Raw genomic sequence first — 72,089 nt, 5'->3', positions numbered from 1 at the left:
AATTAAATTCTGGATAATAAAATCTGTTAAAACAAGCAGAAATCATTAGTATAACATTTCAGTTCGATCACCTAATTTTAAAGCATTTAGCATTTATTTAAGAGTTGTCCAAAATGTTACTGATTCTTAGATAGTATAACTTCAAGACACCTCCAGATTGTTGTCATAGAGATAGCAGGAGATTCTTTAATCATTCTTTTTCTTTTTCAGTCAATTTTTTTCTGACCACAGTCAATCACAAGATCAAAAGGGATGTTGTCAGTTTGCTAACAGCTTTCACATTCCGGTACAACCAGCATCATTAAAACAAAAGCATCACCTCCAATGTCAAAATTTTAAGACATCAATTCACACTCATCGTTACACAATACAACTCCAAACACATCAATTCACTCGACATTCACTTCAAATCATTAAGCATTAAAAAAATTCAAAATGCCAATTTTTATATGATAATCCCACGTTCGGAATTAGCGATCCTCACATAGATAACCAGAATTTTACCGTGGCCACAATAAAAGTCCAGATTTCACAATTTAATAGGTACATTAACCTCAATAACTCCAATTTCATTCATCAATATCTTAAACTTAACACAATGCAGAACAGATAAAATGTTCAAACAGCACGTTTTTTTTTACTTGTTCATGGGATGTGGGCGCGCTGGCGAGGCCGGCATTTATTGCCCATCCCTAATTGCCCTTGAGAAGGTGGTGGTGAGCCGCCTTCTTGAACTGCTGCAGCCCGTGTGGTGACGGTTCTCCCACAGTGCTGTTAGGAAGGGAGTTCCAGGATTTTGACCCAGCGACGATGAAGGAACGGCGATATATTTCCAAGTCGGGATGGTGTGTGACTTGGAGGGGAACGTGCAGGTGGTGTTGTTCCCATGTGCCTGCTGCCCTTGTCCTTCTAGGTGGTAGAGGTCACGGGTTTGGGAGGTGCTGTCGAAGAAGCCTTGGCGAGTTGCTGCAGTGCATCCTGTGGATGGTACACACTGCAGCCACTGTGCGCCGGTGGTGAAGGGAGTGAATGTTTAGGGTGGTGGATGGGGTGCCAATCAAGCAGGCTGCTTTGTCCTGGATGGTGTCGAACTTCTTGAGTGTTGTTGGAGCTGCACTCATCCAGGCAAGAGGAGAGTATTCCATCACACTCCTGACTTGTGCCTTGTAGATGGTGGAAAGGCTTTGGGGAGTCAGGAGTTGAGTCACTCGCCACAGAATACCCAGCCTCTGACCTGCTCTTGTAGCCACAGTATTTATATGGCTGGTCCAGATAAGTTTCTGGTCAATAATGACCCCAAGGATGTTGATGGTGGGGGATTCGGCGATGGTAATGCCATTGAATGTCAAGGGGAGGTGGTTAGACTCTCTCTTGTTGGAGATGGTCATTGCCTTGCACTTATCTGGTGCGAATGTTACTTGCCACTTATGAGCCCAAGCCTGGATGTTGTCCAGGTCTTGCTGCATGCGGGCTCGGACTGCTTCATTATTTGAGGGGTTGCGAATGGAACTGAACACTGTGCAATCATCAGCGAACATCCCCATTTCTGACCTTATGATGGAGGGAAGGTCATTGATGAAGCAGCTGAAGATGGTTGGGCCGAGGACACTGCCCTGAAGAACTCCTGCAGCAATGTCCTGGGGCTGAGATGATTGGCCTCCAACAACCACTACCATCTTCCTTTGTGCTAGGTATGACTCCAGCCACTGGAGAGCTTTCCCCCTGATTCCCATTGACTTCAATTTTACGAGGGCTCCTTGGTGCCACACTCGGTCAAATGCTGCCTTGATGTTAAGGGCAGTCACTCTCACTTCACCTCTGAAATTCAGCTCTTTTGTCCATGTATGGACCAAGGCTGTAATGAGGTCTGGAGCCGAGTGGTCCTGGCGGAACCCAAACTGAGCATCGGTGAGCAGGTTATTGGTGAGTAAGTGCCGCTTGATAGCACTGTCGACGACACCTTCCATCACTTTGCTGATGATTGAGAGTAGACTGATGGGGCGATAATTGGCCGGATTGGATTTGTCCTGCTTTTTGTGGACAGGACATACCCGGGCAATTTTCCACATTGTCGGGTAGATGCCAGTGTTGTAGCTGTACTGGAACAGCTTGGCTAGAGGCGCAGCTAGTTCTGGAGCACAAGTCTTCAGCACTACAGCTGGGATGTTGTCGGGGCCCGTAGCCTTTGCTGTATCCAGTGCACTCAGCCGTTTCTTGATATCACTTACAGTGAATTGGCTGAAGACTGGCTTCTGTGATGGTGGGGATATTGGGAGGAGGCCAAGATGGATCATCCACTCGGCACTTCTGGCTGAAGATGGTTGCAACGCTACAGCCTTGTCTTTTGCACTCACGTGCTGGACTCCGCCATCATTGAGGATGGGGATGTTTGCAGAGCCTCCTCCTCCCGTTAGTTGTTTAATTGTCCACCACCATTCACGACTAGATGTGGCAGGACTGCAGAGCTTTGGTCTGATCCGTTGGTTGTGGAATCGCTTAGCTCTGTCTATAGCATGTTGCTTCCGCTGTTTAGCATGCATGTAGTCCTGAGATGTAGCTTCACCAGGTTGGCATCTCATTTTTAGGTACGCCTGGTGCTGCTCCTGGCATGCTCTTCTAAACTCCTCATTGAACCATGGTTGATCCCCTGGCTTGTTGGTAATGGTAGAGTGAGGAATATGCCGGGCCATGAGGTTACAGATTGTGCTGGAATACAATTCTGCTGCTGCTGATGGCCCACAGCGCCTCCTGGATGCCCAGTTTTGAGCTGCTAGATCTGTTCTGAATCTATCCCATTTAGCATGGTGATAGTGCCACACAACACGTTGGATGGTGTCCTCAGATCCAAGACGGGACTTCGCTTCCACGGGGACTGTGTGGTGGTCACTCCTACCAATACTGTGATGGACAGATGAATTTGCGACAGGTAGATTGGTGAGGACGAGGTCAAGTAAGTTTTTCCCTCGTGTTGGTTCGCTCACCACCTGCCGCAGGCCCAGTCTGGCAGCTATGTCCTTCAGGACTCAGCCAGCTCGGTCAGTAGTGGTGCTACCGAGCCACTCTTGGTGATGGACATTGAAGTTCCCCCACCCAGAGTACATTTTGTGCCCTTGCTACCCTCAGTGCTTCCTCCAAGTGGTGCTCAACATGGAGGAGGACTGATTCATCAGCTGAGGGAGGACAGTAGGTGGTAATCAGCAGGAGGTTTCCTTGCCCAATTAATTACATTCTCTTTTGTTTTGTTCATTCTTCAGATGCCTTTCCAAAAAATCTGTAAAAATACTGAATATGACTGAAGGGAAAGTTAGCTGTCACAGTTAAACAAATCTTGAAAGAGAGGGCGGAGCCATGCATCAAAACATTCATACAGACTTTTAAAGAGACAGTACATTGAAAACAAAAACTTCTGTGGAATAGTAGAAAAAAGACAGGATCTTCCTCTTTCTCCTTTTCTATTTCATCAGACTAATTTATCCTTTTTTTTTACTTGAACCAATTTTCAATTTTGGATGTTTGTGATTTAACCCCATTCTGTACTGACTCAAAGTCTCAAGCTCACAGTTCTTGTCCTCACCCAAGCCTGGTGTGGTGAAGGTCCCTCCATCTTTCTTTTTGTTCCTCTTTTCTTCCTCAGTTTCAACCTATCCTTCAGAACTTCAACTTCCTCTCTCAACCTCGCTAACTCTTGTGGTTGAAACAACAAGACTCCGCATTCCAATCCTCCTCTTTAATTTTCTTTTCCTTTACCAGTTTCTTCATCTTAGTCTCCAACACACACAAAGTCTGACAGATTTTAATTAATACAGTACAAGTTCCTACTTCTCCTGGATATACGTCTTTGTTTTACCCACCAGAGTTTTTATTAGCTTTCCTCACACCTTCCAGCAACTATCTCCCTACTCCCTACTTTTATTTCAAAATCATGAGTCCATGTGAGGATATAATCTCCCGCCACGTTAAACAACACACTTTTCAAACCATGAGTCCATGTGAGGATATAATCTCTCGTTAAACAACCAACTCTTCAAACCATGAGTCCATGTGAGGATATAATCTCCCGCCACGTTAAACAACACACTTTTCAAACCATGAGTCCATGTGAGGATATAGTCTCTCGTTAAACAACCAACTCTTCAAACCACGAGTCCATGTGAGGATATAATCTCTCGCCACGTTAAACAACCCACTCTTCAAACCACGAGTCCATGTGAGGATATAATCTCTCGCCACGTTAAACAACCCACTCTTCAAACCACGAGTCCATGTGAGGATATAATCTCCCACCACGTTAAACAACCCACTCTTCAAACCACGAGTCCATGTGAGGATATAATCTCCCACCACGTTAAACAACCCACTCTTCAAACCATGAGTCCTTGTGAGGATATAATCTCCCACCACGTTAAACAACCCACTCTTCAAACCATGAGTCCATGTGAGGATATAATCTCCCACCACGTTAAACAACCCACTCTTCAAACCATGAGTCCATGTGAGGATATAATCTCGCGCCACGTTAAACAACCCACTCTTCAAACCATGAGTCCATGCGAGGATATAATCTCGCGCCACGTTAAACAACCCACTCTTCAAACCATGAGTCCATGCGAGGATATAATCTCTCGCCACGTTAAACAACCCACTCTTCAAACCATGAGTCCATGCGAGGATATAATCTCTCGCCACGTTAAACAACCCACTCTTCAAACCATGAGTCCATGTGAGGATATAATCTCCCACCACGTTAAACAACCCACTCTTCAAACCATGAGTCCATGTGAGGATATAATCTCCCACCACGTTAAACAACCCACTCTTCAAACCATGAGTCCATGTGAGGATATAATCTCGCGCCACGTTAAACAACCCACTCTTCAAACCATGAGTCCATGTGAGGATATAATCTCGCGCCACGTTAAACAACCCACTCTTCAAACCACGAGTCCATGTGAGGATATAATCTCCCACCACGTTAAACAACCCACTCTTCAAACCATGAGTCCTTGTGAGGATATAATCTCCCACCACGTTAAACAACCCACTCTTCAAACCATGAGTCCATGTGAGGATATAATCTCCCACCACGTTAAACAACCCACTCTTCAAACCATGAGTCCATGTGAGGATATAATCTCGCGCCACGTTAAACAACCCACTCTTCAAACCATGAGTCCATGCGAGGATATAATCTCGCGCCACGTTAAACAACCCACTCTTCAAACCATGAGTCCATGCGAGGATATAATCTCTCGCCACGTTAAACAACCCACTCTTCAAACCATGAGTCCATGCGAGGATATAATCTCTCGCCACGTTAAACAACCCACTCTTCAAACCATGAGTCCATGTGAGGATATAATCTCCCACCACGTTAAACAACCCACTCTTCAAACCATGAGTCCATGTGAGGATATAATCTCCCACCACGTTAAACAACCCACTCTTCAAACCATGAGTCCATGTGAGGATATAATCTCGCGCCACGTTAAACAACCCACTCTTCAAACCATGAGTCCATGTGAGGATATAATCTCGCGCCACGTTAAACAACCCACTCTTCAAACCATGAGTCCATGTGAGGATATAATCTCTTGCCACGTTAAACAACCCACTCTTCAAACCATGAGTCCATGTGAGGATATAATCTCACGCCACGTTAAACAACCCACTCTTCAAACCATGAGTCCATGTGAGGATATAATCTCGCGCCACGTTAAACAACCCACTCTTCAAACCATGAGTCCATGTGAGGATATAATCTCTTGCCACGTTAAACAACCCACTCTTCAAACCATGAGTCCATGTGAGGATATAATCTCACGCCACGTTAAACAACCCACTCTTCAAACCATGAGTCCATGTGAGGATATAATCTCTTGCCACGTTAAACAACCCACTCTTCAAACCATGAGTCCATGCGAGGATATAATCTCTCGCCACGTTAAACAACCCACTCTTCAAACCATGAGTCCATGTGAGGATATAATCTCTCACCACGTTAAACAACCCACTCTTCAAACCATGAGTCCATGCGAGGATATAATCTCTCACCACGTTAAACAACCCACCGTGATACCGCCCCGGACTATTACAAAGGTCTCTCATGACCCAAAACGCATGATCCCAACTTTGCCCATTTGACATGTGCAACTACCCAAATACTTAATCTTTGTATGTGCCCTATTTTGGAGAGCCAAAATGTGAGTTATCTATTTTAAAGGTTCAGTCTTTAATCAAAAAGACTGCAAATTGTTTTGTTCCAAAGTATAATTGCTTTATTAAGAAGTTATAATAAATAACAAAGATGTTAAAATACAAGGGTACAATTAAACATACAAATAAGATGTTCAAATACAACTTGGCAAAGTTTATTACCCCACACAAGGCCTCAAAGTGCACCTTTCGAAGATTCTTGATATTAGTTGAGCTGTCCGGCCTCGCTCTGAGAACGTTCTAACAAATATGAAGACGTTCTCAACTTTAATACGTGTATTAGACACATGGGCCTCCCATCAATCATCCTCCCTGTCTCATGAATCTACCATCCGCTTTACTTCCTTAAATTCCAGATGACACGCAACATCTGACATCATACCTCTTATACGACTAGTTGTCTCCAATTATCAAGGACACCTCTCTTTGTCCAAAGCATCCTGCACTCCCATCAAAGTGTGGATAACTCCCTTTACCCACCTTATGCACATTGGAGAAGAATGACTCATAATGCTCATTACTCAAGGGGGCCCTATCTGCATAAAGTAACCCAAAAGCTTGTTTAAGAGAAAACCTTTGCTCACAGGAAAAGCTAACATAAAGCTTTTCCCTAACAAGCTTAGCAATATCATATAGAAAGCTTGTATAATGCTTTTCTTACACTATAATTTGGTGTGATGGCACGGGATATAATTACTGTTACACACCGTACTGCAAAGTGGAAGGTTTGTGTTCTCATATTGATGATTCCGCACAATGCACCCTCAATTTCAGCAATCGGCAAGGGAGGGCAACTAACAAGCAGGATGCACTTCCTCACTGGGAGGGATGGAAAATAGGAAAGGAAGTAACTCTGGCACGCTGTTGTCACCTCCTAATGCAATGGTTGCAGATCAGCAACAAGAGTTAAGGCCCGGGACTACGCAATCTTTCTGCCAATTCAACTCCGGAATGATGCACCATACAAGAAGAACTAAAAAGGAAATGGGAGAAAATACAAAATAAGTAACCTAAACAAATAAATAAAGAGCAGCTGGCTGCACAAAAGAAGATGCACCTGATGTACTTGTTTTTCTGACAACAATCCTTACTGAAGCATTAACTCACTGCTTTCTATCCAGACATGTGATTCAAAATACAGCATCTGGAAGGATGCATTATCCATAAAATGAATAATGCACAGTAATTTAGAAATCAATATTATTTTTACTGCAGAAACTGCAAAGTTCAGTTGAAGATCCACAGATCGCTTTTTAAAAAATATGTTATATACACAACAACATCTTGTATTTATATAGCACCTATAACATAGCAAAATGTCCCAAGGTGCTTCATGAGGCATATTCAAACAAAATTGGATGCCAATAAAAAGGAGCTATTAGGAGGGATGAGGTGGATTTTAAAGAGGATCTTTAAGAAGGAGAAGAGGGAGGTGGAGAGCTGATGGGGTTTAAGGAGGGAATTTCAGAGCATGGAGCCTTGATGACTGAAGGCATGGTTGCCAATAATGGGGTGAAGTGAGGGGGGATACATAAAAGGCTAGAGTGAGAGCAACGGGGAGTTCAAGGGAGAGGGGGAGGGGTTGTAGGACTCAATGAGGTTACAGAGATGGGGAACAGTGAGGCCTTGAAGGGATTTAAACACGAGGATGAGAATTTTAAATTAGAGGTGTTGGGGGGACTGGAAACCACTGGGTGATGGGTGAGCAAGAATTAGTACGGGATAGGATACGGGCAACAGAGTTTTGGATGAGCTGGAGTTTACGGAGGATGGAACATGGGAGGCTGACGACGACAGCACAGTGTAGTCTGAAGGTCTTTGTGATGGAGAGTATATAGGGTTGGAAGCTTAGCTCGGGTTCAAATAGAACACTGACATTGCGAGTGGTCTGGTTTAGCCTGAGGCAATGGCCAGGGAAGGGGATGGAATCAGTGGCAAAGGTATAGAGTGACGGGGGCTGAATATGATGGTTTCTATCTCCCTAATGCTTAACTGGAATGTATGTGAGTGTAAACGCTCATGTGTAACTTAATGGTTTTAATTCTTTAACTCAGTCCTTACCCAAGACCAGTTTAAAGGCTTATCTGATACAATAACCCTGAAATCATTTGCTGAGCCACTATAAAAACAGTTCAACTGCTTTCTGGCTTCAAAAGTGCTGATACAGAACATTGATATTCAATTTACACAGCGAGTGGTTAGCATCTGGAATGCACTGCCCGAGGGGGTGGTGAAGGCAGATTCAATCATGGCCTGCAAAAGGGAACTGGATAAGTACTTGAAAGGAAAACATTTGCAGGGCTATGGGGAAAGGGCAGGGGAGTGGGACTAGCTGGATTGCTCTTACATAGAGCCGGCCGAATGGCCTCCTTCTGTGCTGTAACCTTTCTATAATTCTAAGGTTCTTTGATTCTAATTCAGTGGTTTCTCAACTGTACATGTGATAAAATTACATGCTGACATATCCCATTTAATGTGGAATTTCTACCACAGGTAAGGAAGATCACAAAAAAATGGTATGCACTCTGTATTCAACAATGGCACTGTGCTTTCATTACTGTATGATTGCTTTAAGATTTCTGAATTAAGGAAAAAGAATAGCTGAAATTATTGTTTTTTCAAAGGTTGACATAATACATGACAGGACTAACTACCTCTGAGCATTAGACCTAGTACATACATTAGTTATGCATTATTATCTATGAATTTGTGTTATTGGAGCATGTGCTAAATTTTGCTTATACTCCACAAAATGCTCCTGGGAATAAGCAAGTGTAATGTATCTTAAAGCATAGATTGTGTATTAAAGGTTTTTTGTTTGTTAAGTGCTTGTTAAATAGCAATTAAAAACAAACATACGCATTTGCTTGCCTGCAAATTCCTTCTCATAACGCACTAATTGTCCACATTTGAAGTGGGCATTAAATCAGCTGAGGGAACCATAAGAGTTTGAGGGGTGAGCTGAATGAGAATAATTTTCATAAAGGAAACTGTACTGAATCCTGACAGGTATCCATGTTTGGAGAAGAAGCAGCAAAGGATCACCCAGGACAATTGAGGTGAACCATCTGCACTTTCCTCTTTCCAACAACAACTTGCATTTATATAGTGCCTTTAAGGTGGTAAAATGTCCCCAGGCGCTTGCCAGGAGCATTATCAAACAAAATTTGACACCGTGCCACTTAAGGAGATAGTAGGACAGGTGACCATAAGCTTGGTCAAAGAGGTAGGTTTTAAGGAGCGACTTATAGGAGGAGAGAGAGGTAGAAAGGTGGAGAGGTTTAGGGAGGAAATTCAAGAGCTTAGGACCTAGGCAGCGGAAGGCATGGCCACCAATGGTGGAGCGATTAAAATCGGGCATGCGCAAGAACCCAGAATTGGAGGAGCGCAGAGATCATGGAGGGTTGTAGGGCTGGAGGAGGTTACAGAGATAGGGAGGGGAGAGGCTATGGAGGATTTGAAAACAAGGATGGGAATTTTAAAATCGAGGTGTTGCCGGACTGGGAGCCAATGTCGGTCAACGAGCACAGGGGTGATGGGTGAACGGGATTTGGTGCGAGTTAGGATATGGGCAGCAGAGTTTTGGATGAGCTCAAGTTTATGGAGAGTGGAAGATGGGAGGTCAGCCAGAAGAGCAATGGAATAGTCAAGTTTAGAGGTAACAAAGGCAAGAATGAGGGTTTCAGCAGCAGATGAGCTGAGGCAGGGTGGAAAGGGGCAACATTACAGAGGTAGTCTTGGTGATGGAGCTGATATGGGGTCGAAATCTCATCTCAGAGTCAAATAGGACATCAAGGCTGCGAACGGTCTGGTTCAGCCTTGGTCAGTGACCAGGGAGAGAAATGGAGTCATAGCCAGGGAACAGAGTTTGTGGTGGGGATGAAGACAATGGCTTCATTCTTCCCAATATTTAGTTGGAGGAAATTTCTGCTTAACCAGTAGTGGATGTTGGACAAGCAGTGAGACAGTGGAGTGGTGGAGAGAGGCAGTGGCGAGGTAGAGCTGGGTGTCGTCTGCGTACATGTGTAATGGATTGCTGCAGGCAGGCCAGCTAACAGACCCTCACAGAGGAACAGTGTGCATGGAGGCTGTATTTCTCTATGGACACAATCACAGACTTTTGCTAACTGCTGTAACCATTCTTTCAGCCAAGGAGCAGCATCTGTAAACATGCTCACAGTCAATGGCTTCCATAATGGCTTCCTTGTAAAGGCTAAGGAGTTTCATTTGCTGCATTCCACCTCTAGTCTTCCGCACGTGGTACATATTGAATGCAGATTCCTTCTGCAAAGTAAAATATCTATATGCATTAAATTAGAGGAGGTATGCCAAGTAACAGTGATGCTAATAGCGTAGGGTGTATTTTTATAGATAGTCATTTAAAGTGAGAAATACCTTTTTAGGTGAAGCTCAGAAAAGGTGAGTGAATCGATTTTGTTAGTCTGTTCTATTTGTATTTTGCTATACGCAATTAGTAGTCTTTCCCAACTCCAACTTCTCCCGTCTCTGTTTTGTAGTGTGCCATATTCCTTCTCAAATGCTCTTACTGCGTCTCTTATACATTGGACCCTTAGGCGCCCATTTTACACCTGTAAAACGGTTGCAGCACTATCGAATTACTAGGCCATCGATTCAGTAGTGTGGGGCTCCACCCTTTAGTGTCACTTGTGCTGCCATAAACCAAGTTACTTTTTTATTCCGTGGTCAAACAATCATTGAATAATATCTATCTAATTTTTTTTTACTGCCAATTCTGTAACATATTATGCAGTAATTTTGAAAATGTGTAATGTTATGTTGAAATAAATTCAAACTTTTGCATCACAACCAGCACCAGTTAAGACATTAATATGCACAATTAAATTTCTTAAGTTTCTATTAAAATATGGAAATCACATTTTTCAATTAGATCTTTCCCAATGCATCATTGCTGTTTACAGCAGGTTTAGAGATTATCCATTTTTATCACTTGATCTTTTTTTGATCTTTATAGTTATTCCTTTAGTAGTTTTTTGTAGAATTAAAGTAAGAAAAATACAAATTATCCTTTAGGTAATTCTGCCAAGAAAATCTGTAACCTGAAAATCTTTTTAAAAGTAAAGTTTAAAAGATGTGTTGCTATCTGCATTTCCATACATGACAAGCTCCCAATTTTGGCTGTGTTATTGAGGTATCAGTTCCTTACAAAGAGAGAGTGAAAATTGGGGTGCAAGCAAACCTGCCATGCTCTAGCGCATTTCCAAGAGCTGGTAATAGTGCAGCAATGACATAGGTCTAGCACCAGATTACCTGCTCAACCTCTTAGCCTGGGATTACATGAAATCCAGGAGAACCTTAATAAAATTATAAAGTACTCAAGCAAAACAAGAAATATCTAAAGAATAATTTGATTTTGACTCAACAGGAACAATTTGTAATTAGAATCCTAGTTTGGAATTCGTTCTATCTCGCATCCTTTACTGTTCTTAACATCAATGGGTAATCATGGGTTTTACTTCTAAACTCCACAGGGTAGACATAAGTAAAAGTAAAAATTTCTGTGGAGCTCTGCATAAAACAGTGCAACAAAGGAGGTGCATAATTTCATGGCTGACTTTGCAACACTTCTGTTCCAGTGTCCTGGAAATTACTGTGAGTTACATTATTGTAAGAATGCTTAACGACTGGTATCAAATTCCTCTATCTCCTAGTTTTAATAGAGGCATTACACAATTTATTTTAAATTTGTTCATGCCCATATTAAAATGGTAGAGAGAGGAATTTGACATGAATACTTTAAGTGCTTGTATGATAGCATTGCTCAGTCATCTTTAGTTTATAAATGCAGGCATTCAGGACTAAGGTTTGACATTTCTGTGGCTGTGTTAATTTTTTTATGTAATCAATTTTTTCTTTCCTTTTTTGGGAGCATTATATGTCGAAGAGGGAGGACAAGTTAGATGCTCACAAGGATCCCAGATGACTCAGGCACAATGGGAAATTCACTATATAAGAAATTGTGGGGGCCAAAGCTTTGTATTGAGACTTCATAGAACAGCACATTGGTACACAAGATCACTCTGTAATATTTATTTCTAAGATAGGAAGAGATTTATCAGTATAGAAAAGAGACGCCAGCAGCTGATTTTATTGTTATTTCCAGTAGCCCTGGGCTGAGTGAACACTTATCATTTGCACTTTCTTTCCTCTCCAATCATAGTAGTGGTCTCCTTCAGTCCCATTTCCACATGACAGTGCTGCAGGACAACTTTGATATTTGCATTTCTATCCTCTTAACCTGGGCTCTCAGAGACTATTTTCAATTTTCTGAAATACACTTACAATTACATCTATTGGGAATTGGAATATAACTATGATTTACTTGACTTGTCACCTTTAAGGGCTTGAGACAAGAAGAAACCATCAACATCGAGACCTGGGGATATATGTACACAAACAGAGAGACCTGGTGGTGTATGTACTATCTTTGAAGGTGGCAGGACAAGTTGAAAAGGCCATTAAAAAAGCATTTGGGATCCTTGGCTTTATTAATAGTGGCATAGAATACAAAAGTAAGGGAGTCATGCTAAATCTTTATAAATCACTGGTTAGGCCTCAGATGGAGTATTGTGTTCAATTCTGGGCATCACACGTTAGGAAGGATGTCAAGGCCTTAGAGAGATGCAGAAGAGATTTATAGAAAATCATAGAATCATGGGAAATTTATGGCACAGAAGGAGGCCATTTGGCCCATCGTGTCCGCGCTGGCTGAAAATGAGCCATCCAGCTTAATCCCACTTTCCAGCACCTGTTCCATAGCCTTGTAGGTTACGGCACTGCAGGTGCACATCCAGGTACTTTTTAAATGAGTTGAGGGTTTCTGCCTCTACCACCCTTTCATGGTGAGTTGCAGACCCCTACCACCCTCTGGGTGAAAAATATTTTCCTCAGCTCCCCTCTAATCCTTCTACCAATCACTTTAAATCTATGCCCCCTGGTTATTGACCTCTCTGCTAAGGGAAATAGGTCCTTTCTATCCACTCTATCTAGGCCCCTTATAATTTTGTTCAAGTCGATTAAATCACCCCTTCTCTGTTCCAAAGAGAACAACCCCAGCCTATCCAATCTTTCTTCATAGCTAAAATTCTCCAGTCCTGGCAACATCTTCATAAATCTCCTCTGTACCCTCTCTAGTGCAATTACATCCATCCTGTAATGTAGTGACCAAAACTGTACATAGTACTTAAGCTGTGGCGTAACCAGTGTTTTACTGGAATGGTATCAGAGATGAGGGACTTCAGTTATGTGGAGAGACTGGAGAAGTTCTCCTTAGAGCAGATAAAGCTAAGAGGAGATGTTCAAAATCATGAAGGCTTTTGTTGGAGTAAATAAGGAAAAACTGTTTCCAGTGGCAGAAAGGTCGGTAACCAGAGGACACAGATTTATGATGATTGGCAAAAGAACCTCAGGCAACATGAGGAAACAATTTTTTATGCAGCGATTTGTTATGAGTTGGCATGCACTCCCTTAAAGGGTGGTGGTAACAGATTCAACAGTAACTTTCAAAAAGGAATTGGATAAATACTTGAAGGGGAAAAAAATACAGGGCTATGGGGAAAGAGCAGGGGAATGGGACTAATTGGATAACTTTATTAAAGAGCCGGCACAGGCATGATGAGCCAAATGGCCTCCTCCTGTGCTGCACCATACTGTGATACCTGAAACCTGGACAGCAACCTATGGCTCTGGATGGAAAAGACACAATAGCAGAACACTCTGAACCAGTGAAAGGCAAATCCAAAGCCCAATTAAAACAATTTATTTTCTACGGTCAATGGTGACCTCTAATAAACATAATAGTAAATTGTCAGAGACACTACCCCAGCGTGGAGTTTGCTTGAAGGGAGTGTAGATCGGAGAATCAGGCACATAACTCAGTGTGCTTGATTTGTTGTGCTTCCAATTTTCTGGTCGTTAATTTTTATGAATCTGCTGGGAGCAGGGTCTCTAAAAATGGACTCCAATTCTCTTGGTATTCAGTAATTGGTTGCAGTAAAGTGTTTTCCTGTTAATCATAGGAAAGTCATTGATTTGCTGGGGATCCTTGTCTCTTACGTCTGTCTATCATTGGTGGAACAAGCTTGGTCACGCACTAGGGGCTTGATTTTAAAATGGAACTGCGGGTGCATTGGGGATGAAGAAAATCGCATTTTCCTGGAGCGGGCAGAAACCCCGGCTCCAACACGCCTAAGAACACGCACGACCCAGAGTCATCTGGGTGCGCGCACCATTCCCGAACCCGGAAGTTGCTGGTGGGACGATATTAAAACAAGGAATTCAAGTACTTAGAGTACTTGAAATGTACATAAATCTAAATAAGAGTGAAGGCAAGCGATTTCAATGCTGCCCCAGCGTGTTTCCTGTGCTGTGTGAAACATGCCATGGGGAATGAGTCGTGTTTCAGCTGGCAGCCATTTGGACATTTAAATCCCTGTTTGACAGATGGGGATAAAAGGTGAGTTATTGCAGCAGGGCACTCAGTTCTCTCAGACAAACTTTTGGCTGGGAGATCTTTATGTTTAGACTGAAAATTCTTGGTTTCCACTCAGAATTCTTCTGTTTACACATATTTATCAAACTTTCGGACCCCCTTAAACTGACACCATCAGGATGGGGGGTGCGATGGCTGCATTCACCATTACATCTGAGATTGTGGAACATCACCATCCTCGCCAGGCACAGCGTGCACTTCCGCCACTTGTAGCTCCACAATACAGTGCTGCGCCACACGCACCTGCACAACAGAGGGCAACAACAGAGAGAGCGATGTCGCAGGAGGCACTACCCTCATCAGAGTGTCTACAGACCGAGGCTCAGCTTCTTGGACTTCTCTGAGGAGCAGTGCATACGGAGGCTGAGAGTGAGTCACCGAGGTGGTCACATCTGCAGCCTCCTTCATGCCAAGTTGCTTCTGGCTGGGCCTGGTGGCATCTCATTACCCGTTGCAGTTAAAGTGACCACTGCCCTCAACTTCTTCGCCTCCGGATTCCAAGGTGCCACCGGGGACATCGCCGGGGTCTCTCAGTCGTCTGCACACAAGTGCATAAGGCAGGTCACCGACGGCTTATTTCGCAGAGCCTCACAATACGTTAACTTCCCCATGGACGACCTCAGCCAGAGGGAGAGGTCAGTGGGATTCCACGCTGGGGCTGGCTTCCCACGTGTACAGGATGCAATCGATTGCACGCATATAGTAATACGAGCACTTCCACACCAGCCAGGACTGTTCATCAACAGGAAGGGCTATCACTCCGTCAACGCTCAGCTCGTTTGTGACCACTGCAAAAGAATTCTTCACATGTGTGCCAGATTCCCTGGCAGCTGCCATGATTCGTTCATTCTGAGAGAATCCAACATCCCGGGCCTCTTCCACGCACCGAATACCCTTAAGGGCTGGCTCCACGGGGACAAGGGATATCCACTGCACACGTGGCTGATGACACCTCTGAGGAATCCCGTCAATGAGCAACAGAGTCGACACAACAACAGCCACATCGCCACCAGGCCTGTAATTGAACATGCAATAGGACTGCCGAAGATGCAATTTCTGTGCCTCGATCGTTCTAGGGGAGTGTTTCAATATGCACCAGCGAGAGTGGGTCGCAATATAGTAGTGTGTTGTGTCCTGCACAACATGGTGCAACAGAGAGGGGTACCGGTTGATGAGGCCCCATGTCCTCATCCACCATCCACATTTGCCATCCATATTGAAGAGGAGCAGGAGCAGGAGCAGGAATTGGAGGAGGAGGAGGAGGAGGTGGAGGAGGAGGACAAAGCCATAGGCAGAGCAGTGGCTCACTTGGTTGCTTGTGAGGCCAGGAAGTCACTCATATGTGAACGGTTCTCGTAAGATCAGAAAGTGAGAAGAGTCCAGTCCTCACATGATCTGGAAAGAGCAGCACTACCACCAGCCCCTATCCCACCCCTCCAGTAAAAGACAGTCCTGCAACTACATGTACACCCACTGTAAAGTGACCCACTAGGTGGCATCAAGTGTTGCCTTTTATGATGAAGCACATGAAAGGGCGCTATCACAAAGCCAGTGAAGAATAGGCAAGACGTGGCAGTAGTGGTGAGAATGATAACATTCAATATGACTTTAAAGAAAAAACAAATATAAATGAAAAACATGACAGTCTCTCAGACACCCTTGTGTATCCCCTTCGTGATCACAAATCCTTAGCCTTTCTCTTCCTACCGCTTCTACGTGGTGCATCCCCTGTGGCTGCAGCAGAGATAGTGGCAGATTGCTCATTTCCATGGCCAGACTGCTTAGATGCTTTCAGCCTACACCCTCTGGGTTTTGGAGCCCGTGAGGACCCCTCCAAAGACGGCTCCACCTGCACCTGTGCAGGGGCTGACTCGGCCACCTGGAGAGGAGGCAGCATTGTGGGTACTGGTTGACAGGGGGTCAACGGGTGAGACGTGGAAGGGCTTTGATTGGCGTCGCCACTTCCATGTCCCCTTTCACCATCATCTGCCTCCTGGACCAGGCCCACATCTCTCCTACCACCCTGCTGGATAACAGTTTGGAGGACATGTATGATGCTTGGAAACCCAGTTGTAATGTTTCTGTCTTCCTGTTTAAGGCAGTGGAATGTTGTTCACTGTGAGTCCGAACGGCCGTTGTCAGGGCCTGAATGGACTCATTTGTGAGCCGTGCTTGAAGCTCAACGGAGGCTGGCCTTCTCTCCATCGCAGACATTCCCGCACTTACCCGCGACATTATCTCAGACATTGGGTTTTCTTGCTCTTTGCTCCAGCAAAATCCATTGGAATTTTAAACCCAGATGCTCCAGCTGACAGCCTGTCATGCAGGTGCACAGTGCAGCTTTTGGACGGCAAACCCGGAAACAAGGTTAAGGGGCACCAATCAAGTCGCGATCGCGTGGGGAACGGTAAGCTTTTATTATTTGGGTTTGCCACATGCCCATTGACCCCTCCCTGCCATCCCGCTGCCCTTTTAAAATCGAGCCCTAACTATGGGAATGAGCAAAATCTGAAATGGTACATCTTACATGTCCTCTTTGCTGATTAGTAAATAAAGTTTTAGCAGTGGCTGTGCAGATGTCTCAGGCTTAGGCTATCTCAGGCTCCCATTGACAGTGCATAGAGGTAAGCAAACCCTTTAGCTGGTAAGTACACAAAATAAAACTGGAAATGCAAATGCAGCTGAATTATATTTTTCATACAAAAACGCAGACTGAAAATCAAAAACGATACCTTTGTTTTCCAGGATGTATTCAGTAACATTGATTTCTCAATCTGTTTAGATATAAACTATAGCTGAATGCAACACCTCATAGCCCCTCTTTATATCAAATTACTGAATGCATTCTTTCCTTCTTGTTGGTTGGTCAGTCTTTTTGCACACAGGCTTCCTCAAACTACAAAATCAAATTTCTGATCACATTTTATTCCTAATATACCTACCATAACCAAGTACTATTTCACTAGTACCATGATCATTATTTGCAGTAAGTTATCTAGTCTTATCAAGTTAAAGCCGAGTGTATACGGTATGACATGAACCTCAAATCACAACACACAATAGCATATAATCTCTTGGAATGATTTATGAATAAATTTGCATTTATATAGTACCTTTTAAGACTTCAGGACATCTCAAAGCACTTCACAGCCAGTGAAGTATTTATGAAGTGTAGTTACTGTTGTAATGCAGCTAATTTGCACAGAGCAAGGTCCCACAAACAGTAATGAGATAAATGACCAGATAATCTGTTGTTAGCGGTGTTGGTTGAGGGAAAAATATTGGCCATGGGATCTTTTACTTCCACCTGAGAGGGCAGGCAGGGTTTCGGTTTTATGGCTCATCTGAAAGATGGCACCTCCAACAGGGTAACACTGCCTCAGTGCAGCACTGGATGTCAGCCTAGATTTTGTGCCCAAGTCTCAAGTGGGGCTTGAACCCACAACCTTTTAACTCAGAAGTGAGAATGCTACCACGCAATATGTACCATACTACACTAATATTGTTCTTCCATCAGTCATGATATGTATTTAAAAATAATGGTGCATATGACATGACAGAAAAACAATGCTAACCCAATTATTTTTTTTCTCAGAAATATTTTCAATGAGAAAAAGCAAATCCAGAAATGAGCATACCTGATGCCATTCAGGCCACGAGCACAACTATATCATCCATGGTCTGGGAGATGTTAACATTAAACTCAGAATAAACAAAAGTACACAAAAATGCTTGGCACCAAAGAAAAAAACTGTAATAAACCAATGAACTATTTGAAGTGCAAACACCAAAATGTACGATGGCTCAAAGTTTCATAGGGTTTGGCACCAACTAACAGACCCGACACTATCACATTTTAAACTCAGTGTGGGTTATGTGATATCCATAATTCCAATGCAATTACAGCCAGACTGTTAACCAACGGAGTCTCCCAGAGAAGATATTGCTGCTTTTGGAGCCTTCTGAGGACATCTACTGACAGAAAAAGGAAAGTGACCTGTTTAAAATTATGGAAATATCAATAATTGTCCTATGTATTGTTAGTAATCTATTTTACGGTTCAAGTTTTTAAGCAAAAAGGCTGCCAGGTGTTTTATTCCAAAGTATAATAGCTTTATTAAGAAGTTTTAATAAGTAACAAGGGTATTAAAATACAAGAGTACAATTAAACACGCTAGTGAATACAATCTGACAAATTTAATCGCTGTCCAAGACCTCAAAGTGCATTTCTGATTAGTTGAGTGGTCCAGCCTCGCTCCGAGAAGATTCTAATCAATACGAAAAGGTACCCTTTCATATTCCAGTCCCCTCCCTCACCTCTTTCTCTGGTACATTGATGACCGTATCAGTGCCGTTTCCTGCTCTCGCCCCGAACTGGAAAATTTAATCAACTTTGCTTCCAATTTCCACCCTTCCATCGCCTTCACATGGTCCATCTCTGACTCTTCCCTTCCTTTCCTCGACTTCTCTATCTCCATTTCTGGGGATAGGCTGTCAACCAATATCTACTATAAGCCCTCTGACTCCCACAGCTACCTTGATTACACTTCCTCCCACCCCGCTTCCTCCATCTATTCCCTTCTCCCAGTTTCTCCGTCTCTGTTGCACCTGTTCTGACAATGCCACCTTCCACACCAGTGCTTCTGATCGGTCTTCCTTTTTCCTTAACTGAGGATTCCCCTCAACTGTGGTTGACTGAGCCCTTGACTGTGTCTGTCCCATTTCCCGTACTTCTGCTCTCACCCCTTCCCCGCCTTCCCAGAACCATGATAGGGTCCCCCTTGTCCTCACCTTCCACCCCACCAGCCTCCACATTCAATGTATCATCCTCCACCATTTTCACCACCTCCACCGTGATCCCACCACCAAACGCATCTTCCCCTCCCCTCCCCTTTCAGCATTCCGAAGGGACCGTTTCCTCCGCGACACCCCGGTCCATGCTTCCATCACCTTCAACACCCATTCTCCTTCCCACAGCACCTTCCCGTGCGAGCGCAGGAGATGCAAACACCTCCCCCCCCCCCCCCGCAACCATCCAGGGCCCCAAACACTCCTTCCAGGTGAATCAGTGGTTTACTTGTACTTCTTTCAATTTAGTATTCATTGCTCACAATGCGGTCTCCTCTGCATTGGGGAGACCAAACACAGATTGGGTGATCGCTTTGCTGAACACTTCCACTCAGTCTGCAAGCTTGACCCTGACCTTCTGGTCGCTTGCCATTTTAATTCTCCGTCCCACTCCCACTTTGATCTCTCTGTCCTCGGTCTCCTATACTGTTCCAATGAAGCTCAACGGAAGCTCGAGGAACAGCACCTCATCTTTCGATTAGCCACTTTACAACCTTCCGGACTCAACATTGACTTCAATAACTTCAGATCATAACCACTGCTCCCATTTTTTTGGACAGCAGGTGCTGGTAATGGTTCTGCTGTTGCCATTTACAGCTCCTCTAGACCCATCTTTTGTTTCTTTACTTGTCCCATTACCACCCTTCTTGCCTCACACTATCACCCCTTTTGTCATTTAATCACTCCTGCCCTCCACCCCATCACAGACCTTCCCTTTTGTTCTTTCCTCCCCACCCATCCTCCCCCCACCATTTTGCCTGGCTCTGTACTTGCTTAAAAACTTTTAAATCTTTAACTTCTTCCAGTTCTGACGAAAGGTCGTCGACCTGAAATGTTAAGTCTTTTTCTTTTTCCACAGATACTGCCTAACTTGCAGAGTATTTCCAGCATTTTCTGTTTTTATACCCAACTTTATATACATTTTAGACACAATTAGCTCCACATGGGTCTCTCATCAAACATCCTCTCTGTCTCATGGGGCTGCCATCAGTCCTAGTCCCTTAAACACACAACATCTAACTTTACCACCTCCCTCATGATTAGTTGCCTCCGAGTTGTCCAGAACTCTTATCTTTATCTAAAGCATAATAAAGCTGGAGACAGCTCCCCTTTCTTAACTTATAAACAGGAGATGGGGATGACAACAGGTGCTCATTACTCAGAGGACTTCTCTCTTGCACAAGTTCATAAAAAGCTGGTTTTGGATAGACGGAAAGCCTGTGTTCACAGGGAAAACTAACATAATGCTTTTCCCTAACAAGGTTAACAATATCATAGAAAGCTTGTATAATGCTTTTCTTACATGTATTCAAATATTTAACATTGATCTGTTAAAATGCACTAAATTAGTTCCCGATATTCTCGACGCAGCAAGCACATATAACAATGATAGAACTTTTTACACATCTCAAACCATTTCTCTTCGGTTCTAAAAGGAACAACTATAATCAGTACCTTCTTGAAGTGGCATACTGAGACGCACGATAGCCAAGGAGGTTCAGGTGATTTCATAGACTTTAAGAGTGAAACCGAAGCTGTTTAAGAAGATATCTGAACCCATGGATTGTATTCCAGTTTGTAAAATATTAACCAGGATAGTTTTTATTATTCATTAATGGTACAATGGGTTCTTTCCTGATTGGATGCTCCCAGCGAGGATCAGCAGTTGGAAAACAGGGGACCTGCAGCCCCTGACTTTCTATCCATTCAAATAAATGGGTAAAAATCAATTTTCCAACCCAGCTCCCTCCAAGTATTGATCTGCGCTGGGATTGTCTGATTGGGGAATCAGCCCTACAATCTTCAATTTTACATTATATTGATTTTAATTTTCTCCCTTCCCCAGCCAGACTGAAGAAAAGAGTGACATACTTTAAGGAGCAGGACCTGCAAGTCCTTGTAATGAAGCAGGAGGGACAGGCTGGGGTCGGGGGCCAGAGATCCCCAAAAATGAGGTGCAAACTTTGTGGAAGGAAGGTAGCTGTGGTAATGACGGTCACCTCCTTGACTCCCAGGACTCCTTTAAAGTGCAGGAAGTAATTTACCAATCTCACCAGAGCCACAGTATACTCCCCCTGACATCTTTTGCTTTTCATATGTGCGGCACTCCTTAATTCATTAGCCTCCTGGTGCCAGAGGAGTCAGAGGTGAAAATGGGATCAGTGGGGAGCAAAGGCTCCGCAGGAGTCAGGACATGGCTTCTGAGCTCATGGACTCAGATCTCGAGGGTTCTGTTCTACAAATGTTTCTGGATGAGCAGGACACTCACATGCAGGCACTTAGAATCCCCTCAAGAGGACCTGGGACATTTGGCAGAGGTCATGGCCAGTGCAATATCTGAGAAAGATTCAACACAATGCAGCGCTACCTGAAATGGGTGTTGGCAACATGAACATCTGCATCCATCCCCCTGACAGAGAGGCCTCCACACCGGTCAATGCTTCCCACACGGATGCTTTGACCACTGGCCTTCAGGCCTTGGGGGACCATTTGGAGAGAATGATGGAAAATGGCTTCCATGAACTTCAGGATGCCATCTCTCAGGGTCTGCAGGATTTAACTGATATCATCAGGTCTGCCCTCCAACAAACCAGTGGGCACTCAGATGTAAGTGGCAACACTCAGCACAAGTGGGGTATGGCTAGAATACACCTTCAGGATGCCATCATCTCGTCTAGTGACAGTTCATGTGACCTTTTTAGCCAGCCGCATCAAATGTCTGTTCATGTAGATGTCAGATTATTAGACCAGGGCACCCACACACCTGCAGTGGTGATGAGACCTGTGAAGAGTTCTCCTGGGATGCAGAACTCTGAAACAAAGGCCACCTCAACCCCAAGCGACTCATGATACCATAACACAGCCAAGCACCTCGAGCATCACTGGCCCTGAGGTATACCTCGGCAAAGCACCAGAATATTAAGTGGAGTACAGAGGCACCAGGAACAGGAATGACGGTAATCATGAATACAAAAACCATTGTGATATGAAGTTCAGTGTCCTGAAATAAGTCTGTTCCTTGCTCTTTTTGTTTGAGGGGATGTCTGGAAGTCAGCTTGCAATGGGAGAAATAGTTCCTTCTGTGCCTCCTCAAGCAGTCCTCTTCTGAGACATCATTGAGGGAAAGGTGTTGACTGAAGTTTCTGGTGAACGATTATCTCCTAGTTGGTCTTCTTCTACTTTGGTACACCCTGATGCTACATGTCTCTGTTATTTCCTCTTCCTCTGCCTCCTCCTGTTCTGCCTCCATTATAAGGACACATGTCCATAGTCAACCCCATAATAAGGGCTCCAAGACAGAAAGGAGTGAAGCAAAAGATTTCTCTGCCTGATACTGCTGAAAAGCAACTCACCAGAATCCTTTCCTAGCTGCTCAGCAGAGAAAAGATTTTTCTGATTGCTTCAGCCAAGGCTGATACTTCAGACAATGTTTGTGGACATTCCAAGCCTGTGAGCTCTACTACTTCCTGGTTTGATGCATGCAGATAACTTGGCAGTTAAGTTTTCTAGAGGCTTAACTTAAGTCAGGTCACTCTGGTGTAAATGGTGGAATTTCTGGGACAAGAGCGTTTGTTCTCATCATCCTGTTATTTGCATACATGCAGCACTTTGGGGTGGGATATGTTCTGCCAGCAGTCAAATGGACTGGAATTTAGCGTGTATCTTAGAATGGGTGTAACTCTTGTGTCATTGACTTATGCCCCAAATTCTGGTCCCAACTCCATTTTTGCACCAAAGGAAATCAAAATTTTGGGACTTCTAACTATAATGCAAGTCAACAATTAATAGGAGTGGATGATGGTGAAGACAAAAAGGACCATTATATGATGTGATTTGCCTTGTCTCACTCACAGATTGATATCATTTAATGCTTCTTTTATACTGGATGTTAAATTACTCATGAAAGAATGTTAATCTTATGATCACCTAACTTAGTGTTATTAAAAAAATGTAGACACACTCAATGTCCATTTTGAACATTTGATTCAAATTACAATCATTACCACCGCAGGTCCTTTCTTGCTGCTGTTTGTCCAGTTCAATTTTATATAATGCAGTCATCCACTCAAACATAAATGAATGCCATCCATTTACAAGGTTCCCTGTCAGATTGTCAATGGTAAAACACTCAAACAATAGCACGATGAGTGAGAAGTACACAAACTGACCTAGATGTGTTGAAAACAGAACAAACACTTTGAAGCTTCATAGTTATATTATTCTAGAACCTGGAATTTGACAGAAATGAAAAATTATCGAGAAAACAAGCTGAATGGGGAGTGAGAGTAAACATAGATTCAAGAGAAAGGAGAAAACTCCAATTTTGAATTCTTGCCAGAATCACAACACAGTGATTTATTGAGAATGTTTTATCTCACCGTCAGGAGGGCAGGTCTACACTGTTCTTGGATACACTGAATTTCAAACTGTTTTATTTCACCATGTACTCAACCCTCCTCACAGCAGATCACCCACTATCCAACAGATCACCCACTATCCAACAGATCACCCACTATCCAACAGATCACCGTCCACACAACGACCCGCCCTCCACACAACGAACAGCCCTCCACACAACGACCCGCCCTCCACACAACGAACAGCCCTCCACACAACGACCCGCCCTCCACACAACGAACAGCCCTCCACACAACGACCCGCCCTCCACACAACGACCCGCCCTCCACACAACGACCCGCCCTCCACACAACGACCCGCCCTCCACACAACGACCCTCCCTCCACACAATGACCCGCCCTCCACACAACGACCCGCCCTCCACACAACGACCCTCCCTCCACACAACGACCCTCCCTCCACACAATGACCCGCCCTCCACACAACGACCCGCCCTCCACACAACGACCCTCCCTCCACACAATGACCCGCCCTCCACACAACGACCCACCCTCCACACAATGACCCGCCCTCCACACAACGACCCGCCCTCCACACAACGACCCGCCCTCCACACAACGACCCGCCCTCCACACAACGACCCTCCCTCCACACAATGACCCGCCCTCCACACAACGACCCGCCCTCCACACAACGACCCGCCCTCCACACAACGACCCGCCCTCCACACAACGACCCGCCCTCCACACAACGACCCGCCCTCCACACAACGACTTGCTCTCCACACAACGACCCGCCCTCCACACAACAGACCGCCCTCCACACAACGACCCACCCTCCACACAATGACCCGCCCTCCACACAACGACCCGCCCTCCACACAACGACCTGCTCTCCACACAACGACCCGCCCTCCACACAACAGACCGCCCTCCACACAATGACCCGCCCTCCACACAACGACCCACCCTCCACACAATGACCCGCCCTCCACACAACGACCCGCCCTCCACACAACGACCCGCCCTCCACACAACAGACCGCCCTCCACACAATGATCCGCCCTCCACACAACGACCCACCCTCCACACAATGACCCGCCCTCCACACAATGACCCGCCCTCCACACAACGACCCGCCCTCCACACAACGACCCGCCCTCCACACAACGACCCGCCCTCCACACAACGACTTGCTCTCCACACAACGACCCGCCCTCCACACAACAGACCGCCCTCCACACAATGACCCGCCCTCCACACAACGACCCACCCTCCACACAATGACCCGCCCTCCACACAACGACCCGCCCTCCACACAACGACCCGCCCTCCTCACAACAGACCGCCCTCCACACAATGACCCGCCCTCCACACAAAGACCCACCCTCCACACAATGACCCGCCCTCCACACAATGACCCGCCCTCCACACAACGACCCGCCCTCCACACAACGACCCGCCCTCCACACAACGACCCGCCCTCCACACAACGACCTGCTCTCCACACAACGGACCGCCCTCCACACAACGACCCGCCCTCCACACAACGGACTGCCCTCCACACAACGACCCGCCCTCCAGACAACGACCCGCCCTCCACACAACGACCCGCCCTCCACACAACGGACTGCCCTCCACACAACGACCCGCCCTCCAGACAACGACCCGCCCTCCACACAACGACCTGCTCTCCACACAACGACCCGCCCTCCACACAACGACCCGCCCTCCACACAACGACCCGCCCTCCACACAACGACCCGCCCTCCACCCAATGGACTGCGCTCCACACAACGACCCGCCCTCCACACAACGACCCGCCCTCCACACAAGGGCCCGCTCTCCACACAACGACCCGCCCTCCACACAACGACCCGCCCTCCACACAACGACCTGCCCTCCACACAACGACCCGCCCTCCACACAACGACCCACCCTCCACACAACGACCCGCCCTCCACACAACGACCCGCCCTCCACACAACGACCCGCACTCCACACAACGACCCGCCCTCCACACAACGACCCGCCCTCCACACAACGACCCGCCCTCCACACAACGACCCTCCCTCCACACAATGACCCGCCCTCCACACAACGACCCGCCCTCCACACAACGACCCTCCCTCCACACAACGACCCTCCCTCCACACAATGACCCGCCCTCCACACAACGACCCGCCCTCCACACAACGACCCTCCCTCCACACAATGACCCGCCCTCCACACAACGACCCACCCTCCACACAATGACCCGCCCTCCACACAACGACCCGCCCTCCACACAACGACCCGCCCTCCACACAACGACCCGCCCTCCACACAACGACCCTCCCTCCACACAATGACCCGCCCTCCACACAACGACCCGCCCTCCACACAACGACCCGCCCTCCACACAACGACCCGCCCTCCACACAACGACCCGCCCTCCACACAACGACCCGCCCTCCACACAACGACTTGCTCTCCACACAACGACCCGCCCTCCACACAACAGACCGCCCTCCACACAACGACCCACCCTCCACACAATGACCCGCCCTCCACACAACGACCCGCCCTCCACACAACGACCTGCTCTCCACACAACGACCCGCCCTCCACACAACAGACCGCCCTCCACACAATGACCCGCCCTCCACACAACGACCCACCCTCCACACAATGACCCGCCCTCCACACAACGACCCGCCCTCCACACAACGACCCGCCCTCCACACAACAGACCGCCCTCCACACAATGATCCGCCCTCCACACAACGACCCACCCTCCACACAATGACCCGCCCTCCACACAATGACCCGCCCTCCACACAACGACCCGCCCTCCACACAACGACCCGCCCTCCACACAACGACCCGCCCTCCACACAACGACTTGCTCTCCACACAACGACCCGCCCTCCACACAACAGACCGCCCTCCACACAATGACCCGCCCTCCACACAACGACCCACCCTCCACACAATGACCCGCCCTCCACACAACGACCCGCCCTCCACACAACGACCCGCCCTCCTCACAACAGACCGCCCTCCACACAATGACCCGCCCTCCACACAAAGACCCACCCTCCACACAATGACCCGCCCTCCACACAATGACCCGCCCTCCACACAACGACCCGCCCTCCACACAACGACCCGCCCTCCACACAACGACCCGCCCTCCACACAACGACCTGCTCTCCACACAACGGACCGCCCTCCACACAACGACCCGCCCTCCACACAACGGACTGCCCTCCACACAACGACCCGCCCTCCAGACAACGACCCACCCTCCACACAACGACCCGCCCTCCACACAACGGACTGCCCTCCACACAACGACCCGCCCTCCAGACAACGACCCGCCCTCCACACAACGACCTGCTCTCCACACAACGACCCGCCCTCCACACAACGACCCGCCCTCCACACAACGACCCGCCCTCCACACAACGACCCGCCCTCCACCCAATGGACTGCGCTCCACACAACGACCCGCCCTCCACACAACGACCCGCCCTCCACACAAGGGCCCGCTCTCCACACAACGACCCGCCCTCCACACAACGACCCGCCCTCCACACAACGACCTGCCCTCCACACAACGACCCGCCCTCCACACAACGACCCACCCTCCACACAACGACCCGCCCTCCACACAACGACCCGCCCTCCACACAACGACCCGCACTCCACACAACGACCCGCCCTCCACACAACGACCCGCCCTCCACACAACGACCCGCCCTCCACACAACGACCCGCCCTCCACACAACGACCCGCTCTCCACACAACGACCCGCCCTCCACACAACGACCTGCTCTCCACCCAACGGACTGCGCTCCACACAACGACCCGTCCTCCACACAACGACCCACCCTCCACACAACGACCTGCCCTCCACACAACGACCCGCCCTCCACACAACGACCCGCCCTCCACACAACGACCCGCCCTCCACACAACGACCCGCCCTCCACACAACGGCCCGCCCTCCACCCAATGGACCGCCCTCCACACAACGGACTGCCCTCCACACAACGACCCGCCCTCCACACAACGACCCACCCTCCACACAACGACCCACCCTCCACACAACGACCCGCCCTCCACACAACGACCCGCCCTCCACACAACGACCTGCTCTCCACCCAACGGACTGCCCTCCACACAACGGCCCGCCCTCCACACAACGACCCGCCCTCCACACAACGACCCGCCCTCCACACAACGACCTGCTCTCCACCCAACGGACTGCCCTCCACACAACGACCCGCCCTCCACACAACGACCCGCCCTCCACACAACGACCCGCCCTCCACACAACGACCCGCCCTCCACACAACGACCCGCCCTCCACACAACGGACCGCCCTCCACACAACGACCCGCCCTCCACACAACGACCTGCTCTCCACACAACGGACCGCCCTCCACACAACGACCCGCCCTCCACACAACGACCCGCCCTCCACACAACGACCCGCCCTCCACACAACGACCCGCCCTCCACACAACGGCCCGCCCTCCACACAACGGACCGCCCTCCACACAACGACCCGCCCTCCACACAACGGCCCGCTCTCCACACAACGACCCGCCCTCCACACAACGGCCCGCTCTCCACACAACGACCCGCCCTCCACACAACGACCCGCCCTCCACACAACGACCCGCCCTCCACACAACGACCCGCCCTCCACACAACGACCCGCCCTCCACACAACGACCCGCCCTCCACACAACGGCCCGCCCTCCACACAATGGACCGCCCTCCACACAACGGCCCGCTCTCCACACAACGACCCGCCCTCCACACAACGGACCGCCCTCCACACAACAACCCGCTCTCCACACAACGACCCGCCCTCCACACAACGGACCGCCCTCCACACAACGACCCGCCCTCCACACAACGGCCCGCCCTCCACCCAACGGACTGCCCTCCACACAACGGCCCGCCCTCCACACAACGACCCGCCCTCCACACAACGACCCGCCCTCCACACAACGGACCGTCCTCCACACAACGACCCGCCCTCCACACAACGACCCGCCCTCCACACAACGACCCGCCCTCCACACAACGACCTGCTCTCCACACAACGACCCGCTCTCCACACAACGACCCGCCCTCCACACAACGACCCGCCCTCCACACAACGACCCGCCCTCCACACAACGACCCGCCCTCCACACAACGACCTGCTCTCCACACAACGACCCGCCCTCCACACAACGACCTGCACTCCACACAACGACCCACCCTCCACACAACGACCCGCCCTCCACACAACGACCCGCCCTCCACACAACGACCCGCCCTCCACACAACGACCCGCCCTCCACACAACGACCCGCCCTCCACACAACGACCCGCCCTCCACACAACGACCCGCCCTCCACACAACGACCCGCCCTCCACACAACGGACCGCCCTCCACACAACGACCCACCCTCCACACAACGACCCGCCCTCCACACAACGACCCGCCCTCCACACAACGACCCGCCCTCCACACAACGACCCGCCCTCCACACAACAACCCGCCCTCCACACAACGACCCGCCCTCCACACAACGACCCGCCCTCCACACAACGGACCGCCCTCCACACAACGGACCGCCCTCCACACAACGACCCGCCCCCCACACAACGACCCGCCCTCCACACAACGACCCGCCCTCCACACAACGACCCGCCCTCCACACAACGACCCGCCCTCCACACAACGAACCGCCCTCCACAAATCGACCCGCCCTCCACACAACGGACCGTCCTCCACACAACGACCCGCCCTCCACACAACGACCCGCCCTCCACACAACAGCCTGCTGTTCGCACAACGGACCACCCTCCACACAACAGACCGCCCTCCACACAACGGACCGTCCTCCACACAACGACCCGCCCTCCACACAACGGACTGCCCTCCACACAACGACCCGCCCTCCACACAATGACCCGCCCTCCACACAACGACCCGCCCTCCACACAACGACCCGCCCTCCACACAACGACCCGCCCTCCACACAACGACCCGCCCTCCACACAACGACCCGCCCTCCACACAACGACCCGCCCTCCACACAACGACCCGCCCTCCACACAACGACCCGCCCTCCACACAACGACCCACCCTCCACACAACGACCCGCCCTCCACACAACGACCTGCTCTCCACCCAACGGACCGTCCTCCACACAACGACCCGCCCTCCACACAACGACCCGCCCTCCACACAACGGACCGTCCTCCACACAACGACCCGCCCTCCACACAACGACCCGCCCTCCACACAACGACCCGCCCTCCACACAACGACCCGCTCTCCACACAACGACCCGCCCTCCACACAACGACCCGCTCTCCACACAACGACCCGCCCTCCACACAACGACCCGCCCTCCACACAACGACCCGCCCTCCACACAACGACCCGCCCTCCACACAACGACCCGCCCTCCACACAACGACCCGCCCTCCACACAACGACCCGCCCTCCACACAACGACCTGCACTCCACACAACGGACCGCCCTCCACACAACGACCCGCCCTCCACACAACAGCCTGCTGTTCACACAACGGACCACCCTCCACACAACAGACCGCCCTCCACACAACAGACCGCCCTCCACACAATGGACCGCCCTCCACACAACGGCCCGCCCTCCACACAACGGACCGCCCTCCACACAACGGCCTGCTGTCCACACAACGGACCACCCTCCACACAAAGGACCGCCCTCCACACAACGGACCGCCCTCCACACAACAGCCTGCTGTCCACACAACGGACCGCCCTCCACACAACAGACCGCCCTCCACACAACAGACCGCACTCCATACAACAGACCGCACTTCATACAACAGCCCACCCTCCACACTACAGAACACCCTCCACACAATAGGATTTGGCAGAGTCAACTTGGATTTATGAAAGGGAAATCATGTTTGACAAATCTATTGGAGTTCTTTGAGGATGTAACTAGTAGAATAGATAAGGGGGAACCAGTGGATGTGGTATATTTGGATTTTCAGAAGGCTTTCGATAAGTTCCCACACAGGAGGTTGGTGAACTAAGTTTGAGCACATGGAATTGGGGGTAATATACTGGCATGGATTGAGAATTGGTTAACAGACAGAAAACAGGGAGTAGGAATAAATGGGTCTTTTTCAGGTTGGCAGACTGTGTCTAATGGAGTACCGCAGGGATCAGTGCTTGGGCCCCAGATATTCACAATCAATATCAATGATTTAGATGAGGGGACCAAATGTAATATTTCCAAGTTTGCTGATGACACAAAACGAGGTGGGAATGTGAGTTGTGAGGAGGATGTAAAGAGATTTCAAGGGGATATAGACAGGCTAAGTGAGTGGGCAAGATCATGGCAGATGGAATATAATGTGGAAAAATGTGAAGTTATCCGCTTTGGTAAGACAAACAGAAATGCAGTGTATTTTTTAAATGGTGAGAGATTGGGAAATGTTGATGTTCAAAGGGACCTGGTGTCCTTGTACATGAGTCACTGAAAGCTAACAGGCAGGTGCAGCAAGCAATTAGGAAGGCAAATGGTATGTTGGTCTTTATTACAAGAGGATTTCAGTACAGGAGTAAAGATGTCTTACTGCAATTATATAGGGCCTTGGAGTATTGTGTGCCATTTTGGTCTCCTTACCTAAGAAAGGATATGCTTGCCATGGAGGGAGTCCAACGAAAGTTCACCAGACTGATTCCTGGGATGGCGGGATTGTCGTATGAGGAGAGATTGAGTAGACTGGGCCTGTATTCTCTAGAGTTTAGAAGAATGAGAGGTGATCTAATTAAAACATACAAAATTCTTACAGGGCTCGACAGGGTAGATGCAGGGAGGATGTTTCCCCTGGCTGGGTCACAGTCTCAGAATAAGGGGAAGGCATTTAGGACTGACTTGAGGAGAAATCTCTCCACTCAGAGGGTGGTGAATCTTTGGAATTCTCTACCCCAGAGGGCTGTGGAGATTCAGTCCTTGAGTACATTCAAAACAGAGATCGATAGATTTCTGGATATTAAAGGCATCAAGTGATATGGGGATGGTGCAGGAAAATGGCGTAAAGGTAGAAGATCAGCCATGATCTTGTTGAACATTGGAGCAGGCTCGAGGGGCCGGATAGCCTACTCCTGCTCCTATTTCTTATGTTCTTATGTCCTAACAGACCGCCCTCCACACGACAGTCTGCCGAAAGTTGTCAACCATCTTCTTCAAAGACACTAAAACTTGTTGCTGTTCATTCAACGACCCTGTCACTACCTTATTCTCCATGTTCATAATACTCTTTAATTACTTTCACATGGCTTCATTATGTTTCCACATGCTTCCTATATCTATCCTGTTCCAAGCAGCTGTCCCTGCTGTAGCCCCTATACCCAACCACTCCGCTATTTCCGGTTTTCCTCTCTGTCAAATGAGGTGTATGGTGATATTCCTTGGGACTGCATCTATATCTCGACCTGAATTTGCTTCCATTAGCTGTCTAAGCTTCTCAGGCAACATCTGTTGGTAGAGCCTCTCAAAAGTTTCATTACACAGGACAGGGAAGATTTCAAATCTCACATTGTTATAAAGGGTCTGAGGGGCAGCATAAATTGTCATTTAGAAAGGCACAGATTAATCAAGGACAGTCAGCACGGATTTGTTAAGGGAAGGTCGTGTCTGACTAACTTGATTTAATTTTTTAAGGAAATAACAAGGAGGGTTGATGAGGGTAACGCGTTTGATGGAGTGTACATGGATTTTAGCAAGGCTTTTGACAAGGTCCTGCATGGCAGGCTGGTCAAAAAGTAAGAGCGCATGAGATCCAAGGGAAAGTGGCTAGTTGGATCCAAAATTGGCTCAGTGGCAGGAAGCAAAGGGTATTGGTTGACGGGTGTTTTTGCAACTGGAAGGCTGTTTCCAGTGGGATCCTGCAAGGCTCAGTACTAGGCCCCTTACTTTTTGTGGTATGTATTAATGATTTGGACTTGAATGTAGGGGGCTTGATCAAGAAGTTTGCAGATGATACAAAAATTGGCCATGTGGTTGATAGTGAGGAGGAAAGCCATAGACTGAGAGGTAATGCATTTGGGGAAGGCAAACAAGGCAAGGGAGTACACAATAAATGGGAGGATACTGAGAGGAGTAGAGGAACAAAGGGACCTTGGAGTGCATGTTCACAGATCCCTGCAGGACGGGTAGATAAGATGGTTAAAAAGGCATACGGGATTCTTTCCTTATTAGCCAAGGCATAGAATATAAGAGCAGGGAGGTGATGCTAGAACTGTATAAAACATTGGTTAGGCCACAGCTTGAGTACTGTGTATAGTTCTGGTCACCACATTATAGGAAAGATGTGATTGCACTAGAGGGGGTACAGAGGAGATTTACGAAGATGTTGCCAGGGCTGGAGAATTTTAGCTATGAGAAAAGATTGGATAGGCTGGGGTTGTTTTCTTTGGAACAAAGGAGCCTGAGGGGAGATTTAATTGAGGTATATAAAATTATGACGGGACTAGATAGACTGAATAGGGAGGACCTATTTCCCTTAGCAGAGGAGTCAGTGACCAGGGGGCATAAATTTAAAGTAATTGGTAGAAGGATTAGATGGGAACTGAAGAGAATTTTTTTCACTCAGTGGGTGGTGGGGGTCTAGAATTCAATGCCTGAAAGGGTGGTAGAGGCAGAGACCCTCAACTCATTTAAAAAGTGCATGGATGTGCACTTGAAGTGCTGTAACCTACAGGGCTACAGACCAAATGCTGGAAAGTGGAATTAAGCTAGATCGCTCTTTTTCGGCCGACATGGACACGATGGGCCAAATCCTTCTGTCCCGTAACTTTCTATGATTCAGTGATTCTATGATCTACTGCATTAGCCCTTGGGCCAGGCTGTCACCCTTCTGGCGCCCACTAGAAGTGTGGGCCCAATGGATCACCTCATCACCAAGTGACTGTGGGACTACCCATTTGCCCTGATAAAACAACGAGTAATTCTGTATTGTGACGTTGTCCCTTCTGTTAAAGGCATCTTTGGGACGTGATTTCTCACCTTCGATGGCCGCCTTGACTGATTTAATCCAAGGGTCCTCACCCTGCACCCCTGCAAGATCTAAAGGGGATGTTTCACTTTGAATTTTATTTACCTGGCCCTGCAAGGCTACGGGTGGTTCCTACACTTCTAGGGCAATCTCGAACTTCTTGGCTAGCTGATCTACCTTGCCATTCTATAATCATTGTAAACAATTTTACAACACCAAGTTATAGTCCAACGATTTTTATTTGAAATCTACAAGCTTTCGGAGGCTTCCTCCTTCCTCAGGTGAATGTCCATGGACTTTCTGAATGAGTTAGCGGCGCAAAGCTGTAGGAACTACAAAAAATCATTGTTTTTATCAAGGGACAATGAAACTATTTGTACAGTGACTTCTCTTTCCACTCAGAAAGCTGTGACTTAGCAAATTGAAATGTTGGAAGCTGAAAAGGTGTCAGACCAACTTTAAAAAAAAACTAGTACAGCAGGTAATTAACTTCAGTAATGTAGAAGGATTAATTTCTTCTTGCTTGTCAAATCCTTAGGGGATGGGGAAGGAGTTAATCACAGTAGCAGGTCTCAGACTTGCAGTAACCAAATTAAGAAAACAATGCTTTGTAAACGTTCAAATTGATTTAAAACAAGACCACGTATCTTTGATTTAAACTGTATAAAGCAATAACAATTTCTAGTGGCAATCCAATTAAAACAAAGTGCTTTGAAGAAGTTCAAATTGATTTACAACCAGACACCATCCTGGTGATAACTTGTAATTCTTCAAAGCTGCATTTTATCTTTTAAGAAAAAAACTCTTTGTGCTTTTAATAGTGTCATAATGTAAATTTCAGTTGAAATAAATCCACACCAGCATCTTTAACTTAAAATGTAAAGCAAAAAATGTTTTCCTCAAACCTTCCATAGTCTTACGGTACAATCTTAAATTGACATCAACATTCTCAAGAACCATATTCACGCTTTCATGCACATTAAACATATTGATACCCTCAATGGGTTACGAACTCAGAAAGTGCCAAATTTTACATGATAATCCCAAATTGCACACCCAGGGACTATTCACATAATTTGCATTATTAGCTGTCTGTTGCGGCCATCCACAGAAAACCAATTTCATAATTTGATAATTTAATCAAACGCTCAATCAGTCAATTACTCCAAATCAGTTCAAAATCAGAAACAGGACTCAATATCTCAAAAATAATACACGTGTGTATACATGTATAGAGAAAACAATTAAGACACTTAAGACAGCATATGCTCATAGAAAAGACAGTGATTAAAAAGCTTAAAACACTCCTAACATCAAAGACAAGACTGCAGAGGGTTAAACTGTGAAAAGAAAAGAGGGTGGAGCTGACCCGAAAACAAACATCACACAGGCACCTTTTTAAGAGAGACTTTCAAACAAAAGAAATGCCATTGCTTGTTAAACATTCGTTGCATTCTTAATGTTAAGCCATCAGCAAACTTCCACACATTCACACACACTTTCACACAGACTGGAATTCCAGCAGCCTTTTCCTTTTAAAATAAAATCAGGAAATATATCGCCGTTCCTTCATCGTCGCTGGGTCAAAATCCTGGAACTCCCTACCTAACAGCACTGTGGGAGAACCTTCACCACACGGACTGCTGCGGTTAAAGAAGGCGGCTCACCACCACCTTCTCAAGGGCAATTTAGGGATGGGCAATAAATGCTGGCCTCGCCAGCGACACTCACATCCCATGAACGAATAAAAAAAAATCTCCGTCACATCGCCTGTCTCCAACCCTGCCTCAGCTCATTTGCTGCTGAAACCCGCATCAACACCTTTGTTACCTCCAGACTGCACTAATCCAATGCTCTCCTGTCTGGCCTCCCATCGTTCACCCTCCATAAACTTGAGCTCATCCAAAACTCTGCTGCCCGTATCCTAACTCACACCAAGTCCTGTTCTCCCATCACCCCTATGCTCGCTGACCTACATTGACTCCCGAACCAGGAACGCCTCGATTTTGAAATTCTCATAAGAACATAAGAAATAGGAGCAGGAGTAGTACACGTGGTCCCTCGAGCCTGCACCGCCATTCAATCAGAACATGGCTGATCTTCAACCTCAACTCCATTTTTCTGCTCGATCCCCATATCCCTTGATTCCCCTAGAGTGCACTCGAAATCTGTCTATCTCAGCCTTGAATATACTCAACGACTCAGCATCCACAGTCCTTGGGGTACAGAATTCCAAAGATTCACAACCCTCTGAGTGAAGAAATTCCTCTTCATCTCAGTCTTAAATGGCTAACCTGTGGCTATGCCCCCTAGTTCTAGACTCTCCAGCCCTGGGAAACAACCTCTCAGCATCTACCCTGTCAAGCCCCCTCATAAGCTTATATGTTTCAATGAGATCACCTCTCATTCTTCTAAGCTCCAGAGAGTATAGGCCCATTCTACTCAATCTCTCCTCATAGTACAAATCTTCACCCCAAGAATTAATCTAGTGAACCTCCATTGCACCGCCTCTAAGGCAAGTGTATCCTTCTTTAGATAAGGAGAACAAAATTGTACACAGTACTCCAGGTGAGGTCTCATCATAGCCCTGTACAATTGTAGTAAGACTTCCTTACCTTTGTACTCCAACTCCCTTGCAATAAAGACCAACATTCCATTTGCTTTCCTAATTGTTTGCTGTAGCTTCATGCTAACTTTTTGTGTTTCTTGTATGAGGACACCCAAGTCTCTCTGAACACCAACATTTAATAGTTTTTCACCATTTAAAAAAATTCTGTTTTTCTATTCTTCCTACCAAAGTGAATAAACTCACATTTCCCCACATTATACTCCATCTGCCACCTTCTTGCCCACTCACTTAACCTGTCTATATCCCTTTGTAGACTCTTTGTGTCCTCCTCACAGCTTACTTTTCCACCTAGCTGTGTATTGTCAGCAAAATTGGATGCAGTACACTCGGTCCCTTCATCTAAGTCATTAATATAGATTGTAAATAGCTGAGGCCCAAGCACCGATCCTTGTGGCACCCCACTAGTTACAGCCTGCCAGCCTGAAAATGACCCGTTTATCCCTACTCTCTGTTTTCTGTCTGTTAACCAATCCTCTATCCATGCTAATATGTAACCCCAAACCCCATGAGCCCTTATCTTGCGTAACAACCTTTTATGTGGCACCTTATTGAATGTCTTTTGAAGATCCAAATAAACGACATCCACTGGTTCCCCTTTATCTACCCAGCTAGTTACATCCTCAAAAAACTCTTTTTGTTTGTCAAACATGATTTCTCTTTCATAAAACAATGTTGACTCTGCCTAATCATATTATGATTTTCTAAGGCCCTGTTACCACTTCGACTGATGCCAGGCTAACTGGCTTGTAGTTTCCTGTTTTCTCTCTCCCTCCCTTCTTGAATAGCGGGGTCACATTTGCTACTTTCCAATCCACTGAGACCATTCTAGAGTCTAGGGAATTTTGGAAGATCATAACCAATGCATCCACTATCTCTGCAGCCATCTCTTTTAGAACCCTAGGATGTAGGCATCACCTCCAGGGGATTAATCAGGTTTTAGTTCCATTAGTTTCTCAAGTACTTTTTCTCTACTGATATTAATTACTTTAAGTTCTTCACTCTCATTAGACCCTTGGTTCCCCACTATTTCTGGTATGTTTTTTGTGTTGCCTACTGTGAAGACAGATACAAATATTTGTTTAACCTGCCTTTTCCTGATTCCCCATTATGTTTTCTCCTGTCTCAGCCTCCAAGGGACCAATGTTTCCTTTTGCTACTCTCTTCCTTTTTACATGCTTGTAGAACTACATATTTCTTGCTAGTTTACTTTCATTTTCTATTTTCTCTCTTTTTATCAATTTTTTGGTTGTCCTTTGCTGGTTTCTAAAACTCTCCCAATCCTCAGGCTTACTACTCTTCTTGGCAACATTATAGGCCTCTTCTTTTAATCTAATACTATCCTTAATTTCTTTAGTTAGCCAAGGGTGGATCATTTTCCCGTGGAGTTTTTATTTCTCAATGGAGTGTATATTTGTTGAGAATATTGAAATTTTAAAAAAATGTTTGCCATTGCTTTTCAACCATCATATCCTTTAATTTGGTTTCCTAATCTACCTTAGTCAACTCGCCCCTCATACCTATGTAATTGGCTTTATTTAAGTTTAAGGCTCTAGTTTCTGACTTAAATATGTCACTCTCAAACTCAGTGTGAAATTCAATCATATTATGATCACTTTTCCCCAGGGGATGTCTTACTATGAGATTACTAATTAATACAAGATCTAAAATAGTCTGTTCCCTGATTGGTTCCATGGCGTATAGCTCTAGGAAACTGCCTCGAATGCATTCCATGAACTCATCCTCCAAACTACCTTTGCCAATTTGATTTGCCCAGTCTATATGAAGATTAAAGTCCCCTACGATTACTGTATTACGTTTGTTACAATCTCCTATTATTTCATGATTAATACTCTGTCCAATGGTATTGCTACTATTAGGTGGCCTATAAACTACTCCCACCAGTGTTTTCTGCCCCTTGTTATTTCTTATTTCCTCCCATACCGATTCTACTTCCTGATCTTCCGAGCCAAGATCCTTTCTCATCACTGTCCTTATGTCATCCTTTATTATTAGGGCTACACCCCCTCCCTTTCCATTCTGCTTGCCTTTTGTAAACATCATGTACCCTGGAATATTTAGTTCCCAACCTTGGTCATTCTTGTTTTCAAATCCCCCCTCCTACCTCTGTAACCTCCTCCATCCCTACAACCCTCTGAGACCTCTGCACTCCTCCAATTCTTGCCTCTTGTGCATCCGTGATTTTATTCTCTCCACCATTGACTGCTGTGCCTTCCGCTGCCTAGGCCCTAAGCTCTGGAATTCCCACCCTAAACCTCTTCACCTCTCTAACTCTCTCTCCTCCTTTAAGATGCTCCTTAAAACCTACCTCCCTGTCCTAATACCTCCTTATGTGGCTCGGTGCCAAATTTTGTTTGATAATGCTCCTGTCAAGTGCCTTGGGATATTTTACTACGTTAAAGGTGCTGTATAAATGCAAGTCGTTGTTGTTGTTGATATTAACCTCTCCTCCTCCTTCTGTGCTTTATCTTTCAGCATTTTATTCTCAGCCTTAATTGCCTTCAATTCATCCCTCAATCTCCCAACCTTCTGAAGCTGAAACACAGTACTCCTGCTTTCCAGTCATTACCATTGTTAACTGTTTTGTTTTATCCTCAACCTCACACAAAGACTGACAGTTTTTAACTAATAAAATATAAGTTCTTAGTTTCTCCTGTATATTTCTTTGTTTTATCCACCCAAGTTTTTATTGGCTTTCCTCCCGTCTTCCTGCAACTATCAATCCCATCTGCCATGGCTAAACACACTTTTTTTTTGCAAAATCGTGAGTCTGTGCGAGGATATAACCTCTTGCCACATTAAACAACTCACCGATACCACCCCTGGACTATTACACAGGTCTCTCACCATCCAAAACTCGTAATCCCAACTTTACCCGTTTAACAGGTACAAAACCCAAAATACTTATACTTTGTACAAAACTGCACCCTGTTGCACCTCATTGGGAGCCAAAATGCGAGTAATCCAATGTAAGGTTCAGTCCTTTGCACAAAGAGGCTCGAGGCTGTTTTGTGTTAAAGTATAAAACTTTATTAAGAAGTTACAATAGGCAGGTAAAATGTTAAAATACAAGAGTACAATTATAACATACTAAATAAGTTGTTTAGATACAACCTGGCAAAACTTAAAACAAGGTTCCGAGGTGCACTCTCGAAGGTCCTTGATACCACTTGTGTGTGTCTAGTCTTGCTCCGAGAACTTTCTAACATACACGATTTAGGCCCCACCTTATATACATTATTGACACCCTTAGTCCTGCTGGATCATGTGCACCCTTGAGGCCACCCATCAATTGTTTCACTGTCCAGCTCGGTGGCCATCTGCGTTCCTCCTGGCACATTCCAGATAACATACAGTACCTGACATCAGTGCCTCCCTTAAACCATCCTATAAATATGAGATAAGAATGGAGACAGGTGTCTCATTACTCAAGGGTGCATTATCTACACAAAGTTATGAAAAGCCTATTGATGCTAACAACATAGATCAGAAGGCCTTGTTTAGCAGAAAAGCCTTTCTAATGCTTTTCTTACCGTGCTCCACAGAAACAGATGCCGAGCCAAAGAAGGTGATATTAGGAGGGGTGTCCAAAAACTTGGTCAAAGACTTCAGTTTTAAGGAGGATCTTAAAGGAGGAGAGAAAAATGGAGAAGGGGTTTTGGAGGGAATTCCAGAGTATGGAGGGTAGGCAGTTAAAGGCACGGCCGCAAATAACAAGGAGGAGGATGGAGGGATGCATAAGTGGCCAGAATCAGAGGAACAGAGTTTGGGATGTGGGGGCTTGTAGTGCTGGGGAGGGTTACAGAAGTAGGGGTGAGGCAATGTCATGAAAAGATTTGAATGCAAGGATGAGAAATGAAAAATGACCTGTTTAAAATTCTGGAAATATTAATGGAAAGGAAAATCGAACAGGGTGTATAATGGGTGGCCGGTCTGATATTGCTCATTTTTCACCATTGTCAAAAGTCAAGCTTACCCTGATCCAATTGGCAGTTGAGGAGTAGTAGTTCATTATGGCATGTTTCTAGGAAATTTGAATATGTTTGGGAGGACTGTTCATGCAAGGGGGCTAGGGCATCAATAAGTGAAGGACTCATTAATCAGATCTTGACGGATGGTGCTGGCAGCTGTTGCTGACCAGCAGCATTCTCACTATTGTGTGTGTCTGCCACCTCAGTAGACTGAGGGCCTTCCTCCCCTGGCAACTCTATGAATATTCTGCCTAGCACAGCAGACCTGTGCAGCGTATAGCGAACCACATTGATGTGTGACACTTTATCTGGGTTGAACTGGAGAAAACCCCCAGCTTCTATTATGGGATCATTGCTTCAACATTCCTATGGTGTGCTAAATGACAGTTCTCATAGATGCATAGATCTCACTGAAGCTGTGTTCAGCAGGTGTTTGTAGATGTCATACAGGTGTCAATAACCATGTCTGTGGTATTGTGATATGTAGTCTTGGTCTCCAAGAAGCCAAACTTGCACTTCTTGTTCAAGGTGCAACAATGGAGGATTTTCATAAAATAAAGGTTTCATGGCAATCATCAGGTAAGTGGGCACTGCTCTGCATGATCCTGTGCAGATGGCCACAGACTAACAGTTAGCTAGGTTACCAGTGAAGACCGACCGGTTACCAGTGGTGCCCTGTAGGGACCAGTGTTTGGACCTTGCTATTTACTATTTTCATTAAGGATCTAGATGTAGGTGTTGGGGGAATGTTGCGTAAGTTTGCAGATGATTCCAAGAGATGTGCGAGAGTTAGGACTGTAAAAGATGTTCAACTACTACAAGCCAATCTTGATATATTCGGGGATTGGGCCCATATTTGGCAAATGATGTTTAACTTAGAAAAGTTTGTGTTATGTAAGTGGACAGGTCAAATGCTAAACATATATACACCCTACAGAGAACAGAATTAAAGCAAGTGATGGAAGAGATGGATCTGGGTGTTAAAGCACATCAATTTATAAAGGTTCATGCACAATGTTGTGAAGCTATAGCTAAAGTGAACAGAGTTTTAGGTTGTATTGACATGACAATTCACATCATTTTGTCCTTGTTCACAACCTTGGTTAAGCCTCAGTTAGAATATTGTGCCCAGGTTTGCCTCCTCACTTAGGGGTAATTTGATCAAGGCTTGTAAAATAATGAAAGGACCAGATTGTGTTTATGTGGACAAATTATTTGAATTGAATAGGTTAGAGCGGGCCAGAGGTCATGCAAATAAATTGTGTAAGGGCAGAACTAGGTTGGATGCTGGCACTTCATCTTTTCCCAGGGAAGAGTGGACTTGTGGAATAAGTTGCCGGCGTGTGATTCTCCTTCAAGTGAGAGCTGAACCTGTTTCTGGCTGTGGAGGAGATCACTCGTGTAAGTGGTAGGTATCTTACAATGTTAATCAGGGCAAGGTAGTTTCCTGGACTGGTTTTGATTGCCTAAGGGGGTCAGAGAGGAATTACCCAGATATCTTCCCCTTGGCCTTGGTTTTTATCTGGTATTTCACCACTCCTAGGAGGTTACATGTCTCCGGGTGGGTGGAGTGTGCATGTATTGTGATGCATTACATTTGTGTGGGACAGGCTGGATGGACCAATGGGCTCATCATTTTCTTATGTACATATGCAGTTGCACATTATTGGAGTGTCATTCATGAAAGCTGCACTATTGACAAAAACACACAGGTCAACATGTATGTCACTTATGACACCCTAGATTTTGGGAATCCTGAAATCTGGGCAAAACCTAGGACCTTGTCTTGCTGTTTCCAGTTGTCCATTGTTCTGGCAAACAATGTAGCAGTAACCTGCTTTATATTTGTATGGACTGCAGATTGGATGATATTACTAATGTCCCCTATGATAGCGTGAAAGGAGCCAGAGGGAAAAAAGTTCAGGGCTGCAATGGCCTTTACTGCAATAGGCTTGCTCTGTGGGTTGGCTCACAGATCGTTTTGCAGCATGCAACACAAGTCGGACACTATCTTCCTGATGAAGCATAGCCTTTGTATGCATTGCTCTTCTGCTAATTGAAGGAATATTTGCCTTGGCCTATATACTTGGTTGGGAGAGTGGGGGGAGGGGTATGCGCAGTACTCCTCTGATGTCCTTGACCAATGTCCTTGACATTCTTCCTCCTTCTTCTCTCCTTCTGAGAATGCCAAACAAAGTGGGATTCCCATAAATACATCATAATACAAAGAGCTAGGAAGCTTGCAAAAATAACCAGACAGAAATCCCTTCTGGAAATCCAATTAATGCACAGCATGCCAAAAACATTCTGAAAGTTAGTTACAGCAACAAAGAAAACCAGGTGCACAAGTACCTTCTGAGAGCTGCGTGTTCCTTTAAATAGATCTTGCTTGAAATGACCACCTTTTTTCTGTGAATGTCCAGGGATTGTGAGTGTCATCAGGAATTGGGGGCTCAGAGTAAAATTAATGCAAAGTCATGTTGACGTCTACATGACGTCATTTTCGATGATTATGAAGCTCACGCCTATCTCAGTTAGGTGCTTCCATTGGCCACCCCAAAGCCCAGCAGAAAAATCAGCTGGCTGTATTAATGGGCAGAGATTACTGGGAGATTGAACAGATGGAGAAAATGCACTTTAAGCTAACCAGTTATGTGGTACTCCAGGGATAGGTTTCTTCCTGTGGGACTAATTTGAAAACATTTACTGTCCTGTCCTCCAGCCAAATTAATCTTACATTTGGTGGAATTGGGCCTCTGCAATATGTGTTGAATGTGTGACCTTTGGTGAAACGTCTATTTTGCCACCATTTTCATTTTGAACATCTAGAGCATTTGATAAATTTTGATTATTTTGATCACTTTTTCTCCCAATGTTCAGGATCACCTAGGTTACATTGTTTGTGTTCCAAAGAATATTTTCTTGAGTTGGATGAGCTGTTGAATTAAAAGAAGCCATTCATGTTTTCTCAATGAAACAACGTTCTCTGCGTGTATTTATTCTGCAGTTAAATGTGTAAATGCAGTCTAAACCCCAAGTCAGGGCCTGATCAGACCCTGGTTTGAAGTTGGGTGAGACTCCTTTGAGGACGGAGTCTCACTATACTTCAATACGGAGCCATATTGGGTATTCACTCCGGATTTACATTTTTCAAGTTTAATGTTACTGCCAAGTGGAAATTGCTTTGCACAGACACAACACTAGTGAATGTACCCTCTGTTTCCTTTTGGACTCTATTTCAGAACATAAGAAATAGGAGCAGCAGTAGGCCATATGGCCCCCTCGAGCCAGCTCCACCATTCAATAAGACCATGGATGATCTTCTACCTCAATTTCATTTTCCACCCTATGCCTTGATTCCCATAGCATCCAAATATCCATCGATCTCAGTCTTGAATATACTCAACGACTGAGCATCCACAGCCCTCTGGGGCAGAGACTTCCAAAGAGGAGAAGCAGCAAAAATGAGAGCAATGTCCTACTTACAGCAGCAAACCAGAGTCAAACAAATGACTCCTAGTTCTAGACTCTCCAGCCAGTGGAAACAAACTCTCAGCATCTACCCTGTCAAGCCCTCTAAGAATTTTATATGTTTCAATGAGATCACCTCTCATTCTTCTAAGCTCCAGAGGATATAGGCCCATTCTACTCAATTTCTACTCACAGGACAACTCTCTCATCCCAGGAATCAATCTAGTGAACCTTCGTTGCACCCCTCTAAGGCAAGTGTATGCTTCCTCAGGCAAGGAGACCAAAACTGAACACAGTTCTCCAGGTGTGGTATCACCGGAGCCCTATATAATTGCAAGGAATCTTACAACACCAGGTTATAGTCCAACAATCACACCATAATATAAGATATGCGATTTGAGAACCTCTCATTCACTACTCACCTGACGAAGGAGATAATCTCTGAAAGCTTGTGATTTTAAAATAAAATTGTTGGACTATAACCTGGTGTTGTAAGATTCCTTACATTTGTCCACCCCAGTCCATCACTGGCATCTCCACATCATGGCTATATAATTGCAGCAAGGCTTCCTTACTCTTATACTCTAACCCTCTTGCAATAAAGGCCAACATACCATTTGCCTTCCTAATTGCTTGCTATACTTACATGTTATCTTTCTGTGATTCGTGTACAAGGACACCCAAATCCTTCTGAATGCCAATATTTACTTGTGTCTCACCTTTTAAAATATATTCTGCTTTTCTATTCTTCCTGCCAAAGTGGATAATTTCACATTACCCCACATTATACTCCATACTCCATCTGCCACCTTCTTGCCCAATCACTTAACCTGTCTTTACCCCTTTGCAGCCTTTGCAGTCAGCAGCATATGAGATCCATTCATTTGCATAATTAACATTTGTTACTGGACATTAGCATATGTAAAGATTTGAATAATGTTACCTAACTTCTGATTGGATGTCTCATTTCACTGCTGGCAGTAAGTTAAAATGCTGTTGATCAGAAATCAAAGTAAGTGAAGATATTTATCCCACAATAATGCTATAAAGAGCCTCAGTGCCCACAAATCAGAAAATCACCCCTTTGGGTTTTCTGTTGGTTTAGTTTGGACTGATTAATTAAATCGACCATCACAGAAAGATTTGTAAATCAACAATTTTATTCCTCAGTCCTGATCTAAGCATAATTTTTCTCGTAAACTAATCATTAAGTTATCAGGATTCAGCTGTATATGTAAATATTATCAGCATATGTACTCAAACAGCTGGATAATTAATCAAATACTCTATAGGGAGATATCATATGAGTCAGTTAAACACCTTCTTGTTGGCACTGGGGGCTCATTTCCACACTGAGATTCTGGCCTCGCGCCACTGCAATAGCTACTAAACCTGACACAGAACATCACAAGTTGAGGTGGCACCATTTCCCACTGCAGACTAATTTCTTCATTGGCTCCAAACTGCAGTTAAAGTCATTAGTCAGACTTTTTTTGGCCCAGTTTCAAGTCTGTTGAGGCCAGTTTGTTGCATTACTGATTCCATTGGCGCTACCCTTTGCTGATTCCACTTAAATGCTCCAATTGTTGAATGCCAACATTGAGAACAGTGGTAACAATAATGGGAGTACAGCAAATACTGCAGTTTACCTAATGAGCAACATTGGATGGGTTTTTTGACTTAGTGCATAGATCCAGAAGGCAGAGGGCTAAATAGGAATGCGAGCTGCATAGGCCTTGGCATTTGGCACCCACAAAAACATACCAAATGCCTTAGGAACAACTGCCTTGATATAACTACAGAGCAGTGCATATAACCGCTGTTGTTACCCAAGGAGATGGCTGCTGAGTTGTGCCATCTCAAGGCACCAAAATTGTGTTGCCAATCCACTGTGGGTATAGCTCTGTGGTTCTTAAAGTGACCACAGCATTGAATTTTTATGCTTCAAGGTCATTTCAAATTGCCTGGAGGATTTGACTGAGTGATCCATTCCTCAGTGTACAGAAGTATGCAAAATGTCTCTGAGGTTCTGCTAAGATATGCACCCCATAATGTGCATTTTGGATCAAGCAGCAAAGTTTATTTCATGTTGTCTCCTAAGGGTGCAGGACATTATTGTTTGCACACATGTGCCTATTTGTTCTCCATCAAGTCATGCTGCGTCCTACAAAAATAGAAAATGATATTCCACAATCAATATGCAGATAGTTTGTGATGTCAGCAAGAACATTCTCCACGTTTAGCTAGGTATCCAGGGAGTTGCCATGGTTCTTACAATCTGTGACAGTCCTACATTCAAGATCCAGGGAGCTAGCAGGCTGGATGGATGGCTCCTGGGACATTCCAGCAATCCTCACTATAGAACTTGGTAATGATACCGGTCATCGTGACTATAAAAGGACTGAGGAATAATACTGTGAGGCCCCTGCCAAAATGGTGGTATTGATTGAGCAGTGTTTTAGAGTCTTGAAGCAACAAGTCCATTGTCTGGATCACTCAGAGGGTGCTGAGGGAAGGCAGACACCTTTTGTGGCACCTCAGAGAATATGTCCAAAATAATGATCGTGTGCTGTATGTTGCATAATATCGTAATCAAAAGAGGTATCAGTATGCAGCAGACTGATGAGCTGCATGCTTTAGGGTTTGAACAAGGCAAAGAGGGACTTGAAGAGGTAACCAGTAGAGATGAAGCAATGACGGAGATCCCGTCGCAAATGCAAGGGTGCATCAGTGGTGCCCACCCCAACATAAGCCCAGAAGATCGGAGCGGCTCCATGTCACTCCGAGTGGAAGAAAGGCCTGGAAGGGCCCAATGATAATTGTGCCCAGCAAAGGGCTTGAGATTGTGCAGCATGGCCATTATTTAATTATTAGCGGCATTACCGGCAGCAACATAAGAGGTAAAAATATACATTGCTGAGATTGATAAATATAGATATATCATGCTACATTTTGCCTTTTTCATTTGAGAAGTTAAATTTTCCCAGCCCCTGCACCACTCGCACGCGTCATATGCAGTGCTCAGCTTATCAGAAAATTGCAGGAGTACCACCCGTGACTTTGCATCCATTGAATGGACGATACGTAGTGGGCAGTGCACCCACGATTGTCCAATAAGCTGCTCCCTGTGTGCGAGGTTGCGCCAGTGGTGCAGGTGCACAGAAAATTTAGTCCTAGAGATTTTTGGCCTCCGTGTCTCGACTACATGTATTGGTGACCCTCACTCCCTCTGAGAACGTTTACACTTGCAATTTATTAGTGCACCCAGGATCACAAACAGAAAACATTTCTTTACATTTGCCTTAGCTGCTGGATTTATCCTATACCGCCACAGAATCCTCTTCGCGGCTTTGAGAAACAGTAGTGTCGACTCCAGACCTTGTTTTAATCTTTAACCATTAATTTTTTAAAAATTGGATTTTCAGCTGCCCCAGTCTGATGAGCACCTGCGATATGTGTCAAATGGTATGGAGGAACTTCCCCCAACCCAGCAAACTATGGCGTTACTGCCAGAATCACTGGCCTGTACATTTCCAGAACCATAGTTGTTCTTTTCTTCTTATGTTCTTACCAACTATGGAAACTATCTGGCATGTCTTAGTGAGTTAGATTTTCCTCTGAATTACCAACTGGTTTGAAAACCCTCTGACTCACTACTTCCTCCCAAGTGGGTGACTGTGTGCTGGTGTTTGCTCAGGTAAGATGCCATGAAGATTCGATAGTGAAGTATCAGGAGTTGAAGCTTTGAATGTGCCAGCAGATTCCAATCTGGAAGTGCTTGGGTGGTCATCAGAGTGGTCAGCCTCTTTGTTCAAGGCACCCCCTATGATACATATGAACATACGAATTAAGAGTTGGAGTAGGCCATTTGGCCCCTCGAGCCTGCTCTGCCATTTGATAAGATCATGGCTGATCTGATTGTGAACTCAACCCTACTTTCCCGTCTACCTACTATAACCTTTGACTCCCTTGTTAATCAGGAATCTATCTAACTCTGCCTTAAAAATATTCAATGACCCTGCCTCCGCCGCTCTCTGGGGAAGAGAGTTCCACAGACTCACGACCCTCTGCGAGAAAAAAAATTCTCCTCATCTCCGTCTTATTTTTAAACTTATTTTTAAAATGTGTCCCCTAGTTCTAATCTCTCCCACAAGGGGAGACATCCCCTCAGCATTTACCCCTTCAAGTCCCCTCAGGATGTTTCAATAAGATCACCTCTCATTCTTCTAAACTCCAGTGTATACAGGCCCAACTTGTTCAACCTTTCCTCATAAGATAATCCCCTCATCCCAAGAATCAGTTGAGTGAACCTTCTCTGATCCGCCTCTAAAGCAATTATGTTCTTTCTTAATTAAGGAGACCAAAACTGCACACAGTATTCTACATGTGGTCTCACCAATGCCCTGTACAACTGTAGCAAAACATCTCTACTTTTATATTCCATTCCCCTTGCAATAAATGACAACATTCCATTTACCTTTCTATTCACTTGCTGTACCTGCATACTAACTTTTTGTGATTCATGTACTAGGACACCCAGATCCCTCTGTACCTCAGAGTTCTGCAATCTCTCTCCATTTAAATAATATACTGCTTTACTTTTCCTCCTGCCAAAGTGTACAAGTTCACATTTTCCCACATTATACTCCATCTGCCAAATTTTTGCCCACTAAACCTATCTATATCCTTTTGCAGACTCCTTGGGCATTAAATTGGACAATGTTTCGGTGCTACACAGCCTCTCCGACATCCAAGATGGCGTCCACCATGATCTCATTGAATGATGGAACAGGCTCGAGGGGCTAAATGCCACTGCCACTTGCTGCCTCTTGATATGCGCCACATTCTCCTGCAAGAAAGCGAGACGTGTGTCTCGGTGATGTGCCTGTCATGGTTGAATAGCTGCCAGTGTGTATGGCCTGTGAGTTGTAGGTGGGCGGCTTGAAACAGTGGTAATGTGTAAGGGTGAGAGGAAAAGTTGAGCACTGATGGAAAGAGTTTATTGATATTTGGGGGACGGGGGGCGTAGTGCGTGGTGCAGTTGGTAGGAGACGCCACTCAACAGTTGACCTCACTCACCTTGACCAATCATGTAAAAGCATTGAACTTCTTCCTGCACTACATCCATGTTCATGATGCTGTGCGCCTGGCATTGGCTTTGTCCCCTGCTGCCTCCCACTGTCTTTTGGATATATGTCTGGAGGACCTCTTGCCACCACGCGGATATAGGATGTCCCTCCTTCTGCCTTCTGTCCACCTCTTGCACCCAAAGTCTCTAATGCACCAGCAGAGAACCTTGGTGCACGCACTCTCGCAGGTACCAACTCAGATCAGCAGATTGGTACGGTCTGGCCTGCAGATTGGAGGATGTGGGATTTACTAGTGTGCAACCTTTATTCAATGTTTTACCATGACTCATCAGTGTGTAAACATAAGGATGGGACCTGCATCTGTGTTTTATATGTGCGATGTCTGATCTCTGTTCAGACTCCATGCAGACAGTAGACTGTTATTTTCAGCAAATAACAGGTACCAGCTACCTTTAAGAGATTTCTAAGAAACATCCTCCCTTTAAGAGATTGTGCTCCCCCTGGTGGTGGAAAGTGTGAATTGCATTGATTCCATGTGCAAGGCCTGGAATGGAACGCTGATTGCAGGTGAGTCATCCTGTGGTCTGAAACGTGCGTCCTGCCTGCGCAGGGGCCATTGAGCATGGGATAATAGCACATCACACTACCTGCACCCAAAAATGGCCCCTATCAAATTTTTTCTCCCCTTATGTCCTCTTAACAACTTACTTTCCTACCTACCTTTGTGTCGTCAGCAAATTTAGCAACCATACATTCGGTCCCTTCATCCAAGTCATTGATATAGACTGTAATTAGTTGAGGCCCCAGAACTGATCCCTGTGACATTCCACTCATTACATTTTGCCAACCTGAAAATGACCCATTTATGCCTACTCTCTGTTTCCTGTTAGCTAACCAATCCTTTATCCATGCTAATATGTTACCCCCTACATTGTGAGCTCAATTTTTATGTAGTAGCCTTTGATGTGGCACCTTGTCAAAAGCCTTCTGGAAATCCAAGTACACCACATCCACAGGATCCCCTTTATCCACGTTGTTTGTTACTTCCTCAATGAACTCTAATAAATTAGTCAAACACGATTTCCCTTTCACAAAGCCATGTTGACTTTGCCTCATTGCATTGAGATTTGCTAAGTGCCTTGCTATAACCTCCTTAATAATAGATTCTAGCATTTTCCCTATGACAGATGTTAAGCTAACTGGCCTGTAGTTTCCTGTTTTCTGTCTTCCTCCTTTCTTGAATAGAGGAGTTACATTCGCTATTTTCCAATCTGATGGGACCTTTCCACAATCTAGGGAATTTTGGAAAATTAATACCAATGCATCTACTATCTCTGCGGCCACTTCTTTTAGGATCCTAGGATGACGTCCATCAGGACCCGGGGACTTGACAGCTTTTAGTTCTAATAATTTTCTCAGAGCCCTTTCTTTGGTAATTGTAAATGTTTTAAGTTCTTCCCTCCCTTTCACCTCTTGATTTACAATTATTTCTGGCACATTATTTGTATCCTCTACAGTGAAGATGGATGCAAAATATCTGTTCAATTCATCCACCATTTCTTTATTCTCCATTATTAATTCCCCAGACTCACTCTCTAGAGGACCAATGCTCACTTTACTTACTCTTTTCCTTTTTAAATACCTGTAGAAACTCTTACCATCTGTTTTTATATTTCTAGCTAGCTTTCTCTTGTACTCTAATTTCTCCCTCCTTACTATTCTTTTTGTCATTCTTTGCTATTTTTTATATTCTGTCCAATTTTCTGACCTGCCACTAATCTTTGCGGAATTGTATGCTTTTTCTTTCAATTTGATACTATCTTTAACTTCCTTAGTTAGCCACGGATGGTACGTCCTTCCCCTGGAGTCTTTCTTTCTCACTGGAATGTATCTTTGCTGAGTGTTATGAAATATCTCATTAAATGTCTGCCACTGCATCTCTACTGACATATCCCTTAACCTAATTTCCCAGTTCACTTTAGCCAGCTCTGTCTTCATGCCCTCATAATTGCCCTTATTTAAGTTTAAAACATTAGTCTTAGACTTACTCTTCTCTCCCTCAAACTGAATGTGAAATTCAATCATATTGTGATCACTGCTACCTAGAGGCTCTTTTACAATGAGTTCATTAATTAATCCTGTCTCATTACACATTACCAGATCTAGAATAGCCTGCTCTCTGGTTGGCTTTAGAAGGTGCTGCTTTAAGAAACTGTCCCGAAAGCACTCTATGAACTCATCTTCCAAGCTACCTTTGCCAATCAGATTCTTCCAATCTATATGTAGATTAAAGTCACCCATGATTATTGCTGTTCCTTTCTCACAAGCCTCCATTATTTCTTCCTGTATACCCTGTCCTACAGTGTGGTTACTGTTAGGGGGCCTATAAACTACTCCCACTAGTGACTTCTTGCCTTTACTATTTCTTATCTCTACCCAAACTGATTTTACATCTTGGTCTTTAGAGCTAAGGTCATTTCTCTATTATACTCATGTCATCCTTAATTAACAGAGCTACCCCTCCACCTTTTCCTAACTTCCTGTCCTTCCGAAACGTCAAGTACCCTTGAAATATTCAGGTTCCAGCCTTTGTCATCTTGCAGCCATATCTCTTTAATGGCTATCAGATCGTACATATTTATTTCTATTTGATCTGTCAATTCACCCATTTTGTTACAAATGTTACATGCATTCAGATACAAAGCCTTTGGTGCTGTCTTTTTACTATTTTTGCAGCCTCTAGTCTTATCTGCTGGCGCACTTTTAAGTTTGCATGCTCTGTCCCTTCCTCCCACTCTCTGATTATCGTTTCCCTTATTGCTACCTTGTTCTCATGCCTTGTCTTCTTTCTTTAATTTATCACATCTTCCCTTACTTGATCTCTCGCCCCACTATTTAGTTTAAAGCCTTCTCTACCACCCTAGTTATACGATTCGCCAGAACACTGGCCCCAGAACTGTTCAGAAGAAGGCCGTCCCAACGGTACAGCTCCTACTTTCCCCAGTACTGGTGCCAGTGCCCCATGAATCGAAACCCTTTTCTCCCACACCAATCTTTGAGCCATGAGTTTAACTCTTTGATCTTATTTACCCTATGCCAATTTGCTTGTGGCTCAGGTAATAATCCAGAGATTATTACCTTTGAGGTTTTGCTTTTTAACTTAGCTCCTAGCTGCTCATACTCCCTAAGCAGGACCTCTTCCTCATCCAACCTATGTCGTTGGTAGCTACGTGGACCACAACAACTGGATCCTTCCCCTCCCACTGCAAGTTCCTCTCCAGCCCACAGCAGTTGTCCCAAACCCTGGCACCAGACAGGTCACATAGCTTTCTGGACTCTCACTCTCGGCTGCAGAGAACTGTGTCTATCCCCCTGACTATACTGTCCCCTACTACCACTACATTCCTACTTGAATGGCTTCCTGTACCATGGTGCCACGGTCAGTTCTAATCCACCCTGCAGCCCCGCTTTCATCCATACAGGCTACAAGCACCTCAAACCTGTTGGATAATTGTAAAGGCTGAGGCTCCTCCACTTCTACCTTCTCGATCCCCTTACCTGCCTCGCTTGCAGTCACACCCTCCTGTCCCTGACCACTGACCAATTCAATGATGCGAAACAGAAGAGCTTGTTTAGCTGCACAAATGGTGACATTCCCCTTTGAACAAACAGCAACTAGGCGTAAGGGCTTTGCAAAACTTTTAGAAAGCACATGAAGCTGAGACTACCTATGGTAAACATTTCTCAGTGGTTTCCAAGCTTCTCTTGCTACCTCACCTCCAACCTTGCCACCTTCCTCTGACTCTCTGTCTGCCGATGATTCCCAGTGCCTTCTGTTCATGTGGACTTAATGGAGTAGATTTTTATCTTCACTATCTGGACAGTAACCTGGCAGAGTGGATCACCTAACCATTGCAGAACCTGCCTGACTTTCATCCCAGTTGGGGTTCTACAATAGACAGGCTATCAGCTTCATGAGATTACCGCACAGGTGTTGAAGACGAAAATCTACCCAATGCTTTCAGTAATGGGACTCCTCCCCCAGTTGCATTTTACTGGCACTGTTTATGGGGCAGTTTTTGCTCTGGAGGGAGAGAAGACAATGTTAAAGATATTAAGATTTTAAAATTCTCATCCTTGCTTTCAAATCCCTCTATGGCCTCACCCCTCCCTATCTCTGTAATCTCCTCCAGCAACCCTCGGAGATCCCTGCGCTCCTCTAATTCTGGCCTCTTGCGCAGCCCCAATTTTCATCACTCCACCATTTGTGACCATGCTTTCAGCTGCCTGGGCCCAAAGTTCTGGAATTCCCTCCCTAAACTTCTCCATCTCTCTACCTCTCTCTCCTCCTTTAAGACACTCCTTAAAACCTACCTCTTTGACAAAGCTTTTGGTCACCTGTCCTAATACCTCGTTATTTGGCTTGGTGTCAAATTTTGTTTGATAATGGTCTTGTGAAGTGCCTTGGGATGTTTTACTACGTTAAAGGCGCTATATAAATGCAAGTTGTTGTTGATATTTGCGTGGCATGGACACTTTCTCCCATGTGAGTGCATGATGATGAGAAGTGGAGGTGACGTGTCCTTGAAGGCAGGCAATATGAGTTGACAGAGTGGTTTTGAGTATAAATGGTGCTTGAGTGTTTGGAGAGGTTGCCCCTTGCAGTAGTGAGTTTCCCTGACACCCAGGTGTTGACAGAGAAAGAGTATGAGGTAAGGAGGTAACTGAGGCCTTTATCAGTGGCAGAGAATGTGGAATGGCAATGGTGCCTTAATTTACCATGGCCACCCCTTGTGAGGTCATTGACCCTCTTACTGCACTGTGTGGCCATTTTTGGGAGTGGTGAAGGTTGCACTGACTGCCTCTGCCATGTCTCTCCAAACAGTCTGAACCACCCTAATATAGGGCCTCCTGCCCTTAGTGCCCAACAGTCTATCCCTTCAAGCAAAACCTCCACAAACACATCTGACAATCTGGGTGCCTTTCCTGATATTGCCTCCCTTCTTTGAGTCTGATGTTTCTTTTGATATTCTCGCACTTGTGCTTCCTGTTACTCAAAAAACTGTGTCACCATTTAATTAGCTATTTCCCTTCCTGCCAATGGTGGTAAGCCAATGAGGAGTGGTATTACCCACCCTGAATTGGTAATGAGGACTCTGAGAGGAAAAACTGTGGGTTAGCAGCAGAGTCACATGGCTGGACAGTAATCCTGCTTCATCTCTAACCCACCAATTAGAGGAACATCCAGCCTAGTCTCTTCAAAAGTTGATTGACTCCCCAGTTTGAATAGTCCAGGCTAATATGTGTGTCAAAAGCAGTTATCAGGGTTTTGTGAATAATAGAATTGTAGAATCATAGAAATTTATGGCACAGAAGGAGGCCACTCGGCCATCGCGTCTATGCCGGCCGAAAAAGAGCTATCCAGCCTAATCCCACTTTCCAGTACTTGGTCTGTAGGCTTGTAGGTTATGGACTTCAAGTGCACATCCAAGTACTTTTTAAATCCGATAAAGTTTTTTGCCTCTACCACCCTTTCAGGCAGTGAGTTCCAGACCCCCACCACCCTCTGGGTGAAAAACATTCTCCTCAGCTCTCCTCTAATAGTTTTAAGAATTACTTTAAATCTGAGTCCCTTGGTTATTGACGTCTCTGCTAAGGGAAATAGGTCCTTCCTATCCATTCTATCTAGGCCCCTCATAACTTTATGCACCTCAATTAAATCTCCCCTCAGCCTCCTCTGTCCCAAAGAAAACAACCCCAGCCTACCCAATCTTTCCTCATAGCTAAAATTCTCAGTCCTGGTAACATCCTCGTAAATCTCCTCTGTACCCTCTCTAGCGCAATCACATCTTTCCTGTAATGTGGTGACCAGAACTGTACGCTGTACTCAAGCTGTGGCCTAACCAATGTTTTATACAGTTCTAGCATAATCTCCCTGCTCTTATATTCTATGCCTCGGCTAATAATGGAAAGTATACTGTACGCCTTCTTAACCACCTTATCTACCTGTCCTGCTACCTTCAGGGATCTGTGGACATGCACTCCAAGGTCCCTCTGTTCCTCTACACCTCTCAGCATCCTCCCATTTATTGTGTATTCCCTTGCCTTGTTTGCCCTCCCCAAATACATTACCTCTTAGGCATGAAGGGCTGGATCAGGCAAAAATAAACAAAATAAATTAAATAAAAAAAACATTGCACAAAGTTAAAACACAAAGCAGACTCATCCATGATGGGAATTCAATAGCATACAGTAATTGCTTATTGTAGCACAGTACAAGGAAAATTCAAGTAAGGCATTGCCTTGTGATAATTTGTCATAAATAATGGGCTCGATTTTGCAATGGTGACGGGTTGGCAGCGGTGGGGGGGGGGTGAAGGTGCTCATGGCAAACCCACATGAACAAAACTTACCGTTTCCGACGCGATCGCATGTTGATTGATGATAATTAACATCCTCTCCGGGTTTTGCGCCCAGCGGCCAGCCTGATTGACAGGCTGGCTGCCATCAGGAACTGCAATGCGAAGCCGGGGGGCAAGAAACAGAGAGCGGAACATCATCCGGTGCTGGGTGGGGGAGAGGGGAAGATCGGGGTGGGGGAGAGGGGAAGATCGGGGGGGGGGAGTGGTAGATCGGGGGGGAGAGGGGAAGATTGTGGGGGGAGAGGGGAAGATTGGGGGAGAGTGGGGAAGATCGGGGGGGGTAGAGAGGAAGATCGGGGGGGAAAGCGGAAGATCAGGGCGGAGAGGGGAAGATCAGGGGGGAGGGGGAAGATCATGGGGCGAGGGGGACATTGGGGGAAGATCGGGATGACATTGGTGGGGTGAAGAGGGGGACATTGGGGGGTATCGGGGGGGGGTGAAGAGGGGGAGATCGGAGAGGGAGACATTGGACATCGGAGCAGGGAGCAAAGGTAGGTTCATTTTGTGTTTTTTGTTTAATTTATTTTGTTTCTTGTTCCCTGATCCGGCCCTTCACCCCTGGTGTGATTCAGAGGTGGTAGGCAAGCTGCCCGGGTAAGTTAAAAATCGTTCTAATAACTTACTCTGTCACAGGTAAAGTGCCTTAAGTACCGCTGGCTCTAATTGCCGGCGGGACTTCCATTTTCGGGTCACCTGCGCGCACACAGGTGAGTTCCTGGGAAACCCGGAAGTCGGCGGGTTGGAGCCGGCTTCCGGGCCCGAACGGGATTTCCGTGATTTTCGGAGCCCCCCCACCCCCGCCCCAATGCACCTGCAATTGCCTCTTAAAATCATCCCAATGTGTTATAACTCCTTCTCAATAAAGTGATGTAATGTATAGGGTAGAGCAGCATTGGTAAGATTGTCCCCTCTATCTTCACCAGTTTTGAGGTGGTAATGAGGTGTGAGCAGGGTTTCTGCTGCACTTCCGATGAAGTTACTGCTACGCAGTGGCAGAAAGTCTGAAGAAATTCAGGGTCAAATGAATCTCAAAGAACAATCAAAGCAAACAGATTAAGTTCAGTGCTATGTACTTTCATGTTCCTTCTAAATGGACAATGCAAAGTCTATTGGAAAGTTTGTCAATGCTGATTTCCAAATTTTAGGACTCATTTTAAAAGACATTATTGCCCCAATGCAACTGTGCATTCCCTGTCCTTTCCTTTTCTGAATAAGCTCTTGCACTGATTCACGTAAACATGCAAACTTGCACTGCCTTAATATTCAAGTTGTGATGACAGAATTGGTGCTCGAATGTGGCATTTACATCATGTTCATATTCACCAGGCATTTTGAAGGTATTGTTCCACTATAGGAGGCCAGAGCACACGAAATAATAAAAATGTTATATTTGTTTCACCACAGGGAAGTAAAAACTGACAAGTGACTTTTCCAACTTTTACTATTAAAAAGAAGCTACTGAGTTATGCATTATTTTCGATGGTAATTTTTAACTGATGTGAGGAAAAGAGAGTATGACAAATAATTGCAAGACCTTTAAGTAGATGCAAATCACTCCAAAGTTTGCACTAGATCTCAACAATCCTGCTTTGCCAAAACTTCGCACAACTGCAAGGCAAACCCATAGCAAAATACCTTAAAAATAGGGCACAAGATGAGGCACAAAGACATTTGTAAAAACACAAGAAAACATAGGCCTATTGCCTCATTATGCCCTTTCGTGGAGCCTCTCTCACTTATTTAATCACCGGAACATCAAAAAAATCGAAGAAAATAAAGCTCTGTGAAATTTCTCCTTGATCCCCCAGGCTAATCTTCCAAAAATTCCAGTATTCCAAGCAAAACTTACAATCTATATTATTCAGTTCTGGTCAGTTACAATCCACAGATGAAATTTCCTTGGTCCCAGCAACACAGGAACAACTTTGCTGGATTCAGTATTTAATCATCTACATCTATATAATCTTTGTACATTTCAGTCCCATTCTTGATTAAGTTTTGCACTCTATTTTAAAAGGAATCAATCAACCCTGCAATAACCCCACACATTTACTACTCTGTGGAAAAATGCCTTCTAATGTTTAGTCTGGTCATCATTGTTGACCAATAAAGTCGCTTTGGCTAGCATTCCACAGCCAATAATTAATTCAACCACAGCCAATCAAGTAATGCAAATGTCCCCATTGCAAGATGTATTCTAAAATTTGTTGTATATATTTCACTAACATATATATTTTTATGACCTGCAAATTTGGGAAGGGCTTCAGTTACCAATATATCTTAAACGACTTTATTGTAAAAGACATTGACCTAGAAATTCGGCCACACTCGGGCACTAAATGGCCTCTCAAAGCCTAAAATATGGTGGGCAGGAAGCACACACACATTTCCGGCTGGAAGTACATTGGTTACCATACTGGATAAGGTGGTTGCGCTGCTGTTAGGAGCATATGTCGGGAACATCTAAATGGGCCCTTCACTTCTTGCAGGACTCGTTTGCGATTTTGGAACACCCCAGAGCTTCACTCACTACATGCTGAACTCACACAGTGCACACAGCACAACACTGCTAACCGGCAGGAAGGCCCCCGTATTTATCTGAATGTAGATCTGGGAGAAGCAGGAGTGCTCCTCCCGACCCCACGCCGCTCCCCCCTGCCGATTGCCAGCACTAACCCCCGGCTACAGATACCCACCCCCCCCACCCCACCACCTCTCACCCAGGCCACCGATCCCCTCCCACCCAGCTACCAATCACTCCCCCAGCCCAAGGCATGATCTCTCCCATGTCCCAGCTTCTGATCGCCCCCCCCCAACTGAGGCCTGATCTCTCCCCCCCCCGGACACTGATCCCTTCCCGAGGCCCGGTCCCCCCCCTCCATCCGACCTTCATTTACCTGAGGACGGCTGCGACACTATCAGTGGCCTGATCTTGGTTCAGTCTTTGCTGGCGGGCTCCTCCCACCACATTGGTTTGATGATAATGAGGCCCGAGGCCCAATATTGAGGATTCCTTGGACCTCACCATTCAGGCGCAGGGATCGTATCCTGCGCTCCCCACGTTCCCAAAAATGGACACACCTCAAATTCTAGGCCATAAAATTGTGATGAAATTGTTACACTGGTGTGACTTCTACAGTAGATGTTATACTACTTGTTGGCTTGGATGTGGTTGAGACCTACGAACTCCAACGAAAATATGTCTGATCCACTGGCAACTTCAAAAACAGCACCATTCGAGTACTGACAACTATAGAATGAAACAACAGACCATTAAAAACCAGCTTAACTGTTGTAGGTAATACTCCTCAAAATAAAATTGCTTTTATATTATTATTGCTTTATTCCACAGACATACAAATATCTAATGAGTATTTCTAAAGCCATCTGTTTGAGGTGTTGGAAAGCCAACGTTTAATTTAAATTGAAGTGAACATGTTTTATTTATTTTTTTAATAAGAGCTGATATTTTGCACTTTTTAAAAAGGACTGCAAATTATAGATGCTACTTCCTGGACTCATGCCAAGAGTGCTCGTTGCTAGCTGAAGTTAAGACTCAGAACAAAAACCATATTCATAATGCTTGCATCTAGTAATGGCAGTAGGTCTTCTTCATTCTTATTTCCGTGAACTCATCGAGGAAATACTTAAGAATACAGCTAATGCCTGCCCTGTGTCATTGATTGTAAAAGCCTTTGGGAGATAACCTTTGACCTGAGGCTAAAATAGTACCAGCCGCCAGACAATTCAATTTGATTTATTATACATTCCCTCCCAACTTTACAAACCATACGGAATTTATCCCTTATAGAAGCACGGCAGGAAAATGTCTTTCTTGCTTCCTTTATCTCTGTGGAAAGAAAGTGACATTGATCATCAGTAATTTCATTTACAGACTTGGGCAGATTTTAAGATAAACTGACCTGCAAAAATATCACATTTTATCAACAGTAAATGATCCAGCCGTCTGTCTATTATGTTCCTTTTACTTGAATAAAGGGCAAATGTTCAATGTGTAATTTAATCTACAGAAAACTGACACTATGGGTCATTTCCTTTCATATGGGATGTTTATGTATTAACAAATACTGCAATGCTGCAAAAAATGCAATCTACGTATGCGTTGGTCCCACTGCTAAATTCTTGTGGGCCTTTATTTAGATGTCCCGGGCAGATGCCTAAAGCAGGCATTGGGCCCTTTAAATATGTAAATTAGGAGCCTAACCTCTGTTGAAAGACCCCATCCAAAAATTAACCTGTAATGAATAGGCGTTTGGCCTTCCTTGCTCAGGATTCTGCTGCAGCCTCCGCGGCTGCCAACTCCAGGTAACTTTAAAAAAAACATTTTGTTAAAAAACCCATCCAATGGGGCCAGAGGAGGAGGAGTGCTCCGCCGACTCCACAGGAATTGCGATCACCCCCATTTGCAGCAGGGAACAGTTGAGGAAGAATTCATAATTTATTATAGGCACAATCAGAGTGAGTTATGAGAATCTTCCCCAACAATGGAATAAACCAGGAATTCCATTGCTGTCCAATGTTTGCCAGAGTAAAAAAATTAAATATTCTGAATTTATTTCAAAGGGATCCAACCCCTGTAATGTAGCTGGAGTGCCAGAGCAGCAAACAGGCACTGCACAGGACACCCACAGGGAAATGTAATAAGATGTTTTGTGGGTGGCCCTTTCCTTGGTAAACTGGAGCCTTCTCAGGCATTGCTTCTCTGTCAAATGCTGTTATGCGCACCTCTGCCCATATATTCTGATGTGGGCGTACTGGCGGGTAGATGCCATGCACCTCTGTTGCTTCCTGGCTATCTGACAGCCCTATGTTGCTCCTCCACTTCTTCTAAATAAACAGATACAGGGAAATTCCCATTGAGAAATCTATTGTGACCAATCTGAAATGGTGGGGAGAGAATTGAGAGCCCCACAGCAAATGGCAGATGTCTAAGTAGTTGACAAATGTAAGGAGTCTTACAACACCAGGTTATAGTCCAACAGCTTTATTTGAAATCACAAGCTTTCAAATAAAGCTGTTGGACTATAACCTGGTGTTGTAAGACTCCTTACATTTGTCCACCCCAGTCCATCACTGGCATCTCCACATCATAAGTAGTTGACAGCAGCACAAAAGGTGTCAGTAGTAGGATTTAAACTGATGCTATCAATGTTGCTGCAAGGCTCTTCTAGGTATTTTCCACTTTCTCTTCAGCACCTAGCCATCCTGGGTGCCCTTCTTAAATAGGTGAGAATATAACCCAGTGCAAATGAGGCAAAATGACATAAAATGGGGTGTGAAAATTTGCCTCATTCACATGGAACTGCCCAAAAATGGCAGTGGAAAATATTACATCCATTCAATTCATTCCCATTAATCAGGTGGAAATTACAGGCTGATATGTTTCTTCATACTTTAAGCATCATACTTTACCTGTCACACTTCCTTCATCCCACTAGTCCTGTCAAACAATAGATTGTGGGTGATATTAGATGATATTAGGCTTTGGAAAAGCTGCAGAGCAGGCCCAAAAGATTAAAGGCCCAGTTTAAAGCATCTTAGTTACGCAGATAGGCGTGAAGCGTAGACTTAGGGGAGATTTGATCAAGGATGATGAAGGGAATAGATTGTGTTTGTGTAGTCAGTTTGTTTCAACTAAATAGGTTAGGGACGACCAGGGGTCACAAGTTATCTAAGGCCAGAACTAGGTTAGATATCAGGAGGTGGTATTTTTCCTAGAGAATAGTGAACCCATGGAACAGGTTGTTGGCTCATGTGGTAAACGCTGATTTGCTGAATTCCTTCAAATGAGAGCTGAACCTGTTTCTGGCTGGAGTGGAGTACACCTCGTACAAAAAGTAAGTACTGTGTATAACATTAATCAGGCTAGAGTGGTCTCCTAGACTAATTTTGATCGTCTAAAGGATTTGGAGAGGAATTTTCCTGATTTTTGGCTTTGGCCTTGGCTTTTAATCTGGTTTTTCACCTCTCCCTGGGTGGGCTGGGGAGTGTTGTATTGTGATGCACTAGGCCTCACAACCATATGGGACAGGCTGGATGGGCCAGTGCATCTTTTCCTGGCCATCATTTTTCATATGCCGTAAAGTTATTCCAGTCAAATTTCTTGCAGCTGAATGGTTGTTATGCAAATGTTTTCTAACTTTAAAAAAAGTATAAGGCCAGTTATTTTTAATACACAGAAAAACTCTCCCACTAACACAAAGGGCACGATTTTAACATTGAAAAAGGGGTGGGTTGGGGGTGGGAGGTCATTCAAAATCACAACCATTTCAGACCCGCCTCCAACCCGCCCATTTCTGGTTTTCACTGGGGTGGGTCGAGGGGCGGTTGACCAACCCGCTTCCAGGAGGTGGTTTGGTCACTAAAACCTTTCAAGGAGGCTGCCACGTGAAAGGAGACGAGAAAGCCCGAAACTACACGTAAACGCCTTTCTGGCACAGCTTGAGGGCTCGGAGGAGCAGGAATGCTTCCCCCAGGTCCAACAAGCCTACCTGCAATAACCCCCCAATGATTGCAGACCCCCCCGACCTCAGACCCCCCTCCAAATCAATCACGGACCCCTGCAATGACCCCCAATCCCCCCCCAATGATCGCGGACTCCAACGATGACTCCCGATCCCCCCAATGATCGCGGACTCCCGCGATGACCCCCGATCCTCACCCCCAATCAATCGCGGACCCCCCGATGACCCTCAATCCCTCTTCAATCGATCATGGACCCCCGCAATGACCTCCAATCCCCCCGAATGATCGCAGACTCCCACGATGACCCCAAATCCCCCCAACAATTGCAGACCTCTGCAATGACCCTCGATCTCCCCTGATCGATGGCGGACCCCCACGATGACCCCCCGATCCCGACACCCACCCCCCATGACTAACTCTCCCTGACCCCCATGCCCATCAGTGCCCCATGCCCCCTGTGCCCACCATGCCCCCTTGCCTACCCATGCCCCCCTTGCCCCCCCCCCCCCATACAAACAAAGACTTACCTTCTCACGTCCTCTCCCTGGCTGCTCTCATGTCCTCCTGTCAATCAGGCCGGTCAGTCGGATGGCAAACCAACAAAAAAGAATAAAAGACGTCCTTACATCAAAATCAAAAGGATGTCCGGTAAAACCCATTCTTCCGGCATTCCTGGCTGCAATTTAACCACCCCCCCCACCACCCCCTTCCTGTCTCGTGGTCAAAATCATGCCCAGAATATTTGATTAATATGAGATAGAGGGGGCGATCTTTGACTTCCATCCAGCCTGGGCGCAGTCAATGGACACTGAACTTTGGCTGACCTCAGTGTGCAGCTCCCTCATCAAACAATTAAACTGTTATTCACCTCAAACTCTGTTTACTTAACAACAATTAGACTTTCAGCTCCGTCTTATCAGCAGAATAATACTGACTGCATCACATGGTATAATAACCTTGCCCTTATGAAACAGTGTTTCATCCAACTTACCATGAGCAACACTACAGGAGGTCTGCTGGTAGTATTATAAAAATGTTTGCATTCTCTGTCCATCACACTTCTTTTGTTTTTTTTCATTCATTCGTGGGACGTGAGCGTCGCTGGCGAGGCCAGCATTTATTGCCCATCCCTAATTGCCCTTGAGAAGGTGGTGGTGAGCCGCCTTCTTGAACCGCTGCAGTCCGTGTGGTGAAGGTTCTCCCACAGTGCTGTTAGAAAGGGAGTTCCAGGATTTTGACCCAGCGACAATGAAGGAACGGTGATATATTTCCAAGTCGGGATGGTGTGTGACTTGGAGGGGGACGTGCTGTTGGTGTTGTTCCCATGTACCTGCTGCTCTTGTCCTTCTAGGTATTAGAGGTCGCGGGTTTGGGAGGTGCTGTCGAAGAAGCCTTGGCGAGTTGCTGAAGTGCATCCTGTGGATGGTACACACTGCAGCCACAGTGCGCCGGTGGTGAAGGGAGTGAATGTTTAGGGTGGTGGATGGGGTGCCAATCAAGCGGGCTGCTTTGTCCTGGATGGTCTTGAGCTTCTTGAGTGTTGTTGGAGCTGCATTCATCCAGGCAAGTGGAGAGTATTCCATCACACTCCTGACTTGTGCCTTGTAGATGGTGGAAAGGCTTTGGGGAGTCAGGAGGTGAGTCACTTGCGCAGAATACCCAGCCTCTGACCTGCTCTTGTTGCCACAGTATTTATATGGCTGGTCCAGTTAAGTTTCTGGTCAATGGTGACTCCCAGGATGTTGATGGTGGGGGATTCGGCGATGGTAATGCCGTTGAATGTCAAGGGGAGGTGGTTAGACTCTCTCTTGTTGGAGATGGTCATTGCCTGGCACTTGTCTGGTGCGAATGTTACTTGCCACTTATGAGCCCAAGCCTGGATGTTGTTCAGGTCTTGCTGCATGCGGGCTCGGACTGATTCAGTATTTGAGAGGTTGCGAATGGAACTGAACACTGTGCAATCATCAGCGAACATCCCCATTTCTGACCTTATGATGGAGGGAAGGTCATTGATGAAGCAGCTAAAGATGGTTGGGCCTAGGAGACTGCCCTGAGGAACTCCTGCAGCAATGCCCTGGGGCTGAGATGATTGGCCTCCAACAACCACTACCATCTTCCTTTGTGCTAGGTATGACTCCAGCCACTGGAGAGTTTTCCCGCTGATTCCCATTGACTTCAATTTAACTTGGGCTCCTTGGTGCCACACTCGGTCAAATGCTGCCTTGATGTCAAGGGCAGTCACTCTCACCTCACCTCTGGAATTCAGCTCTTTTGTCCATGTTTGGACCAAGGCTGTAATGAGGTCTGGAGCCGAGTGGTCCTGGCGGAACCCAAACTGAGCATCGGTGAGCAGGTTATTGGTGAGTCAGTGCTGCTTGATAGCACTGTTGACGACACCTTCCATCACTTTGCTGATGATTGAGAGTAGACTGATGGGGTGGTAATTGGCTGGATTGGATTTGTCCTGCTTTTTGTGGACAGGACATACCTGGGCAATTTTCCACATTGTCGGGTAGATGCCAGTGTTGTAGCTGTACTGGAACAGTTTGGCTGGAGGCGCAGCTCGTTCTGGAGCACAAGTCTTCAGCACTACAGCTGGGATGTTGCCGGGGCCCATAGCCTCAGCCGTTTCTTGATGTCACGTGGAGTGAATCGAATTACAGTGTCACACTGTCTCAGGCATCACACTGTTTACTTGCAAACTTCCACACCTCACGCTGCCGAGGTCAGGTGGTTCGGCCCTGCCTGGCCCAAATCACTTTCCATGTTAAAATCAGGGCTGCACCAGCACCTGTTTGGTTAATGAATACAAAATTTGAATGAATCAGCAAATCACAGCTTAAAGATGAACAATGTACAAAGCAGTAAGTAGCAAGCAGGAATGAAAACCACCAATTATGAAGTTAAAAAAAACTATGAATCAAAAAAGGGCAGTCCGCAGCAGCTAGCAATAAAAGTAACAAAGTGAACCAATCAAATTGTTCAAAAAATGATATGAAGTTGGTTTGAGTCTTCATGTTGGATATAACTCCAGTTGAAAATGTAAAAGTAATATTCAAAATATGAGAAACTCACAAAAATGAAACAACTTTGCTTAAAATGCTTATTCTTACTCATACTTGTAGAGTTGCCTTTGTAATATGTTGTCAATCAAACGTATGAACAAACATATGAACAATGATGGACTGGCAAAGACCCATTGGTCCATCCAGTCTGTCCCACACAACCACGATGCCTTGTGCATCACAATATATAAACCCCACACCCCACAAGTAATCTCCTTCAATCCCTTTTAATGCTTTGATTCTCCAAATTGGCTGATGTCACAGCAGCCCCATGTTCTTCATTTTGGCTTCAAAATTGCAATTGGTAATGCTTGCCTCCTAAGTCTAATGAACATTTGAAGAGTGGACCAACAGTTGCTGTGGGAAAACCTTACCTCCTTCCAGTTTAGTGGAAAAGCTCAGAAGCCCGTGAGATAACTTTTTTTTGGCATAAAGTGAAAGAATATTTATCTGAGGTTTTATTCAAGAATTTTTCAAGATCGGTTGAACCCCCAGGGAAATTGTGGAATCAGATAAAAATTTGCCAGTCATGGTGTTTCTCTTGGGGTTATGGCAGGAGACCAGGAGAACTGCTATCGGATTTCAGGTCCAGAGAGAGAGAGAGCAAGGGAGATAGACAGAGTGGAATCTTTAAATTCTTTATTGTTATATAATCTGCCTTTTTTGTTTATACGGAAAATTCAAAAACAATGAAAATAATAATAAGAATTTCAATTTATGTAGCACCTTTCATGTCCTCAGGATGTCCTAATGCACTTCATAGCAAATGAAGTACTTTCAAAGTGTAGTTACTGTTGTAAAGTAGGGAAACGTGCAACCAAGTAATGCACAGCAAGGATTCACAAACAGCAATGAGATGAATGATCAAATAATCTGTTTAATGATGTTGGCTGAGGGATAAATGAAGGGCAGGACACCACGAGAACTTTAATGCTCCTCTTCAAATAATGTCAATAGAATCTATTATGTCCAGCTAAGAAGGAGATGGGCCCTCGGTTTAACATCTTATCCAAAAGATTGCACCTCTAACAGTGCAGCACTCCTTCAGTATTGCACTCAAATATCAGCCAAGATTTTGTGCTCAAGACTCTGGAGTGGGGCTTGAACCCATGACCTTCTGACTCAGAGGGTACCATTGCATTTGATTTTCATGCCTGTATAAATGTATTTCCAAATTTTTTCACTCAAGATGTGTACCCTCCCTCCATTTCCACACCCCACTCCCAAGAGGGGAAGTGTGCTACAGTTTTGCAGCCCTATCTCTGACCTGCACTCCCTTAGAGAACAGCTTCTCGCTAGCAGTACTGAAGTGAGTTTGCCACCAAGATCACCATAAGAGATCTGTTAGTTCATATATAAAAACTTCATGGCAGGTTAATCCAATTGAGAATCATCCTGCTGAGGTAAATAAATACGGTAGGTTTCAGCTCTATTTTGCCGTAGGCTAAAATCTAGATAAAGGTGTCAATGGGCTTCCAGAGGCCTGTGTTTTAGACCTAGGATCATTACATATGCAATATATACTTACAAATGTAAGTAGGTTCTTTTCCTAACAGCACATCTGGCACAATGTGAGCAGTGTTGATTAGAGATTCTGTAAAATTGAACTGTTTATGATAACATGGATTAACATGTACAACTAAATTTTCCTCACTTACGGCATTGATTCTATAACTGAACCCAATCTTTATGAACAGAGCTCTTCAGGATCCTATTTCACATAGATTTTAATAAACTGACTGTTGTTTTCGACAAAAGATATAAAAATATTGTTTGTTTCATTCTTTATTTGTTAGGTAATTTAATCCAGATAAATGTTTGTTGAATCAGTTAACACTATTTTTGTTGGTAATAAAGGCCCTGAAATTCCACAGGGGGGGTTTCACCTGGTCTCCTGCCATAAGTCCAGCTGGAGATCAGCCGAAATCACAGGGAAACTGCATAAATTGCAATTTGTAAGCTGCTTACGCCAGGTCCTTGGCAATTCCTCTGGTCTTCCCACCAGAGTTACGGAATTTAAGAACCAAAGGGGGGAATCTTAACCTACCAGGACGGGCGAGAGAGGGGCGGAGTTAAATTCTTAAAAATCTGGAACCTGCCGCGAACGCGTCAACTTCTGGTTTAATCGGAGTGGGTTGGGGCGGGCGACTAACCTGCTCTAGAGAGGTGGGTCAGTAATTTAAATATGTTAATGAGGTTGCGTGCCTCAGATTTTAGCAGGTATTTAGATTTAACGGCTGTGGGCCGCGTTTCCCAGAGCTCGGGAAACCCAACAGCTAAAGGGAGGTGAGAACAGCCAGATCCAGTAGGTAAGTGCTTTTAATAGCACTGCTTATGGGCCAGGGGGAGCAGGAGTGCTTCCCCCCAGCTCCCCAAGCTAAATTGCCACGAGTGGTCTCCCTCCCTGCAATCCGATCCCCCCCGAGATCTCCAGGCCAACCCACCTGCGATCTTCCCTCCACCCATGCGATCTACCCCACCCCCATGATCTTCCTCCCCGCTCCCCCCACTGCGATCTATTCCTCCCCCTACCGCGATCTTTCCCTCCCTCCGTTCCTCCCTCCCTCTCTCCCTCCTCTCCGGTCCCCCGGCTGCGGCCTTGTGCTGCAGGCTTTCCTGCCCGACAGCCAGCCAGCCCCTCAGTCTGGGAAACGTAAAGAAAAAAATTCAAATGAGGTCCTGTCGTTAAATTTGACAGAACCTCCGCATTCCCCGCCTTTCCGGAACACTACAAGACCCCCGCCCCCACTTCCTTCTCACCTCCCCGTAAATATCGGGCCCAAAATGTCTCAACCACAGGTACTGATTTTTAAAAAATAACTTTTGGGTTCAATTTCAAGTTCCACAACAAACTTCCTAAAAGGTTTGAGCAGTTCCCTGTGATACAAGGATCCAAAGCACTGCATTCTGGTCTGAGGTCATCTATAGAAACCAGATTAAGTTGGACTTTACGGAATGTCAGGGTTTGTCCAAATAAGGGACCACAGTGAAACTAGGTCACATAGCTCGAACAGATTTTCACAGCTAATCCATCAGCAGAATAAATGTGCTTAGCTCAGAAGCTTAACTGAATCAGCTGTAATAACACGGTGGCCACAAGAACAGGACAGAGGTTAGGTACTCTGCAAAAAGTGACTCAGTGACTCACATCCTGGGTACCTTTAAAGTGTGATAGAATACTCCCCATTCCCATAGATGGGTGCAGCCACAAGAAAAGTCAAAAGGCACAACAGTATCCAGCACAATGCATTATGCATGATTGTCACCCATGCCACTGAACTCAATGTCCACCATCTCCTCTACCGGTATACTGTGGCTGCACTATGTACCATCTACAGGATGCTCAGCAGCAACTCGCCAAGCTTACTTTGACAGCGCCCAGTCCAATCACCTCTACCACTGAGAAGGACAAGAGCAGTAATAGCATGGGAACACCATTACCTCCAAGCTCTCCGCCACTGGCGGCCGTGCCATCAGCTGCCTAGGCCTTAATCTCTGGAATTCCCTCCCTAAACCTCTCTGCCTCTCTACTTCTCTCTCCTTCTTCAAGGTGCTCCTTAAAACCTACCTCTTTGACCAAGCTTTTGGTCACCTGTCCTAATATCGCCTTATGTGGCTCGGTGTCAAATTTTGTTTGATAACACTCCTGTGAAGCTCCTTGTGTTAAAGGTGCTACATAAATGCAAGTTGTTATTGCTGTTCCTTCAGCATCACTGGATCAAAATCCTGGAATGCCCTAACACAATTGTGGGACCGTCAAAAGCACAAGAATTACTGTGGTTCAAGGAGAAAGTCCACTAACCCCTTCTCATGGCAACCCAAGGATGGGTAATAAATGTGGCCAGCATTGTCCACATCCAAAGGAGAATTTTTTTTTAAAAGGTAGAAATATTAGGAAATTTTTTTAACTTTGATATAAAGCAAGTGGACTTGTGGCTTTGGATTAGTACAGAACCAGGTAGAAATTGGTCTTGGCCCGTTTTCTGGCCCAAAATAGGCAACACACTGCAAGCATGCACCAAGAGCCTGAGGCTCACCCAAAATGGCCCAGCAAACCACCCAGTTGTATTACCACCTTCACATGGCAACTAGGGATTGGTAATCAATGTTGAACTTGCCAGTGATGCCCACATCCCGAGAATGAATTAAAAAAATCTTATTTTGCTTGTGTTAACTGTTTTGCAAAATTGAACCTAAATATTTAAATCTTTAAGGCCAATCTGAAAAGACATCCTGGGGGTCTTTGATTTATCTGAATTCAGTTTTTATAGATGTAAATAAAGTTGCATTTTTGAATAATTGGGATTGATCTATTTTATAATGAAGAATAAAATAAAATCACAATAAAGTGAAATTTTATGGTGCTAGTTCCATCCTTCCTGACCTCATCACATCTTGGATCACATATATTGCATTAGGCTAGTGACTGTATCACCAGAGCAAAGAGAATAGGGAATAAGGGCAACCCTACCTGGCTTGGCTTATGCAAAATTTTCAAGAGGCCATGCCATTTACGATACTAGGCCTAAACATTTGCTCGGGCTGGCCTGCTGGCATAAACTGGATGCAGGGAAGGATCCCTGCGCCTTAACGGGTAGGCCCGAGGTGTAACCGATATTGGGCCTCGGGCTTCATTTAAATGAGCCCGGCGAGGTGCGGTCACCTGCTGAGCATCCCCAGACAGCTTGCTGGTGAAGTACCTTTGAATTTCGGGCCACTGCGTCACCAGTGCATGGTCTGAGAAAGGCAAGGCAATCGGGAAAGGGAGGATGAGCGGGAGAGGGGGGACGAGCAAGATGTCGAGATGGGGGGCAATCGGGACATTGGGATGCGGAGGCAGTTGTGAGGGGGGTCGAGGTAGTGACCGGCAGCGGGTGGCAGTTTTAATATGGGGTTGGGAGGAAAACTCCTGCTCCTCCCGGATCCATGTTCAGATAAGTATTTTTAAAAACTTACCTTTTGGAGGCAGCCTGCAGCGGTCCCTTTAAGGATCGGCTATTAGGGTGCATGTGGACCTGGTTTCTCTGAGTGCAGCCGGTGCCGGCGCTTAGGGCAACCCAATTTTGCACAGGAGGCCTCAAACAGGCGTTAGGCCCCTTGTTTGTAAATGCAAAGGGCTTAATACCTGTTTCAGGCACGAGCCCTGGATAACTATTTTATTGCCTATACCAATATGCCGGGTGGTGCACTTGTGGTTCGTAATGAACACGTGCTTCCTGTCCACCAAATTGGAGGCTTAGTGCCCAAAAAATGGGTATGACACCATCAAATTTCTAGGTCATTGTGTCTATACACTGAAATTATTCACTATCCTAGATTTGAAAGAAAGAAAAACTTGCATTTATATGGCCCTTTTCATGACCTCAGAACGTCCCAAAGCGCTTTACAGTATTTTTGAAGTGTAGTCTGTTGTAATGTAGGAAACGCGGCAGCCAATTTGCACACAGCAAGCTCCCACAAACAGAAATTTGATAATGACCAGATAATCTGTTTTTTTCAGTGGTGTTGGTTGAGGGATAAGTATTGGCTAGGACACTGGGGATAACTCCCCTGCTCTTCTTTGAAATAGTGCCATGGGATCTTTTATGTCCAATCGAGAGGGCAGATGGGGCCTCGGTTTAACATCTCATCTGAAAGACGGCATCTCCAACAATGCAATTCCCTCAGTACTGCAGTGGAGCGTCAGCCTTGATTTTGTGCTTAAGTCTCTGGAGTGGGACTCAAACCCATGACCTTCTGACTCAGAGGCAAGAGTGCTACCAACTGAGCCCGAGCTGACAGGGTATACTGATACCCTGATGAGGATAAAACTAAATGATTTTCCAACAATGGTTAGAAAATTGTACACAGAGCATGTCTGAATTTTCAGTATTATTGCCACCTGGCAAGGTTCCGTGCCAGGACTGCATGAAGTCAGAAAATTACTCCTTAAAGCTTAGCCATCAGAATTATTTTTAGCATCTTTAGAGGGAGCTAAATATATAGCCTCTGATTAATGGAGGCTAAGCAAACTGATAATTAAAACGTTCATTGAGAGCCTACTATTATGAATAAAATTACTTTGATTTGAACAACTGCTCAACTGCTTCCCTGCTCAGGCACATTGTTAATATAGCAGTCGGGTCCCAATGCTGTAATCGGAAAACTCGATCTGCGTATCTAAAGAAGGACCCTGCTGGTTTCTAGCAGGTGTCCTTGCCACCTGCTCATAAGATCAGATTAAAATTGAAGACTGCGGAAGGGAGTGGAACGTCAGCAGGGAAGTCTCCTGGTGGATTTTAACAGCCCACCTGCTCGGTTCCTGCCAGGCAGGCAGGGTTAAAATCACCTTTTTGGTAAGAGCCAACCCATCTGGAACTATTCATTCTCAACCCTCTGGAGGCTCTGACCATCGTTTTCCAATCCTTACTCGATACAGGTGTGGTGCCAGAGGATTGGAGGACTGCTAACGTTGCACCATTGCTTAAAAAGGGACCGAGGGATAGACCGAGTAATTATAGGCCAGTCAGACTAACCTCGGTGGTGGGCAAATTATTGGAATCAATTCTGAGGGACAGGATAAATGGTCACTTAGAAAGGCACGGATTAATCAAGGACAGTCAGCATGAATTTGTTAAGGGAAGGTCGTGTCTGACTAACTTGATTGAATTTTTTGATGAGATAACAAAGAGGGTTGATGAGGATAGTGCATTTGATGTAGTCTATGTGGATTTTAGCAAGGCTTTTGACAAGGTCCCACATGGCAGATTGGTCAGAAAAGTACAAGCCCATGGGATCCTAGGGAAAGTGGCAAGTTGGATCCAAAATTGACTCAGTGGCAGGAAGCAAAGCGTAATGGTCGATGGGTGTTTATGTGATTGGAAGGCTGTTTCCGGTGGGGTTCCGCTGGGCTCAGTACTAGGTCCATTGCCTTTTGTGGTATATATTAATGATTT

This window comes from Heptranchias perlo, chromosome 1 (genome assembly GCF_035084215.1).
Source record: "Heptranchias perlo isolate sHepPer1 chromosome 1, sHepPer1.hap1, whole genome shotgun sequence".
Taxonomy (NCBI): Eukaryota; Metazoa; Chordata; class Chondrichthyes; order Hexanchiformes; family Hexanchidae; genus Heptranchias; species Heptranchias perlo.
Note: the sequence above shows the minus strand (reverse complement) of the source record.